Raw genomic sequence first — 63,124 nt, 5'->3', positions numbered from 1 at the left:
CAATATTATGCCTTAGTTTATCATTTATACATATGCATCACAACTTACAGATCACCGTGGATCTACAAATACACACATTTAGTAACAGGCAGAATATTGGTACAATTCCACATTATTCATATTTATGTTATGTTCAAGTACAGTTTGTATATGTAAATATTTTCATTACGGAATTTGACTTTTTTTCACTCAAAAACATAGAAAAAACTTTGGAGTTGACATTATTTATCAGTTCTTATCCTGTTATTTATATTATTTACTGGTCCGGCCCACTTTAGATCATATTAGGCTGAATGTGGCCCCTGAACTAAAATGAGTTTGACACCTCTGCCTTAAGGTCTCACAACTGTGCTGTTTTTTTGTTTTTGTTTTTTTTTTCATTTGAGCAATTAAATTATGAGCGTAAAGTGTGTTGTTTACGCAAGGTACAGCAAAAAGCAATCTGTTACTGTAAAGCATTACCTCTGTAACGTGTAACTCCCAACACTGATTTATACATCACAGATTCACTCACAGGATGTGTACATTTGACTGATCAGATTACTCCTCAGATTAACTGGTGGCAAATTGATCGCAACTGTAAAGAAATTTTTGCAATTTTCTTATTTATTACAACATATTTGTATCATCATATATTACCTGCGTTATACTCAACAAAGTTATTGCACACTGTAGATGTGCAGAAGAGTAACTACCCTAAACTTATGAATTTTACCATAATGTCGTCAGAGGCTACAGAATGTTTTTGTAATCAACATGTAAGTACGCTCCAAACAATACATTTTAATGTATCAACCCATCTCTTGGCCCAAAGCTAGTCTATAATATATTCCAGTTGCTATACTGATGCATGGTGTATGCGTAAAATACCTCCCTTTTCACTTGCTTATATTTACATATCTGTATAGTGTATTTGACTGATAAAGTAATGATATTAACAATAATTCAAAATGAAATGTGATTTGTGCCATTTTGAATGCATCCTTCCTCTGATTTCAGCTACATTGTACAAAAATGGACAAAACGTGACCGTGGACTGAGTGAGAAACACTTCACACTAACACACACACACATTAAGAGGCTTCAGTCATCATGGCAGCAGAGAGTGAGGGGCTGCCAGTGACAGTTGGTGCCATCACTGGTACTGGCTGTCTGCCACCAGGCTTTAACCCCCCCACAGCAGCAGGGAACCAGAAGAGCTGTTTATCTGACTTACTCTAAGACTGCCAGCATCGCCCTCCCCCTCTCAATACTTACCAATAATGGGCAATGCTCCACAAACCACTGCCATATCTGCCCCTCTAACTGCCCCCCGCCAGCCTAACATTCACCACAAAGCTCCCCTAAGCCCACCCACTGTTCTCCATATATAGTTGCTGTCCTACCTGTGTTTCTCCACCTATTCACCCCAACCATATGCCACCAAAATCCCCCTCTGGTTAAATCTCTAAATCCATAAGGTTTGGTATTTAACTCTCACTTACACTGTATGATCTCACCTTATGCCAAACCCAAAGCAGACCGGGTGTCAGGGGAGAAATATGTCAATCCTTTTAATGCCTAAAATATTGTTATAGAATACTTACATTCACAAAGGTAATCTACAACTATAGTCCTTTCTACACAATTTATTCAGAATTTTTTTAACATGTCTGTGTTTTCTTGGGGTATTATGTAAATGGAATACATCTGGTAAATGTAAGACACAGAATTGCATTTCAGAAAATACAGTAGGACATTTGCATGATTTTAGAACTCACTGACGAACAAATGAATTTATTATTATAAATACTAAATGAATTTGCTACAGCATACACAGGAAAATTAGCCACACACATAATCATAAGAATAAAAGAAAGAGAGGCATGTTATGGTGTTTTTACAGGTAGATGTATATGATGATCTGATATTTTTTTTATATGAAGTAAATCATAACAACACTAATTTATGATTCAGCCACAGATTTCACCTATCTGTTTTTGACAGTTGACGGATGACACCTGCTGTGAATATTAGCATTTAGCTTTTGAGCAAACTGCTGGTCAATTCTTAACCTATGACAACCAACATATCACTACTTACTGAAACTAAACTAAAATGAACATTATCTCTTGACCTCAACTGGTCATTTACAACACAGTGATATGGTGTGTAAGTGTCTTATTTTAGTTATTGAGAGGCAAATTACTGCCCTTGTTATCTATCATCCTGTGAGAAGAGAAAAAGCATACTTTTTATGCCTATCCTCACTATACTCATCATCATAATACACTGTCGTCATCACCTCTGCGTGGGGCAGGTTGGTGCAGGTACAGAGTTGTCTTCAGTTGTCCTTATAAACCTGCTGTGCCTGACCCTGGGTCTGTGTGACATCTGCCCTGGGTCTGTCTCCCACAGTGACGGTGCCACTCAGCCGTGAAAGCTTGGCCTCGGAACGGACCTGTTACCTTGGTGACAGTGGAGTATGATCACCCACCATCCTTAGCCCCATTTGGACCCACTGCCCTGGAGTAATTGTAAGCTGTTTTGTGTCCTTGCATCATCTGCTGTAGAGTTAGAGGACCATCACTATTTTTATACTGAAAGCAGACATGGACAGATGACATTTCGTTCTTTTATATTAAAAATTAGGTTATCTGTCAAATATTCACATTATGAGATAAAAAAAAATGTCTTCTGTGGAGAAAATGCTTTATTTTATTATTTGGGATTAGATTTTTTATTGTGAAATCCTGGAAAATATTTTGAAACATGAGGACTAAATGGAAAAGATCTTAAACTAACGATACTTTGCACCTGATCAGCTAAATTGCATCCCATTCAAACTGATAATTAAAATACAGATTCTGCAAGCATTCCTAATCACTTAAAAAATAAACACACATCAGTGCAAAGAAGTTACATCTCAGGTATAGTTGTTTTTTTTTTTTTTCTGTCTTTAGACCAATAGACTTTGTTTACTAGAAAAGGGTGGGCTTTGAGACCACTCCGCTACTCTGGCCTTCATCCAGTCAACATGATAATGATCGGGAATCATCATTCATCAGGAGCACCGATGTGTCCAATCAGACACAGCAATGCTTGTGACTGTCTGTCTCTGTTGACCTGGTGCTTCTCTCCCTTCCAACCCCCCACTCCACTGTGCAGACACAAGGTTGCTTAGCAACCAAAGACTAGCCTATAGAGAACACACACTCATCCGTGTAGACGCACACTTGGAAAACCCATGCAGGAACTCTGAAAGAAGAAGATAATGTACTCCCTTTCTTCCCCTCCATCACGCTCTGTGACTCCCAAAACATGGAGAAACTGAGGGGGAAAGACTAAGGAACAAAACCACAGACATGCCAACTGTCTAAAACAGATTCAACCCAATAACTGCAGCACAGCGACAACTCTTAAGTGCCTTGGTTGCCCTGACCCTTACTGTAGCAAAACATACTATCAGTAAAACATTGAAACAACCTATTAAAGCCCTTGTGATTTTCACATTTTTACAACCAAAACCACACTTTGTTACTGTGATTATCAGCAAAACATTTAAGTCCATCAGCCATGAAATCGGCATTTTCAACAGACAAAGGATTTTAGGAGATGAAAGTTAAAAGCTCTGCATTGCCTCCCTAGTCAAACACTATTAGTACATTAAGTGAGTGCTTAAATACAGTCAGCAGACGATGGATCATCTCAGTGCTTTAAGCAGTAGACAACACTATAATCCCCTAAAGGGGGGGTTTCACTACAGTAATGGCAACCCACATGAAACCACAGCCCCTAGGGAGTGGTGGGACTGGATAGATTATGAGCAGCCTTGAGGCAAAACTAAAACCCTTAGCCCCGCTGCTCACAAAAGGCAGACAGAACACACACACACACACACACACACACACACACACACACACACACACACACACACACACACACACACACTACAACAAGCTGATAAGTTTATATGCATACACATAACATGCATAAAAGCACATATAATACTTGAAAATGGAAACGCAAAAACAGAGGTGCACACACATTTAAGTCCACACACTATCATTGTCCAGGAGTATAGATTCCTTCATATACACACATCTCCTGCTGAGCAGGGGTAAATGTTTCATCTCCTTTACCTCTATGCAGCATGTTTTGGGAGAAGGGGGGCAGTAACTGGGTACCAGGGGGATAATTTCACTCCTAGAGGATTATGGGATGGTGATGGAATGGCTCTTTGGTCTGAGGGCAGGAGGTTGGGAGTGTTTTTTCTCGACCAAATTACAGCTGCAGCCTGAGGTGTAGAAGAAATGAACTGAAAACATGCTGACATTAAAGGTAAGAAGCACATGATAGCTTGATCCAGAAACTGTTAACACTATCGCCTGGTGATAAACGCTGCCTGGGACAGTTGTACCTAATATTTTATTAGCCATTATTACAGCCAAGCCATTAAACGTGGCTTGTTTGGGTTGAATGATTTTATCACATTTTAATCAATGCCAAGGGCAAAACATGGGCCGAATCCTTTGAAGCACTGCCTTGTGTGGATTTACTGAAAAAAAAAAAAAAAAAAAAATCTATACAAATCTTACCATAATGCAATACTATTATCTCTGAAACTTAAATAAAACATCCACAGTGCATGGTCCTTCTAGTCTGGTCAACTGTTCATTTTTCCCCCCTGGGGCAAAGCTGCTTAAGGCAGAAAGAAGATTACACATAAAATATACAAACAGAAAACACTGCAAAGCTGATGTGAGGCAAACCAATGAATGTGCATACACAACACCCAAATCTGCAAGTATTTTTTGACCCAATACTTTGTCACATATAAATACAATACTTAACATGGTATATGCACCTAAAAGGTCTGTACGAGCCTGCAGCATTAATCAGCAGAGATTCCAGCCCCTCCTATCGACAGTCACTCAGCTACACACACATCAGTCGCATTAACAGACACTCATATACTGCACTGACCTGGCTCATAAATCTATAAAACTCTACAAGATCTGAGTGAAGATGTGAGACATGTTACTTTTCCTATTAATATTTCCAATTAATTTTCTCTGCCCAACATTAGAGTCCATCCCGTGCTGACATTTGGTCATGCTCTCCCAACAATAAACAAAAACACCACTTTTACAACAGGATAGTAAAACCCAGACAGAGACACAGGTGACCTTTGGGGGAAGGGGAGGTCAGTGGAGGCAGGTCACTGAATGTAATCTCTGAATGAATAAACCCAGGACTCAGCAGCCTGGGGAATATCTACACACAGCTGTACTCAGCATTTGAGAATGAGCATAAGAACGAAAGTGAGACAGAGACAAATGTCCTATAAACCTACGTGACCAGGGCATTATACAGGCTTAATGAGTATAGCAGCAATAGAAAATGGCTATTATCAGTCAAGAAATATTGGCCATCCTAGAGGAATGATGGGATGATTTTAAAATATAATGCTATTTAATGTTTTCTACGACGTACAGAAACTTGTTTTTGTATATGTAAACCCACTAATCCAATGCCAGTCTCAAAAGCTAAACTCTGGTTTGGCTGTAAAACTGGTTATAAGACAAGCTCAGAGGTAGAGCATGATGACACAAATGCATACATCGAGGGAAAAGAATGGGAAATATAGGGCACATGGGAAAATATGCTGAGAGCAACAACTTCCATCTTAAATCTATTAGTAATACTGTCCAAAACGTCTCGTCCAATGTAATACATGTTTACACTGCCCTCTGGTGGCTGTGAATTAACAGTGCAACAACACAAGACTACTGCCTGATACATGGGTTCACGTACAACAGAACAAAGCTTGATTAGGAGTATACAATTTAATTTCACTTTGCCAAAACAGGATGGGAAAATAGAAGTACAGTTCTTTTTAACAACACTGTTATGTAGTTGTGGCAATAAAGCAATTCCATTGTACAACACATTTATACCGTTTGAGGAGATGGTACATAAGTAATAGAATGAGAAGTGCTATTCTACCTCTGCATGCCTTGTCTAAATCTAACATGAACTAAATCTCCTTTGTTGGCTCTAGAAAAAAATGATCTTGTACTTTTTAGTTTGGTAGATTCAAAACGATAAAATCATTGCCTCATCAAGTCATAAGGGGTGATCATGGAAAGAAAATATTTTCTTTACACACAACAGCCAGTATTTTTTTTCTTAACTTATTTATAAATATTCATACTTCACAATACAGAGAGATTCACAGGCTACACATTCCCTGTGAGTATGCCCCAAATTACTGTCACTGACACACTACTGACAACAAATTAAAACCATTATTTAATCAATTTTACTTTACCTTGAACGTCAATAACATACTGTATAGTAAATTTTGATAAGATTTGTAAGTTTTACAGGGACATAAATCAACTTAACGCAGTGTAATTTCTCCCAGAAAATTAAAGTGCAGAAACATAATTTAATAGAAAAAATTCTCAAATGGGATTAGGACCTATGTCTGGTTCCTGCTGATCCTCCATGTAGTATGGATCTCCTTGATGGACTCTGTGATTGTGGACCCTGAGGTTCCCCCTGTGGGCAAAACCTCTTACCACACTCTGTACAAGCAAAGGGCCTCTTTCCCATGTGAACATCCCGCTGGTGAGCTCTCAAGTTTCCACTCCGGGCAAAACGCTTACCACACTGCGTACAGCCAAAAGGCCGCTCACCTGTGTGTGTGCGAGTGTGCACAGTGAGCTCAGATGGTGTGAGGAAGCTCTTGTCACAGAACTGACATGGGTGCAGTCTGACTCCTGTGTGGCGTAAAAGGTGTCGTCGCTGGTGGGACGGGTAAGTGAAACACTTGGTACAGTATGGACAGGTGTAAGGTCGTCCATTTCCCCCACCAGAAGCCGGAGGATGGCTATGAGCGTTCATGTTCCGCAGTGTAAGTGACTGTGAATTTGACTGTGGTCGCAAAGGGTCCCTACTGCCAAATGTTGAGATCCGCCTTGTGTGATTGATGGGGCTTCTTACAGTCCTGTCTTCTCTGGGTCGCCATTGTGAATTGCCAGAGGGGGCTTGTGACTGGTCCTGTTGTGCCTCCCTCAGCTCCACTTGGTGGCCCTGTGCTGAATTATGAGTAGAGTTCTGGTTCTCAGGTTCCTGATCCAGGAAAGGGAAAGAACTGTCCTCATCTTCATTACTGGTCTCATCAGATCCAAATCCAGGTCGAAAGCTTGGGGTGTGTGTACCAACACTGCTGCTAGCTAGACCAGAGCAGTTGGTGCCATCTGCCTGTAAATTCTCAACAACAGACACCCCACTTCGAGTTGTGCTCAACCCTGGTAACCACTCCCCTGTCTGAGCTAGGCTTGGGTCAGTTCTTGGGGAGCAGCGTCCGCTCTGAGAGATAGACAGAAACGGGGTGGGGGCTTGATCTACACTGCGACTGCCCTGATCCCAATGGGACACTGCAAAAAAATCAGGTAAAGGACATGTGAAGCACTTAATCTGTGATTAAACACATTTAATGTTGATTTGCCCTTGGGCTGGTTTTCAGATGATGATGACTTCTTACATTTAGCCTTGGTTTGTGAGGGAGACAGGGGACCCATCTGGTCACCAGCAGCAAGGCATCCCTCTGGGCCTTGGACTGTAGCAGACCTGAGGTCAGACCGGGATCCAGTACGCTGAGGAGAAAAAGTAACACAGCATGGGCTGGTTGGTAAGAATAAAATCATTTCAGTGTATAGGCAATGGTTAAATCAGAGCAAGTCTTACTTCATGCTTTACTGAAGCTCCCTCCTGACCTGTGGACTCTTCTTTCATCACACTTAGGTTTTGGCAGAGGTCTTCCCCAGCATCTAAACGATAGAAATTGCCTTTTTTTAATAGCAAACAGAGTATAAAAAGGTCTTATCAGTAGTAAAGGTAGGTGTACATGATATATGTAGAGTATAAGAGTTAAAGAGTTTAAAAAAAGGTCAGTTTGAGTCAAAAAAAGATTTCAATTATCCAAAGTTATTGTAGACATTGGCCATATTTATTATTTGCTTGTGATATCTTTATCCTTCTGCTTAACCATTAAATATATGAATATACAGCATCCAGTTATGGAAACTACATGATTTTATTCAAGTGCTCATTAGGATAAGTTACATCAGTTAATGCTCCTGGATAGGACTGTTGCAAAGCTGTTTCCTGAACTATGAGATACGACACTACAAACATGAGAGGACTTTTTACAATACTAAACCCCCTCAGCAGTAAAATGCAACATGTAATGCAGCAGTAATGTTGATCCATTACAACATAGACATATACAATAACCTACACAATACAGATACAACATAAACACTGACACTATTTTACTGCACAGTAGCTAGTTCTGCTCTTTAGACTTTAAATACATTACCTGATAATACTTAGTTTTACTTGCATAAGACTTTGGCTGCAAAAGCTATACTTACAGTGGTGTAGTTTCAAAGTGGACCATCAGTATTTGTACCTAAAGGATCTGACTACATCCACCACTGACAGCATCACCCTTAGATATTACCTGAGCCTGCCAGTGTCTGCTGTCTTATGTTTCCTTCTCTGTCTCCTGCTGGCATCTCCCCTGCGTCGCTTCCTGCACCCTTCACCTTCTGCCTCCGCTCCACCTTCTCCAGTTTTCCTCGAAGGATGGAGATCTCCTCGGTTTTCTGCGCCAGCTCCGCCTGCTGCTCACACAGGCTGCTCTCAAAGATCTTGGCGATTTCACACACAGCGGCAGCCAGTAGAGAGTCCATGACGGTGGCCAGCTGAGCATGGAAAGCAGTCCTAACAGAATCCATCATTCGTCTCACTGATGATGGTTTAATGTCAACTACAGATTGGCACCGCTGATGTCTTCTATGGACAGATGAGGCAGCTGCGGGACAATGCATCTACCACTGAACACTCCTCTGTCCTGGCATCTATGAACTGCCATGAGATTTGGCCATGTTTAATAGCTATGCCATGGAGCATCCAACTATTGCTGCATCTCATTGATATAAATTAATCCCAGTGTTGTTATTAAGGTTAGCAATTCTCCATCCAGTCCAAGTTTATTTTGAGCGTCAAATGTCTAGATAGCAATTTCTCAAAGCTGATCTTCCACCTTTCTAACCTTTACAGACGACGCTAGTCATTTGCAGTAAGAAGTGACAGCGCAACGCTGCTTAACTGGAATATAAGAAACCAATCAAAATCCCTGCTAGCTATAAGAAATATGGCAAGTTGTAAACGTAAAACAGTGTTTGATGCTCAGTATTATGCTAACATTAGCTACATCTGACAAGCATGTAAACAAGACACAACGAAACGTACCGAGCACCTACAGACTGCTTTATAGCATTAAGCTAACTGTAAATGCCTGGACACAATCAGAGACTCCAAGCACAAATTGCTCCTGGTATTTGTTAGCTAAATAGCTTCACTAGATCCATGAACGTACTCTACATACTTGGCAGTCATATTCCAGGATGCGGCGACTCGCTATCCAACGAGTTGACCGATTTCCGTGATGCCTGTGATGATCGTAACATGAAAATCTCGCGATGATACACCCTCAGCCTGCAAACAATGCAGGTAGAAGTCTGAAGAGGAAGAACTGGAGAGGATCTTCTGGACATTTAAGTGTACGCCTTCCGTCATTTCTATTCATTTACGACATACTGCACATAAAACAACTATGTCCTCCCTATTATCACCACAATATACAAAAAACAAGGTGTGAACTTTGGATTTTATTAGAGAAAATGAACATCTGAAATAAGCAACAGAACTTCACTTAAAAAAAAGTCCCTATAAAATAAGATCAGTGGGGAAAATATATATAGCTTCCACAAAATAACACTTGTTTGCATGAAACAATTCAAGAATCATATCAACTTTGGATAGAAATGAACAATAAACACCAAAGTTTCCAACCAAAAATGTTTTTTCATGAATACAGCACATACAATACAATACAATTTCCACAATAGTTTCAAACTTCCAATTCCAGAAATTTCAACATACTGTGATTTGAAAGATTGGTACTCCTAAAATACCTTTATCAGAGTGAAAGCATAAACCGACCAAATACCTTCATAATGTAAACTAAATAACTTTTCAGTTAACAAATGATCAGGTCAGAATGAGTTACTACACAATTTCTGAGGTAGAAATTCTTTAGTATGTGCTTAACTATTGTGTTATATATTCATATAATAGCAAATCAGCTTTAAGGAAATGTTGGATTTCTTTGTATGCTTTTTTTTTTTTTTTTTTTTTTTTTTAAACACCACAATGTCTTAGAAAATAAAAACATAAATGTTATCCTATCTGTTTCCAATGTTATTGAAATGTGTTTTTGAAGGGGAAAAAATGGATATAAAGTTAAGAATTCTACTTTTTATCAAGGTGGTTGAGTAGATCCAAGGATCCCCTGTGGACCGCTAGTTTTTCATATATCTAATCTTTACTCTTTCAGACAAATCATTCAGAAAATTATCCAAGTCCTTGCAGATGACTACAGGACCTTTTTAATGTTTCACAGCTGGTCAGTAGTTCTGAGAGATATAAAAAAAATGTACATTTGAAATATAGATGGCAGTTAAATTCAGTGAAAATCCTATGATCAGTTATAACGCACATATAGGATTGACATCTAACATTTTAATATCCATGTAAATGACTGACTCAGCTATGCCCATGCTTCATATGATTCTCAAGCTGTTCTGGTGTAACAAAGCCTTTCCCACAAAACAGGGAGACATATAAAATTTTTATGAAGGTGAGCCTTCTTTGGTGAGTGTCTTATCACATGTCAAACATGTACATGCAGCTGAACTCTGGCATTTTTTTCTGTGGATGGTTAGATATGCATGATGGCTAAATGCTACAGGGCACACATCAGAGTTTAAAGGCTTCTCTCCTGTGTGAACGCAGAAGTGTTCAACCAAGTAGTAGAAACTCTTCACAACTTTGTGTAGGTTCTCATTTGCCCAGGTCATCATTCTTCTTGGTGGTTCTTCTTGGTTCAGCTGGACTGGTTTAGCTCTTTTGAAAAGCTAAACTTTATTACACATTTTGCATAAAAAAACATCTGGGCTTTTGTTGGCCATCTTTTGCCATTTCAATCTTAGCATTCTGGCGTGACTGACTTCTCTTCAAACACTGTTTTTAGCTGTGCGATTTGTGTTTTTTCTGGAAGAAATCACATTTTCACGACTGTCCTCAACTTTCATAATTGCTGTCAAGATCTATGTTTCAATGGAATTGTCTTTGTCATCATGTGATCTTATATGCAGTTTGAGTGCCTCAGTAATCCTGAATCTCTTTGTGTGTTTTACAATGAAAGGGCCTTTCACCATATGTGTACAAATGTGCTCTTTTGGCAGTATGTACAACAAGATATAGCAGATTTATTTTCCTGAATAGACAATGCTGCTTTCTATAGGACACTCTCCTTTTGTTATTAATGATCACATGTTTCCTGTGGGGTGATCCTGGTGATATTTCTGGTCTCAGCTGTTTTAAGTTTGGGATTTGTTGACATAGCTGCCAATAATGTCTTGAATTTGGGCAAGATGCTTTGTGTTGGCAAAGAGCACTTGAAGAAGGATTATTTATTTATTTGCAACTTTTGCACCTCACGTGGAACCGAACTTGAGCATGTAGGGCCAACTCTGTAACAAAGACCTTGGCACAACCCTTGCAAGAGTGCGTCTTTTCAATGGCATTTTTCTTTTTTTTCTCTGTAGACACAAAGTCCGTCTTAGGGATTGTCCTCTCTCTTTTGTTCGTCTTGGCAATGTTTTGCTCTTTGCCTGTTAAACTTTTCCTCTGTCTCTGACCTATATTAACCAACAGGTCAGAATATTCTTTCTTAATGTCCCTGAGCAGATGTTTCATGCCGTCTCTTGCTGGTGGACATCATGTTCTTCGTACATCTTCTGGCAAACTTCTGTTCTGGATCTTTGTGTGCAGCTCTTGTAATGAGGAAACGGTGGGAGAAAAAAAGATATAAAGTATGTATGAGCCAAGCAGAGAGAAAGCAGATTTGACATAAACAGTAAAACATTAAAGCTGTCTGAGTCACTAACATGGACAGAACAAGACATGGTGAATTTTACAAGACTAAACTCTAAATTTAAAGGTGTCCACACATCCTTCCTAGTATACACTGATACTGATATGTAATGCAAACTGTACATAGAATAGTAGCACTATAACACTTATATAAACTGTTGCTGGCTGCTTTGGTGAAGGAACTCTAAAAATGTATAAAATGAAGTGCACTTGGGAGTTGGACTGGGGCAGATAAGTTGACAAGGACACTATTCTTCTCTGCGTAAAAAGAGAAACCAGGAAATAATGAAATACTTTCTGTAAACAAGAAACAAGAGTATATATATTGGCATCCCTGTGTTGATAGCCAATGGGGCTATATAAACCAAGATGTGCAGGCCTTCTGCTACATACCTGCACACTAGTGTAATGCAATTCGGCAGAAAGGCTTTTTAACATGTGACTGATGGTTCTACTGTATTTCATCCCTAAAAATATCTTTTAGCCGTGAGCCTAAAAAAATCCATTTTGTTGCCTGAATTAGAAAAAGAACTGAATTAGAAAAAGAACTGTTGAGCTGAGTCAACTAAGAGTTATACTTTATATCAAATTAGCATAATTTTGTGCATGTATATGGGTGTAAATAACAGCCAGGTGCAAGTAAACCTGCCATAAATGTGTATTTGAGCATAAAGTAAAATAATATTATTAAGAATGTGGCAAACCTCATCTGCTTTTCCTACCAGTCTCAGTTTGCCTTTGGTCTATGTCACAGTTAACCACCTATAAAGTGACTAGTTGTATTTTTAAATATTAACTGTGTGAGTACAAAGAAAACAGATTCATGCTCAGCAGCACCTACATAAGAATGTGTTAAAATGCTATTTATTTCATGTACTTACATCTCTGCTAACATACATACAGTAAGCAGACAATGTCAATCCATTCTTTTTTTTAAGTTAGGTATGAATATATCAGGTTACATAGCACAGCAGGGGTCACCAACCCTGGTCCTCCAGAGCTACTATTCTGCATGTTTTTGATGTATCCCTCTTCCAACACCTGATTTAAATGATAATCCTATCGTCAAGCTCTGCAGAAGCCTGATAACAACGGTCAGGTGTGCTGAAAAAGGGAAACATCTAAAAGACGCAGGATAATATCTGTAGGACCAGGATTGGCGAGCCCTGATTTAAGGTGTTTTACCGCCACCCTGTGTTCTAAAGTGGGAACTACAGTTCTAAATATTGTCAAGCATTTGTCCAGAACAAGTGAAAAAAAATTCTTTCTTTAGTCTACCTTTAGTCTCATTTAATAACAATGAATTTAATAGTTATCTATTATATCTTTGTGTCCTCCTTCAGCTGTTTGAGTATGTTCCTAATTAATCTTCTTTTGGGACTTTTCATTCCACCCAAGACCCAAATGTCACATTTTATCACATCTTTGTTCCATTCAGTCATCATTCATTCATTCATTTTCTGAACTCACTTTATCCTCACTAGGGTCACGGGGGTCACTTAGAGCCTATCCCATCTTATTATGGGCAAAGGCAGGGTACACCCCAGACATGCCACCAGTTCATCGCAGGGCTGACATATACTGTATAGAGACAAACCGTCACTCTCACATTCACACCTATGGGCAATTTAGATCAACCGATTAACCTATACGTGCATGCCTTTAGATGGTAGGAGGAAGCCAGAGTACCTGGAAAGACCCCATGCAGACACTGGGAGAACATGCAAACTCCACACAGAAAAGTCCCACCCCCATTGACTGGTGTTGGAATCAAACCCAGGATTGCTTGCTTCCTTGCTGTGAGGCACTAATGCTATCCCCTACACCACTGTATCGCCCCTCCATTCAGTCTTCCATAACATTTGTCTTCATCATATATGTTACTAATATTTATATTAATGTGCTAAGTCTCACTCTTTGTTTTTTTTGTTTTTTTTTTTACTTTGACTGTCTTACTCCCATCAACCCCAACATGCTCAGGAACCAAAATAAAACTGATATGCAGTCACAATTGGTGATATATGAATAATGGGTGTAATATTTCAAAGAAGAGATCTAGACTTTTCCTGAGGGTTTTATCACTAGAGCCTCTAACATGTTAAATTTCAATTGTAAGTTGCTTCCAAGTTTGCTTGTTTTTTTGTTTTTTACTTTTCCTAAAATTATGTTGAGTTACACCTCTAGTGCTAAGTATAATCAAGATAAAAACAGATTAACTGTACAGATATTTACAGTTTACCTATAACAGCCACTGGGTCAAGTCTATCCCCGTCAAAATGCATTTATTTTTGCACCATTTATGTTTAAACATTCTATGTTTATAGAAAAAAGTACCTGTTTGTGTGTGATGTGAAACATATCAAGTCATTTATGACAGTATACATTGGAAAAGACAACTACAAACAAAACAAATATGCTGATATTTTCTTCGAATTCCCATTTTCAATGTCACTTTAGGCAGAGGATGATTAGACATACAGACTTGACACTTTCCTTAGTGAAGGGAAAGACTCAATAAATCACAGAGGACAATTTGTGGACTAGAAATGGTGCATAGGTAAATTTGGCTCACCTGGCTGTTTAAGATATACAGCAACTTCTGGTGGTTTTAGATTTTCACTCACTGAGTTTCAAACTAACTCTCCTAACGTCTTCTATCCATCACAGTGCAGTATCAAGTCCATAATCAAGTCCCTCAAAAAATGCAAAAAAGTCCTGATGATAATAGTCATAAAAATCATACATTGACTAAACTGTGAACTTAGAAATAAAACTACACTAATTAAAACACTTTATTCCTCCCACAACAAGACAGCAACCAAGAAATAAATCCGTGCATATCCTTCAGGGCATTTAAATAATTATCTCATTGGCTTCACATTTGTAGACAATGCCTCCCTTGTTTCTTCATCCTTTTCTCTTGTTCATCCTTTTACAATTAGGCACACTGCTGCCCTCTGCCGTTTCTTACTTTGTTTCGACATTTATATTTTGTTTAGTGCAAAACAATGTCTGTGTTCATCAGCATTTTCATTTTAGGCCAGTTATCCAGGTTGAGTATGGTCTCCAGCTGCTGCCAGTTCTTTGAACAGCTTCCTCTTTTGATGTGAATAATTCTTGCACTGGAATGGAACGTGTCTTACTGTCTGTAAGCCTCCACATGCACATTTGCCAGCCGGGAGTCTCCCACCCACAGCCACCCACTCTGTGGCTTTTTCCACCGTTTTCTGCAGTGCAACATTCTTTTTCTGTTCTTCTGTACTCTGCATTGTTTTTACTGGCTGGTTTATGATTTGAGCACATTCTGACAGTCTGCAATTCATTTAAATTTAACTGACCTGATTCCTTGTTTACTTCTGGTGTGACAAATAAAACCCATCTCACATCGTACTTTGTGAATGTTGTATACCTTGGATTAAATTTTTTATTCTAAAGATCTTGTTGAGTCACGTTATTGACCACAAAAGGGATACTCTTGTATAACTGATGCAAATAAAAACATCTTAAATTCTTTGTTTCTTTTTAATTCTTGATTGAGGAATGATTACTCTAAATGCAACTTTCCTACTTTATAGATCCTTTGAACTGTCAGTATAAATCTGTAAATATGATCTCTTCTCTTGTTGCAGACAAGGCATCTTCATTTACCTCCTTTCTTTCTTTTCTTTGTCTTATCACATTAACTGTGTAAAGTGACTTCTACTTTTAGGTTCTAGTAAAAGACATGATAATGACTACCAGATCAGAGGTACATATTCATATTAATCACACCCATTTCCTTTGGTCTTCCTCCTGTAGTCTCAACCAGTCTACAAGGGATTAACAAAGTGACCTGATGTGATCTGACTGGTCACAGTGCAAACACATAAACTGAGGTACAATGTGACAGAAAGTACAGAGTGTAGTTGAGATAATGGATTTCTCCCTGGTCTCATGGGTGTGACAAGCTAGTGTAACATAATAAAAACCAAATTAATACCAATATGAAATTGCAAGGATTTAATTTTTGGTTAAATTGTGTAATAAACACTCCAAAGCAATATGCAATGTCTAAATTTGAGCGTGTGGACAAATCAAAGTTTCCCAGATCTAACCAACCTTGGAAGTTGTACTAGCAATAATTATGATGGGTGGATGCATTTAACAGCTACAATTAATGCACATAACAACAATAAAAAAGTATATATGTAATTTATTTATCTATTTTTTTTTATATGTTGTAGTAATGTAATGTGTTAAGGTAAGGCTAGTCAATATGAGAAAACAAATTACCTCATGGTCTACAGGGTTTGCTTTATTGCTTTTAAATGGTAGATGCTGTTAGTGCAAAGCTTACAGGTCCTGCTAAATGCTTTTACAGTGATAACCAGTGGATTATTAAGTATCCCCATTCTTTTATTTTACTAGTTTTCAAAACTATGTATTCAGGAAAATACTGTAATGATCCTCTTTTTCAGCATGCTGGCCCCCAAGCTTAGCCAAAGGTTGTGTTGTTCCAGGCCACATTAGCTGCATCCATGTCGACAAAGTTAACATATATCCTGAAATAGACACAGGGAGAAGTAGGTTAATCAGACGAGCCATTAACAGTTTGCAGATGCAGGAACATTTCACTTTCCTCAACACGTTTTCTGTACTTTCAAACTATGTGCGAGGAACATACTGGTGTTAGTGCATTTGCTACCTGTCAGCAGAGATGCCCAGGTGTTTGTTGAGCAGTCCACACAGTAACTTGGAGTATTGCTTGTTGTGAGCTCCACTTATCTTGCCAATACTGTGGAGGGAGCAGAGGGCGCAGGGGTCTCCTTTTCCTCCAAACATCATCATTTGGTCAGGGTTAATATGCACAGCAATGTACTGGAAAAATAAAGACAGGTATATAGAATCAATGTTAGCCCACACTTTCGGCTATCAACAAGAGCTGGAGCATCACAACCACAGGCACCTTCATATTCAAGTCATACTACTATTATGCCATATATTTTACAGTTACAGTTCTGTGCAGGTCATGGGCTAAGTTGTGATGCATATTTCACCCAATCTTCACTTTAAAGTGATGTGCAAGTAATAGTTTTATTGATATTGTAACTTAGAAATTGCAGGATATAAACTACTGTTTTAAAACCCTTACATTTTTATAGGTTTTGAATCACTAATCCTATCAATACAGTTAAAAAAAATTGAGGTAAAATGCAGTTTTTCCACTGGCATCAGACATGACCCATTTGGACGTTCAGAGGCTTCAAAATGAACATGGAAACACGTAGTTTTACTAATGGGTTATCTGCATTGTCACAGTAAATGGTGATGAACCACCTGGGAAAAGGTAAGGGTAGATACACATTAATTTGGAAGGCATCACAAAAAAACCTCTTACAATACCAATATAATAACCCATTTTCTGTATCTCTTAAGGAATATTTAGCTTGATGTGAGAGCAACATTTGCAAATCACTACTCCTGGTTAGTATGACATGAGAGCAGATTTCTTTTTAACTTGTGGGTTCATCTCATTAATCATCTACCTGTGACTGTGTTTGCACTGCATTGCATAATGTGGTGAGGTATTCATTCAGTGGAGAGATCTCTTTGTTGTTAGCTGTGAGTACACATTTGTGCACTAAGCTATAAAAAAATAAGAAGTCTGGCGTTATATAGTGGTACAAGAAGAGCAGTGAGTAGACAATGGAGCAGGTGGGTTTAGGTAGATTATGTAGAGAAAATTCCCTGACCTACCTGTGCTGGTTTGCCCATAGCTTTGGCTAGCTCTTCGGTAGCCTCGGACAGTAAAGCGGCCGGAACCTCACTTTTGGCCACGTTGGTGTTCACCACAAACATAGGCATTGTTAGGCTTTTAAAAGAGGTTTCGTTTCCCTACGATGCTGCAGATGGTGCAAGTACCGGAATGGTAGACTAATGAGAATGACTTATCTTCTTCTCTTCTTCTTGTTGGAGTAGTGGAAAAAAGAACAACAGCGCCCTCCTTCCTCCAGGATGATACCGATATGACATGCTCTCAAAAACTCCAATCAGGAACAAAGTGAGTTAATTTGTATTAAAAATGTACTTATCGCTTAAAGAAATAAGTGCAAAAATGTTTGCATGCCATCAAGTATTAAAGTTTCATTAAATTCCGAGGTTATGATTTTTCAGGGTGCGGCAGTTCTTGAGTGTAGAGTAATTACGGTACTGGGCATGCGCAGTGATGTCAAGCATCATTAAGCAGTACTGAAGGAGGCGAGGAGGAAAACAGTGGCTGGGGGAGAGGACAGAAGTTGGATGGTGCTTTCCTTTGTCGTGCTGGCTCTGTGATCACAAACAACGGAGAAGCGTGTCCTTAAGAAGTGCGGAAGTTAGGACCTTTCGCCATTTCTCGTCTATTCCTCTTCATTTCATCTAACAAACGGTACGTATACAAGGCTAAATTAGCCCGGCTGCTAGCGCTACCACTTTCCACCGTTACGGAAAGGTTGCTACTCCTACTTTAACACTATTACGTCGGTCACTGTTACAAGTTAACTAGCAAGCTAACTTGACCCGAGTCGTGTCTTGTTGTCTCTAAAACTACATGATCGACTTTTAAAATAAACTGTGGACTCTAACAAATTGTGAACATAGAAAGAATACCGACAGTGTAAATGTAGATTCGCCGAGTCCTGTCACACTCCAATGATAAGATTATGTTGTAGCAGCTAGCTAGTGATAAATCTGTCTTCTGTAAATGTCATCAGCGATACAGTCAAACCTGTTCATATGTATATGCCACCAAGTGAAGCAAAGTGACCTCAAATGGATAAGTCGTTTTAATGTATTCGTGACCCTGACAGACTGACGTGATCACACCAGTTCTTGTTGAACTACTAGGTCCACCAGAACCTGTGGCTACGATGATGGAAGAATCAGTCACCGCGTTTGAGACCCATCTGACGGCTGTCATGGACAGTCTGATCCGAGCCTCTGTCTGTGAGATCACCAAACTCTTCCAGGAGACGGTGAACGACTATCTGGTTGAGCTGTCCCTCAACAGGAAGGAGAACGAGGCTCTCAAACTGCGGCTGAGGCTTACCGAGAACAAGCTGAGAACCGAACGCAAGTACGGGCTGGGCTGGGCTGCAAACCGCCGCAACGCCGGGCTGGCGGGGGAGGAAGGAGCCGGAGGGCGGCAGAAACGCAAAGTTGAACAAGCCCGTAAGTATCTATGTGTGTCTTGAGGGTGACTTTCCCTCCGTAATTAGGACGACTTATATCACCTTTAGTTTGTCTCTGGTATAAAGTTGTAATTACAATTTAGTGGTACCTCGTTAAAATCTTATACATTTTAGTGTAATGTTTTGTTCAAACATCAGAAACAGGGTTATTGCTATGCAGTCAAGGCTTATGTGAAGACGCACTTGTTTTGTTGGAAACCATCTGGCAAGAGCTGATCTCCCTCCCCCCCCCTCCTTCCTCCCTCCTCCCAACTCCCTCCTCCTTCCTCCCTCCTCCCTTCCTCCTCCGCCTCCTCTTCATGTTCGCTCCCTCTGTCCTTCACCTCCCCCTCTCCTCTTTCTCTCCGCTGCATTCTGTCCCTCCCACTCCTCTGTGCTTGTGCACACTCTGTCTCTCCCTCCCTTCCTCCTTCCCTCCCTCCCTTCCTGCCTTGCTCCTCTCCCTGCCCCCACCTCCTTCTCTTCTCTCTGTCTCACTCTAACTCTACCTCCTCCCCTTCCCGCTCCTTCTCTCCTTCACACCCTCTCCTCCTTCCGTTCTCCCTGCCCCCACCTCCTCCAACGCTGCTCTCCTGCTCTGCTCTCCTTCATCACGTTGCACACACATACACACACATACACACACACACTCCCCCTCCATCCTCCCCCCACCTCCTCCACTGCACTCCTCTCCACCACCACCACCACCGCCTCCCTCCATAATTACACACTCCCTCTTTACTTCCACTTTTGTGCTCGCTGTCTCTCCTCTTTTCACCACTTCATCCTCTACTTTCTCCTTTAATATGTCCTCCCTCTCATCTTCTTCTCCCTCCCCTGCGCCTCCCGCCAACTCCACTTCTCCCTCTCCTCTCTCTCCATCTCTTGCTTTTTTCCTCCTGTCACGTGTTTTCTCTCCTTCCCTCTCTCCCACTCTCTTGTGTGTCCTTCTACGCCCCCTCTCTCCTCACTCGTTCATCATGCTTACTATTCCTCCCACTTCTGTTCCTCTCTCCCTTCCCCCAACCTCCTCTCTCCTCCTGTCTCCCTCTCTCTCTCTCTCTCCAATCCCCTCCTACAACTCCTCCTCCTTGCTCCCCTTTCCTGGCACTCTACTCATCTCCTCCTTATTATCTGTCTCTCCCTCATATTTCATTCTCTCTCCTTCTTGTCTCCCTGTGTCATCCCACTCCACTCCCCCCCCCCTTTACTTGTTCTCCTTTTCTCACCTCCCTCCCACCCTTCTTTTCCTCTCTTCTCCACAGGAGGCAAGTCAAAGAGGGGCCCGGCAGCAGCCAAAGGTTGGCCTGGAGGTGTGTGGGAGGAAGGAGGAGGAGGCGGTGGCGGCGGCGTTGGTGGGGGAGGCGGAGGCGGAGGAACTGGAGGAGCTGTGGGGATGGTAGCAGGAGCAGGAGGAAGAGGGGGGAAGGAGGCCAGGGAGATGTACCTCATCCAGTTCCCCGGGGATGACGAGGATGAGGGAGGGATGGTGGAGGACGAGGAAGGGGAGGGCAGCCTCAGCGGTGAGGGGGAGGAGACGGCCAACATCAAAGAGGAGGTGAGGGAGACAGGCTTTCTCAGAGGAGGAGGAGGAGTAGGAGGAGAAAGTGGCACAGCATCTCTGCACTGCACAGCAGCTTCATATAGAGTGAAAAAGAACATAGACACAAAAAGGGAGATGATAAAGACTGTTTTGCTTGTGTTTTTCAGCCATCAAATCACTGCAGAGTGGATGAAGGGAAGGCTATTGATTTGATATTTAGCTTCCAGAGGAGCCTGTTGAATTGGACTCTCCACATCTCAAGTACAGCAAGCTTTTAGGTAGAAATACTCCTGGTATGGTGAAAAGCTGTTTGCTATTCCACCACATGACCAAGCGACAGGGCACAGATTCACTCTTCACTTTCCCTCTGCATTTGCATATTCAAACCATGTACATATTAGCTTTCCTGTCAAATAATTTGATAGTCTTTTTAATGGATAATAAAATGAAAATCTAACGAGTTTAAAGACATAGTTCTCTTCTCCCTTGGATTTGTGGAATGTTCATGACATGGGCCATGCCTATATGTGTTCTACATTAAGCAGATTTAAAAAAAAAACATCTGTTTAAATAGCACCAAATTAGAAACAATTCATTACATAGTAGAAACATATACTGTGGTTCATCTTAAGCCCAGAGAAGTCAACTGCACCTCTGCCCACACTGTTAATACAAGGCTCCCTCATTGCACATTAAAGTTTTTTGCTGGTATTTTTTGATGTGACTATGGATTATGCTTGGTTTGTTAGTGCACAGTTTATACAACCTGACCTAAAAGAGCCATATACACAGTATTTTGTTAAGACTATTTTTAGCTTTGACGACAAGACACTTTCACTGTCACATGGTTTACGCCATTCAATGCTTTTGCATTTTACAGTAAATGTCCTAACATTTATTTCCATCCAGGCTTGCATTTATTTTTTCACTAAAATATGGTATTGATGGTGGGAGAGTCAGACTGCTGCGTAAAGTCCTCTCCAGCCCATCCCAAACACTCTGAATGGGGTTCAGGTCTGGACTCTGGTGGGCAAACTGTGTAAAAAATAATGTCTCTTGGTCCAGGAACCAGGTTGTTCAAGGAAGAAGAACCTACTCACTGCATCAATTAGTGTTAAAGAACTTGTTGCACCTGAAACATATTAATCATTGCAGTAATTATCCAATGGAACAATCTTACCTCTTTACCTCTTTTCCTAGTTAAAAATCGGTGGGGATTTGTTTTTCCTTTTTTTTTTTTTTTTTTTTTTGGCTGGGCTGTGTATAATGCCAGTTTGTGATGCAATGACATCTGAGTGATTGGAAATCACAGGCATTCTGCCCAGGCTTGTATCCTTGCCATTTACAATGAGAAATTCTTGCAGATTCTTTTAACGTCTTAATTATGTTCTGTAAAGGACGAAGTATCCAAATCCCTTCCTTTAATCTTTCAATGATTTCCTCATAAATTTGTGGGTAAATCTTGATTTTTCAGCCCATCTGTGCTCATTGGGAAGTAGGCCTTTCTGGAATGTTGCTCTCACACCAAATCATCAGCTTGTTGAAATCACATCATGCTTATAGTTTTTCGTCATAAATAAGTTTAAGCGTCCCAACTTTATTTTGGATTTATGCAGGCCTGACTGGTAGATATGGACATGTTGTTACATAGAAATTCACCTCGACAAGATTAAATATCTTGTCTTCATGCTGTACACAATAAAATATAGCCCAAAGTACATTTAGGAGTCAATGCTGTCTGGGTTTATGTGCATTTTCCACATGCCCTTACTTACTTCTGATTTGGGGTTGAATAATATCCTGTTCAGTTTCGGTTGTTTGTCCTATAACCCTCTGTGCTTATCTTTGCAGTACCCTCAAATGGAGGGCTATCAACCTGCCTCTCTACAGCTAATCAAGGAGGCTTTGAAGATGGATCCGCCCAACCAGAACCTCCACTCTTGCTCCAGAGCCCAAAGTGAAGGTAATGACCCTGGAGCAGACAGCACTGATTGAGGGAGGGGAAGATTGCAAACTGTTCGGATAGTTGTAGTTTGAAAGTGGAAATGTTTCTTCATGTCAGATCTTTTCTTCACGTCTTCTCCTCGGTCTCAGGTGAACTGTCAGACCAGCCACCAACCCTTCATCCAGGGGAAAAAGAAGAGGAGGAGGACTGGGAGGTGGGTTCAGGAGAGCGATCGGAGGGAGGCATGACTGTGGAGGAGCTGAGAGGTTTGGAATCAGCTCTCAGGGCTGAAAGAGGTCGAGAGCAGGCTGCTATGAAGTCTTCACGTCCCGTCAGCCCTGACTCAGTGGCAGCACAAGGCAGTGAAATAGGCCTGGCCCCCAAATACATCGGTCTAGATGGAATGGAGCAGGATGGGGAGCACGAGCCTGAGCCGCCCACATTGCAGAGAGAAGACCAGATAGGACAAGCTAGGGTGAAGGATGATCCCATGACTGGAGTTGTCGGGGGAGTGGAGATAAGGGCAGGCTGGTTGAAGAGGATGAGGGAAGGTGACTCAGGCGGAGTCGTAGCTGCAGAAGACATGAGTGAGCAGGGAGAGTCAGAGCACCTTCCCCATCTGTCTACCCCAGGAAGTGTTGGGGAGAGTGGAGGAGAGGAAGAGGGTGGTGGTGATTTGCTTCACTTCTGTCCTCAGTGTGGAGGAGGTTTCACTTCAGAAGCTGAGCTGGATGAGCATCCCTGTCCGCTAGGTGGCGCCCATTTACAAAGCAGTGGAGCAGAGCACAGCCTTTTCCCCTGTGCATCCTGTGGCAACACATTCAGCCATGCCTGGGCACTTAAGAACCATGAGTGTGCCTGTGCTGCAGAGAGACCGCACTGCTGCGAAATCTGTGGGAAGCGCTTCACACACTCACGCTCGCTAGAACGCCATCACCTTGTGCATACAGGTGAGAGGCCACACCAGTGCCCGCAGTGTGGCCGCAGCTTCAGCCGTTTAGGAAACTTAGAACGGCACCAGCGGATCCACACAGGTGAACGCCCATACGGATGTGAAGCCTGTGGAAAACGGTTCAGTCGTGTGGAGTATTTAAAGAGACACCAGCTGATACACAACAGTGAAAAGGCGGCGCTCCAGTGCTCCAACTGTTCAAGGAGTTTTAGTGACGTGGAGCAACTGAAAAACCACCAGTGTTTTTAGAGCGTCTGCTTGACATATGAGATAAAAAAGGAAAATAGCAGGTCTCATTTGAATGTGGTAGATGTGGTAGAAGATGAATGTGATGGATCTGCATCTTTGACTCATGCATTTGGAATTGCCTTTACTACACACAGGATGAGAGGTCTACTGAAGATAAAGAAGCAGGCGGGTGTGGATAATTTTATCCTACTTTTTGGTTTCTCTGTAGGAAGAGAATCAGAATCAGTCTCAGACATTCAGCCATTTTAATTCTTTTCTCATTTCTATGTACAAAACTTATTTATGATGCTCAGTAAAATGTACATTTGTATGTTTTTATAATTCATTCAGTCACGCTTAAACTGATGGCCTTGTTTTTGATGATATTGACAACATGGTGTTTTGTATGTTTGTGTTTTGGTCATATTGTTAAGAAATAAATATTTCCAGAAACCAGAAGATTCCTTCAGTTTTATTTGAAGATCATGGAATTTATGTTACAACCATGACACTGACGTTGTAGACCTTCATAGGCATTAATTGTTTAAATCTTTAAAATCTTTGTTTTCAAAGATAAATTGATAGGAAAAGAAGTTCAAACTAGAGTCTCAAGCGTCTCTCCTTTTCTTACACTGATTTTTCTAGTTTTTTTTTTTTTTTTTCCAGCCTTTGTTTTCTGCAGATCTGACAGGAACATCTATTTGACTTTGTAACCTGTATTAATTTTTTCCACAATATCATTCCCACTTTTGGGGTAATTTCTTCCCACAGCAGCATATGATGGGAATTCTTCATTCCCTGGTCAGGACAGAAATAATCAAACCACATATATTCAGTAACTGCCACCTTACCTTCACACACAGTTGAACTCAGTTCACTCAGTTTAACTGGATTTTAAGGTATAGTTCTACACACGAGGCGATTGGCCTTTGGTTGTTGGCTCCTTTAGATTTGACAATGTTTGCACAGTATGCTGTAGAATGCCTGGGATGATAGTCTGGCACTGGTTTTTGTAGTGCTGACAACATTTTGCCTGACACCCCTCAAAACCTGTAGGTGGAGTTTTGTTCTAAAATATATCATTCAGTATTTGGAGAAGTCTTCACCAACCTCTCCATGGATCACAACGCCAAACCAGGGTAAGAGATGAATCCCAGTCACAGAACAGCACCACCGTAGACCAGCGGGCAGTTGAATGTACAGTATGTCTGCAGAAGAACGATACTAACAATCAAACCTCACTGACAAAACTTTACGTGCAAACAAAACCTGTATCTTGTGTGTTCATTCAGAACAGGATTTAAGGAGGCACGGCCCATCACAAAGGTTTCTTCCTCTATAGATACTGTCAGCAGAAACCCTGGATGGCAGCCATGACTTCCTCTGTTAACTAGCAGACAGGTTTGTTCAATGTGAGACACAATTATTGACAAGTATGTTGCAAAGCTGCACCCCAAAGCCTAAACGGAGTACCAGTGTTGGACTAAGCATGTATTGCATGTAAGCATTGTTCATGGTTTTCTCAAATTTTGTCCAAACAAGATCAACCATTATTGGAGAATTAACCATGTTGAATATGCATGTGTGTGTTAGTCATATGTTTTTCAAAAAACCTTCCTCTAAAAAAACAATAAAACTCTTTTCCACTCAGCCTAGACTACGGATTATTTCTCTATAGTGTCTCTGAATAAAACACATATATGTTAAGTAAAAACATACCAGATATGCTGTATACTAACTTTGTATAGCCAGACTTGAAGCAGTGTATTGTCATTGTGTATATTTATAACAATTTTGAAACACTTTATGTAATAAGGCTGCAGGTTGGCTGTGAATGTCATGTTTTGAGGAAAATGAGATACAAAGATGAGTTTGACTGGCAGACTTTATTTCAGACAAAAATACTTTGATGAGACATTGTTTTTAATTGACAGAAAATATGGGTGGTATTTCTATCATAGAGGCTAAATAAAAATATCCTTTAATTGAAAGATATTTGTACAAACCTCAAGATTATTTTTTATACTTAGCAATATATACATTTTTCTTCAAATCAATAGAAATGTTAAAGCCACATTATAGTTTTATTTGTTAAACCATGGTGTTGACAACATGTTTAGTATACAGAGAGAGTAAAGGCGGGGGGTGTTCAGGTTCGGTTCTAGACCTCAGTAAGGTAATTTGTGATTTAAGTGTGAACATGTAAACTTGCTACTGACAGTGGTCATGAAACAGACTGATGGGCATGGCCAGCCTTTTAGTCAGGATACCCTCCAGTGCCTCTACGGACATCTGTCTCACATCGTAGCCCCAAACTGAGCGCTTTGCCTTGACATTAATAGGTACAATGTCTTCCTCGCTGTTAGGGTCGTTTCTTCCCATTGCAGCGTATGTGGGGAAAAATACAGACGCAGACAGGCTGGCGTTGTATGATGGACAGCAGTAGGCAGACCACATGTACTCAGGGATTACCACCCTGTTATTGATCCAGTGTGTTCCAGATACATAAGGCAGGGCCCCGGTGACCACAAACATCTGTCCTCTGCAGACGTTCTTGAATCTTTTTAAAACCTCATTCTCAAATTTATTCCATGGACCTGAGTTGGAACCTGCTCGCTGAGGGACAATATTTGTCAGGGTGAAGGTGGCCTCACGGTTTTCTTTTGTCCCCTGATGCATGCTGGGATTGAGATGGCCTCTAGTGTAGTTGGACTTCTTGTAGTCCTCTAGCACAGCCTGACTCTCAATCACATTCTGGTCAACAGTACTTCTGAATGGTTTCATCTCTGGATCAGCACGAGAAAATGCCAACTTAATAATAGACAGAGAGAGAGAGAGAGAGATGACAAAGTCACATTTTAGAAGCTACAACAAACTGTTTTGATGCTTATAATGTCCGGGTTAGAGCTTCAGTGTGTCAGTTTAACCAATCAAAGACCTAAACTAAACAAAAGCATCCACTGATCTAAAATGTTTAATAACTTTTGAACTAAATCCTATCAATACATTGAAATAATTCAGGTAAAATGCAGTTTCTCAGCTTTTCCACAGCATTAGATGTGTTTTATGTGGATAGTCAGAGGCTCTGTAGTCCACGTGGAAACTTCATAATCTGCAGCATTGATTCACCCATAAAAACCCATGTAGTTTGACAAATGACAGTGATTGCACACACTTATTTTTATGTTCAATTAATTAAATATTTAGTTGAAAAAATTACTTCTCCTTCAGTTTTCTCTGACCTGATAAAATTACCTTTGAATTAACTTCTATGAACATCTACATGATCAGTGAATTAAATATAAGAAAATACCTGATTTTCACTGAAAAATGCAACATGCACAGGATTTAATAATACAGGGTGATAAATCACATAGGAAAGATGAATGTACAGATAAATTAGAAGTTGTCACAAAAATAATTTTAGGTCTTTCAGCGTCAAACTATGTGAGACGGTGTGACTAAACAGCTCATGTAGCTTGTGTCATAAAATTAAAATAGAATGAAATGCAACTTTTACTTTCTGTGATACTTGACAAAAGAAAAGAAAATATTGATATATATTTTAGGAGTGCATGGTACTTTCTGACAAAAACTCCTTGCACCATTAACACATTGGCCACAAAGGCATCACACAGAAACTTCAGTTACATCATATAAGAACACACAAATGTAGTATTAGCATCTACATCAGGAGACATTTTTCTCTGCACAGAAGCTTTTCATAACAATATACCAGAAACAAAGGAACTTTGCTGATGAATAATCATATATAAATACAGGATTTTTAAAAGAAACCCAAAAAACCCCAAAGTAAATTTATACTGAGTATAATTATTCTTTAAATTAAACACTGTTTTTGTGCTAACCTGTGGTTCATACATCCAAGTGGAACTGGGCCGCTTGCCATCTGCAGGTCTGAGTATGTACGCAGAATACACTGGTACACGATGCTGGCGATGATACAGACTGGCAAAGTGGTACTGGTTTTTGTAGCGCTGACATATTGGCTGATATCCTGCTGCATCAAAACCCTTTGGTGGAGTTCTCTCAAAAAAGAAATCGAGGCATTTGGAGAAGTCCTGGCCAACCTCTCCACGGACCAAGCCACCAAACCGGTGTAAAAAAACAATCAAAATGCCAGAGAATAGGACCGACATCCTGAACGACACTGTGTACAGCAGAGCAGCAGACTGGTTATATGTACGTGTGAAGATACAAGTGAACACAAACTTCCTCTGCATCTAAATAAAACCTAAGTCTCGTCTGTGTCTGTTCAGCATCTGAATTAAGGAGATGTCGGCTGTTACAAAAGTTTCCTCCTATATAGATACTGTCAGCAGAAACCCCAGTCTTAACACCCCCCCCCCCCAGCCCTTTCTATCAAACTTCCCCAGTTTACCAGCAGTCAGACTTCAGGGAAACATTTGGGTCACAAACCTGCACTCTAAACTCTAAACCATGTTCCAAGACTGATCTAAACATTTATTTTTTCTACATGGCCTTGTTATATGATCCTTTTTATATGACATTAATTCAGTCAAATCATCATCAGGTTACAGGTGAGACGTTTAGACTGTATTTAAGAAGCAAAGATCAACAAACTTATGGTAAATACTGCAAGATGGAGTCTTGTGTTCTAAGTTACTCCTTGAGGTTCAAGCTGATAAGGCAACCGAAGTGCCCTTAGGAGTGTTTTTTCCCAGTTTTTTCAACTTTTGTCCTAGATGAAGTCATGCACTGGAGACATTACTGGAGATTTAGACATTTTGGATATGCCTATCCTGTTTGATGCAGTGCCTATGTGTGGCTTAAAGTCAAACACTTCTTCACTCTTTTTGATGATCGTTAGTATTTTCATGTATACTGTCCTGGTTTCGGAGGTTCAATGTATCTTCAGTTGTTCATGGTACAAGTAAAATCATAAAACACACTCTTCTTGGCTTCTTCAGCTCATTTCTCTCCGTTTTGCCATGATCTATTTTCTTCTCATCAAAACTCTACATGTTCTGAAAACCAGAACACATTTTAGAACGAAAAACCCCCCACTTTTGAGACTTCCATTATTTCACAGTCTGGCTTTGTATTCAGTTTTGTTTTTGAAGTGTTTCTGGGAAATTAGTTATTATATTTCAAATTAGTCATAAACAGTTTCATTATTGATATAGGAAGGGCTAGACTGAAGTAATATCATAAATGTGTCTGGATTAAGATGCACTGTTTCTTTTTTTTTTTTTTTTAATCTTATTATTGCATTAAAGGTTAAAGGTTAACTTGCTGTATTAATCCCAGAGACATTCAGTTCAATGCATTTTACCAATCCTAATACACCACACAGTACTATTATAGTTACTACATATTTATTATTATATCTTATTACTTTTATATTATTTACTTAATTAATTATAATATTTTATCCTATTATATTGTCTGTTTATGAACCAACTTCCTATTAAGCACCCCCACAAAAAAGGGATTTTTGTTGCCAGCTAAATTGAAAAGATATTTGTTTAAAAATACATTTAGTACTATATGTGTGATATCCATTTTTTGGTGATTGTATTCTACGTGTTTTTGAGGGGCTTTATCTTAAAGCTCAGAATGTAAAATGTTCATTACTGCCATCTGCTGAGCACAAAGTGACACAACACAATGCATCAGGCTGACTATACTACAAAGACACAGAAACGGATTATGATGAGTAAGCCTTTTTGGACCGGTGAGTAATAAAATTTTATTTGTTGTAACTGGAGATAAGTTGTAACCTTAGTTTCCGTTTCCACATTGTAGACAACCGTCGAGCCTGACTCTGTGTCAGCTAGTTTCTGTTCTTCTTTGATTTGTGCTCTTGACTCAAAGGTTGTGGGCTGTGTTTTGTGATTTTAAGTAAGCTACGAGTTATAAAAAAAAAAAGATGTGCGCATCTAAAAGGTCTCCACCAAAAACATCTTCCCCAAAGATAAAGCATAGATACTGCAGCAAAACAAACAGTGCAGCCACAGCCTGAGGATGGTGGCACAAAGTGAGAACAATGCACATGACAGAACTGTCAAAAAGAGAGGCCATATTCATATTCTAAAGTGAAAGAATAATAATGTGTTTACATGGATGGAATACAGGGCCTACAGGTTTAATGTGACTAAATCCTGCACCATATTTCACAAATTTTATATATATATATTTTTAATTTAATTTTATTTATTTATTTATTTATTTTACAAAAAGGTGCAAAAATCTTCGGCATAGTTTCTTGTCGGTCTGGTCATTTGAAGTATGTGAAATTCCTGTACAACAATACAATTCTAGCACACACTAAAAACCCAGTTAGACATGTTTTGGACTTTGTGCGAATAGTTCAAGGACTATCTGTTCAGTAGTTTAATAATGTTGAACTAATGACTTCATTAATTTTAGAAATCCAAGTTATCACTATTAAGATTTGTGTCATTCTATTTTCTTAAGATGTGACTAATAATAATTGGGTAAAGTAATCTAAAGAAGATAGTGGTATTTCTGTGGTGTCATAATTTAATTTAAGCACAGAGCCTTAGCTTAATGGCTGTTTTAACTGTGGAAAATAGCCAATACTAAGAAAACAGCTTATTAACTTTACTTATAATTACTTTGTATACTTTAATTTCTATCATCCTAATGAAATGTTTTGGGCATTTGTAACATTTATAACTATATTAAGAACACAACGTGCTGCACACTTTTAATACCCCTTGGCCAAATATAGTGTAAGATTCTGTTGAAAGTTACTACCCTATATTTTAGATTAGACTGTCTTTGTGTAAAACTTATTATGTACATAACTATATTTGAAAGTACTGAGATATTATAACTGCAGAAAGCACAAGGCCATTTGACCTTGAAAAAGTAGGTCAAGGTCAAATATTTTCAATAAGTTTCTGCTCCATGCCAAGATGCATCCACGGTATAAATTTGGTGCCAATATCTCAGTGCATTCTTTAGATAATACAATTATATCGTTGAATGGACAGACAGACAGACAACAAAATGATTATAATACCATTTCGGCCAGATGTTGGCCAACGGGTCAAAACTCTTGAGATTTTTATTGTTTATTTTATAGGGGAAAAAATCCAAGATAGATGGAGGTTTAGAGGAGGTTTATGAGCAAATTCAAATTGAATTTAGATGTATTAGGTTAAGCAAAAAAAAAAAAAAAGATAAAACAAAGAAAAAAATCTGTGTAAGGGTTGCAAATTTATTTTTACAGATGGACATTGTAAGAATGGATTTAGGTTGATGGTAAAAACAGCAAAAGTTTGAAGTAATAGTTATTCATTTCCATATGCTCCTGTTTTCTGACAAAGCCAGAGGAAGCCACTAGAGAGAGACAAAATATGTCCCATCTGCCCCTGGGGGTTCTCGGAGAGCACCCTCCCTCCAGCTCTTCCCTTTGCAGTCTCTCCCTGTGTGATTATCTGAGCTGAGACAGGTGTGGACCCGCCCAGCTGCTTCCACTTCAGCAGTCAAGACCCTTCAGAAGCTCAGCTCTGCTATCTCTGTTCTGCCAGACTAGTTTCTGCTTCAATGTGTTCCAGCCAACAGCCTTGTGTTTTCTTTAGCCTAGTCTACTTTACCAGCCTGGTTTCACTGTCTGACCCGGCTATGGCCACCTGTTTCCAGATCTTGCCCCCCCCACCCCCAAAACCCCCCCACTTTGATCCTATATGTGAATATGTGCTTCCTGTCTCTGTCTGCTCTTGGGTTCAGCCTTAAGGCCCATTTATACTTGCTTTACGTACATAAATAGGTACGTTCATTTCAAACTGCCTTTATATTTCCATGTGTCCATTGTGTTGGAATGAGTGCTTGTCCAGCAGTCCACCAGAGGGCACTGCTCTGAATACACATACTGGCTGAATACCACAAAGAAGAGTAAAGATTTTTGAGAGAAGAGGAAACTCAGTAATGATATTAATAATAATAATAATAATAATCATAATAATAATTATTATTATTATGATTATTATTATTATTATAACAATAAGAAGGGTTTCCAGAAATGTCGGGAACTACCAACATACTGATGACAACTACTCTCCTCAATATCGACATTAGTAAAATCTCCTTTATCATCGCCATGTTTTTTCTTCTTCTTCTTCTCTCAAAAAACTGCAATGGTATACAAGCATTATGTGAATTTAGAGTGCGCCCTCTGGTGGATTGATTAACATGCGCTAATTCCAATGAACACATGGAAATATAAAGACAGTTAGGCTGAATCCCATTTCACCCCTTGGCCCTCCCCCTTACCCCCTACTCCTCTGTTTTGCATGTACACGTGAAGGTGTAGTGTTGTCCCAATTCTCAATTAGACAGAGAGGAAGGACTAAGGTGAAGGGCTGTATAGCCCTCAAAATGGAGATTTTCCAGGACCACTTCAGGTTCACTACAGGTACCCTTTAAAGCAGGGGTCAGCAACCCGGGTTCTAGAGAGCCACTATCCTGCATGTTTTAGATGTTTCCCCCTTCCAGCACACCTGATGGTCATTATCAGGCTACTGCAGAGCTTGATGATAGGCTTATCATTTGAATCAGGTGTGTTGGAAGAGGGATACATCTAAAACATGCAGGACAGCGGCTCTCTAGGACCAGGGTTGCTGACCCCTGCTTTAAAGAATCACAGAAAACTAGCAATTCATAATGGTAAAGAGGAAAGGACTGAGTTGGCGAACCAACTGTTTAACCAACAGTGCATTAAGACGTGTACAAAGAGCCGGTGGTGTGCGCAGACATTTAGAGGGGCAGGTCCTCAGCCAACGAAAAAGGGCACCCCTCTCCTGAGTCCGACAATCCTGATCTGCAGCATTTTCATAAATATTGGTCCGCAATAACTTGCCATCACTGTTTATTCAGTATTACACAGATGTTAGCATTCTACAAAACAATGTACTGCTACTGCAATGGCCTTACAATTTTCACACCAAATAACTAAAAAAAAACAAACAAAAAACATTCTACTTGTAAAGTACAATGAGCATAGGCCTTAAGAGTCCAGGTGCAAAAAAATGACTAAAGGAGGATTATGAACCACCCAATCGTGTAAAAATCTACAAAGCCAAAACTGAGTGACATAACCATGACAATCACTAATTTACTGAACAACCTCTATCAACCTGAACAAACCAATATCATAGAACCAATCTAGGACTGCATACTTGACACAACTGTGCATAAGGACTGACATTTGGCTTGATCCAGGACAGAAGAGAGCTGGTTCTCTGGGCTGCCTGCTGCAAGTCTCTCTCCCTCTGTTTCTTTACTCTTTCCTTCCTTGGCATTTTGCTGCAATCGATGAATAAGAAACATAAAATTGCGCTCTACAATGAACAGTGTAGACCAGGGGTGTCAAACTCATTTTAGTTCAGAGGCCACATATACTCATTATGATCTAAAGTGGGCAGGACCAGTAAAATAATATAAATAATAGGACAAGAACTTCTGAGTGAAAAATGTATATTCTGTAATGAAAATGTTTACATTTATGAATTGTACTTGAAAGTAACATGAACAAACATGAACAACCTGAAAATTTGTTAGTAAAATAAGTGCAATGTTAACAATATTATGCCATAGTTTATCATTTATACAAGTGAATCACAACTTAGAGATCACAGTGGATCTGCAAATACACAAAACATTAATTAACAGGGAGAATATTATTAAAATTCCACATACTTCTCTTAAGACATTTCAGATATTCACATTTTTTGTAAAAAGCTTGTCTGTAAATGTAAACATGTTTGTGTAATTTTACTTTTTTTTACGCTAAAACAAAGAGACAAATTGACAGTTTTCATTATTTATAGGTTATTATGATAGTATTTTACTGGTCTGATCCACTTTAGACTGAAATGACCTAAAATGATTTTAACATCCTTGAATATTAGTATCTTCAGTGTAATTTTTGCATTTCGCAAATTCATCCCAGGGGCTGGATTGAACCCTTTGGCGGGCCGGATTTGGTCCACATGTTGAACACCTGTGTTGTACACACAGATTTTTTTTCATGCTTGTGTAACTTATTATTATGACAAACAACAACTTGGACAATAATTTAATAATCTGAAACTTCATATCCCAAGAATTTCCAAAAAAGGGGATTTGATTTAACTTTAATATTATGTGTAATACTACAATCAATGTGAATGTAACATGAAGCCTAATGTCTGGGTGCTCACCTCTGATCCGCTCCTCTGGTCCACTCCCCACAAACTCCAAACTCCACTGCCTCTGTTCAGCCTGACACCACAACAACACGCACTTTTAGACACAGTTTGGATTCATAGGCTATTATAGATTTGTGACTCTGGAAATATACCGGGTACTCGCAACTTTTCACGCACATAAGTAGCACAGGATTTTTGTCGATTTGCTGGTTCGCCCCTCCATCTCTCCTCACATTATCAAATGCACTGAATTAGCATCACCGGGCCGTGACCTCTGTGACCTCTCCGCTTGCGACAGCGAATCACCCGACACACGCTAGTATTGGACTACTGGCTACACTAACTAGACAAACTTGTGGGGAACGTGACAAAGATTTGCTTAAACAGTTGTAAGTCAAAGGCACTGCTATTCTTGCCAGTTTGTCTCTTGCAAAAAGTCGAGGCCATGTGATGTGTGATCAGCAACAGCGGAGATCTGACCACACTGAGCAGGAGAGAGAGGCAGAGGGAGGAGGAGGACTGGGGGAAGGACAGGAGGCACTGGGAATTATTTGGATTTAACTTAATATTAAAATATGATTATAATGTCATGTCGATGCGGACTCTATTGTCTTCTTTGAATGAGGAAAAAAAAATTACATTAAAAAAAAAAAACAAAAAAACCCGAAACAAAAACGATTGCCAGAAGGGCACCGAGGCCAGAGGGACAGGTCTTGAGGGACACCTCAGGTCTACCTGTGCACGCCCCTGCATTAAACATACACTGAAGGTCTGGAACACTGTTCAAAAACAACTAAGGGGAAACAGCTTTGTCACGGGCTATGCCCATAGTAGGAAATATAGTTTCTTCCATCTATAATTGATAGATTCTATAAAAGGGTAGGGCAGAAAGTGGGCTAAGAATAATTAATCAGCTATTTGATCCAAAATGTGTTTAAGCCATTCTCAAAACTCCAAGATAAATTTGGTTTACCCCCAGGTGACTTTTACAGATATCCACAAATTAGACACTACATTATAAAACACACTGACTGGGGCAGTACTGGGAGGGACCCAACTAATATTGAAACCCATTTTATACATGTATTCCAACAGCTTGTTACAAAGAAACACCAAGTGGCACATATTTACTAAAAGCTAATGACACCACACAATCAGGTCCAACACAAACGACCATACAACTCCTATTCAACACATTAGCACTAGGATGCTAACTTTGCTAGCGAAGCTAATGCAGTGTAATAAACATAGCAGTAGGATGCTAACTAGCTAAGAAGCTGTTTCTTTATTAAAGTGTATAGACCAAACAACACTATACAATTCGTAAGAACTAGTTTACAATTGCCTAAACTTCTAAATGAGTTGTTACTTGAGGTTGTTTTCTATCATTTCTATAAAGTTACCATACCCGAACCAGGAGGATAATAATGAATAGATGCAAGGACACGTCTGTTTTCTTCCCACATTTCTTTATGACTGAGAAGAGACATGACTCTTGGCCTAAACATTAGCATAGAGTTCTCCGTACTGGTCTCGTCTTGTAACTACAACACATTAACACATTTGGTCATAAGGGTAGAAAAGCCCGACTGGTGTCTGTCGGCTCGATAACATTAACATGAAGTTAGGTTGCGATTCTGACAGTGGAGTGTCCATGATTCATATTCATGTGTTTATGCTGGTGTATACTGGTGACAGAATAGGTTCCCAGTAAGCAAAAAAAAAAAAAAAAATAGTTCCATTATAAATTCTCTTTTAAAAAAACATAAAATAAATAAAAATACAAATTTAATGATGTAGAGTCATCGTAAAAGTCCTGGGTAGCTCTCATCCACGTGTACTCTATTACTTCACTGTGTAAGTACAAAATTGAGCAGAAATTAATCTAATGTCAATTACTTTCTAATGGACAAACAGATCTTAAGGTTCCCAGTCCATCCATGGTTCATCTATGATTAGATCTAATCATGGTCATATGAAAGCTTGACAACTGCCCTTTGGTTGGCTCTGGTCTTTTCCTCTCCATCAAAAGGCTGTGACCTCTTTCATCATAGCTCAGAGGATGTGGGTTATGTTTAACAGCTGGTTCACCTACCTGAAGCTGAAAGCGCTCAGTGTCATGTTCTTCTGAAAGCTGAGGTAAGAAAAAGAATGCAGTGGAAATGAAAAGATAATGTTGGAGGTGATTTAGCTATTGTTTTTTTTATTTTGTTTTTTTGTTTTGGCTTTTATACATCAAAAACACATCAGGGGCAAATAGTGATACACATGCAGATAAAGACTTGTACACATACTAGTGCATTGACCCGTGGGGATCCATGGGTTCTAGATGTAGCAGTTTCTATGCTGTTGTGTATCCATACATGCTGTAACGCATTTGTCCAGCAGTCACCGCCAAAGTGTTCTGACCACAGCAAGGTGATTGAAAGGCTAATGTATTTCATAATGACTAATGTCTACCAAAAATTGGTCCTATCAACTTTCCATTTTCACTAGTCTCTTCCTTGACCTAAAATACATAAGCATGTCAAAAATGCAGCAGTTAGCTCTTTCTGGATTTTGTGTAAATTCCTGGAGACACACACACAAGCACACAGAGACCACTTGGCTTTTATAATATAGATTGATTACTCACACATAGTTTAGAAGAAACTGATTTCAGTAGTTTAAAATGAAAAATCTAGATAAAGAAGGAACAGTAACATTTTACAGTTTTCATAGCCCAACAGAGATTCACAGTAATACAAATGACTTTTGAACATTCTTAAACTTTGCACCTGAAACAACACATAACAAAGTTTGTGGTAAATTTCACTGAAATTATGATAAATGAAGTAACACTGCACCTGTACCACACCAGAAAAATAAATAGCTCTTATCACAGGTGATTTTAAGAACTTTTCAGTTCACAAACTGGAATTAGGCAGCGATGGGCTTCTTGTGAAGCCAAACTACGACAATGCAGGTAGACGGAGAAGGGATGGATGAACGCAAACAGGATGAGCAGCGTCAGGGCAATGTTCACCTGCAGACCAAAGGAAGGAAGATTTGTATTGCAATATTTGTAGAGACGTTAATAACTTTTGTAATCGATTATGCAAGATATTCTCACATATAGAGGATCTCCATCAAGGACGTCATCCACAAGGATGAAGCAGGGATATTGCAGTAAAGAAAACAGTCCAGCCAGAGCAATGACCAGGCCGAACAACTTCCCAAAGTGACACACTGGGAAACTACACGTCAAAAAAAATTTTTTTTTTTTTTTCCAAACATTTCTGTTGTACAGTACCAGGTGTTCATATATATATATCTTTGCATGTGTGTTTGATACTCACGCTACACTAATAAAGGCTGCATGGCCACCGTAGATAAAGGAGCTGTTGAGAACCTGCAGGATGAAGGTCATGTACTGAAGAGGCAGGATGGGGATGGTGGCACAAACTGAGAACAACAAACACTGCAGAGCCGTCAGGAAGAGAGAAAGCACCATAGCTCGGAGGTCTGCCTCATATTCAGTCTCTCCTACAAACACACACAGTTATAAAGCAAAACATTTTCTTCCTGGTTGATAGAACAATAATGTGTTTACAGGGAATGAACAGAGGATGTACATGCTTTAATATGACTAAATGCTGCATTTATTGAAAAATGGGTGACCCAGTTAAATATTTGTGTTCACCTTTGTAGCATGCTATTGGACGGGTTTTTAGTTAATGGCTTTCATAATGATGAACTTGGGACTTTATTAGAAATCCATGTTAGTAAGAATGATTTTGATTCAGACTATGTCATTAATCTCAGAGGAATATTGTTGATTATTATTATTATTCATGCAATTCTTGTCATATTATGTGTTACTTTTTAAGTTTGAGAGTTTATTCTCTTTACCTAATGAGCTGGTCATTACGCTAAACAGAAACACAAGGCAAAGACATCACAGATACAGAACATGGAAGATGCAATGATCTGGAAAGAACAATCTGAGGACTAAGGGTAAAGGTAAAGTCAGGTAAAATTAAATGAAGGAGAAACCAGTTCTTCATACGGGCCAGATAAAAGGAAACAATCAGTTTCATGAGTAGAGAAGAACTGTACTTGGAACTAATCTTATTTCAAGGACAGTCATCATTGTCAGTACATCTATAATCTCATACATCTATAATCTCAGAAGAATATTGATTGATCATTATTTTTCATTCAATTCATGTCATACTATGTGTTACTTATTAACCCTCATTCCTTCCTCAAAAAAAAAAAAAAAAAAATTCCCCTGGTCACCCCCGTGGACAAAAATGTACACGCACACGAAAACAACTATAAAATTATCATATGTCAACATTTTTTCTTGCTTTTTTTTTTTTTTTAATTATAAATCTCTTAAACAATTTTCCCCCTACTCAAAACTACCAAACATTCAATAGTTTTCCGGATTTTAACCTTTTAAATGTGAGTTTAAATGTGGGGTGTGAGATATTTTCCTGGAGCATTTTTTACTATATTGCTTAAAATCCCCTTCACACCCCGATTACAACCAATAATTAAATGATCTAACACAAAAAATAAAAAAATTAGCCACCTGTGGAACGGACAGGACTGAAAAAACACCATCAAATCATTTTGAGCACCCAGTTGAAATGATTGAACAGTGCTGTCTATCAGACTCAACTGCCATTTGTCCCTCCCCCCTCCCCCCTCCCCCTCTGCGCATACTCCTCTTTGTGCATGAATCATGCGTTCTCAGAGGTTTAGAACCCCTTGACAGGAAACAAAGCCGGAGCCAGAGCTTGGCTAGTTATATTACCTACATTAGGATGTAAAGTTCACTGGCAAACTGTTTTGCCACGAACATAAATCACAAGGAAATGTAATGTTAGTCAGATAGGTATGAACCGGGGCTGTTCTGTAAGAGCAGAGGTGTTGGAGGAGACTGAATGAGGTATGCACAGATCCGCGAGCCAGGGCCGGAGCCTCAGCCGGGGTCGGAGCTGGAGCCAGGGCCTTGGGCCGTAGCTGGGGTCACAGCCCGAGCCGGAGCTGTACGTGGCCAGAGCTGGAGCTGGGGGATGGAGCCAGTGAATTGTTGCTGCGCAGCACTCGTGAACCCTCAGGAACAAGTATTGCGCCAGTACACTGGAGGCGTGGCTTCCTTAGTTAAAAGGAAAAGCAATAATAAGTTTTCGTGTGTGTCCATTTTCTTTACTCAGGAGTATGCTTACTAATGCTCATACAGTTACCTGAAGCACAGCTCTGTATGATTGCTATCATTAGCTAGCTAGCACCAACCTGAGGAAGGTTCAGCAATTCATAAGTTTATAAATTTTTCTGAGGGTGTTTGATACAGTCAAATAAGAGACACAGAGGCATGCTGGGAAGCTGACTGCATGTTCAGGTGTGGAATGTGTTTGAAATCATTTTATCATCACTATCACGTTACCTGCGGAGCGAGGTTTGCCTTTGTGTCTGTCCATGATGAGTCCATTCCACGGCGCAAATAGTAACCCACAAAGCTGCGTTATACCAAACACAGTGGTGTAGTGACTCACTGCAGGGAAACACAAGCACAGATGTGATGTTTGGATCAAACTACTTTTGTAACAACAGTTTATTATATCATCATATTACGTTCAATTATAAATACTGCCTTGTGAATCAACTGGTATCAGAGACTGACAGAATGAACATGGACATCACAGGTAAAATAAAACATCAGTCTGTTAATGATTCCTTCAGGACCGTCCATCATATCCTTGGCAAACAAAAGCCTAGAGCTCTGCATTTTTATTATAATGACAGTAGATTTCTGCAAAATTATTGTGAATAAAAATGTTTGTGTTAAGTAACACTGTCAATTAACTGAATTATGTTTATATTTCTTTTGTTTGTCTGTGGTTTTATATGGTGCACGTTAATAATAGGGTGATGTGTGTTTACCCAGCGAATGCTCCTCTCCAGTCAGTCTCTGCAGCATGGGGTTGAGGGTACCGATGAACAAGTTATGTCTGAGCATCATCACCGACAACCAAAGTACATGGAAAATAAAACATCTGGACAGCAAACACTCACGGAAACTCTTCTCTGAGAGAGCTTAGCAGAGATGATGGAGTTGGAAAGAACAAAAAATAAAGCATACCTGTGTTTTAGTTTGGGACATGCAATTAAAATGAATCACCAATTTATCCAATGATACATCAGTTTATTTAAAAAATAATCCATGTATTACATTATTATGTATATTAATATGTATTGCACAAGTACATAAACCATTAGCATTTCACACACCTTGGCTCTCAGTGTCGGTCCTGTCAGGTGGGGTTTCATTCACTGTATTCTGTGCTTCATTGTTCCTGTCCGTCTGCTCTGAGTTTGGAGTATTTGAGTTACCACAGATTAACCTGAAAGGTCAAAGGTTTCAGGAGTGTCAAGAAAGACTTGTAGAAGTTTAGTGAATTAAATCTAATTACATTTATATTTATATAGTACCAACTCACTTCAAAAGTCACCTCAAGGATTTTTAAGGTGAACAATAGGGTCAGACTCTATGTAAGCACCTCCTCTGAGGATTGTAAGGACCTGGGTGAACACTTGCTTTCCACTGGTGGTTTATTACATTAACTGTTTGAGGTTTTGCACCTCAGTGGCTGCACATCTCTTTAACTGTTTATAACTTCATATAGAGCCTTAGAAAAACCCAACATAAAAACGGTTAAACTAGTTGAGGAAAAATTGTATCTGTTTAAATACTAATTTTCAGTTTATCAACAGATAAAGTGTTATTTTCATTAAGTGTGGCTGTTTGGACTTGTACCCATATGTATAATGTTCAGGGAGAGGGTAAGGAATGAAGTTCCAAGGCATCAGGAACAGAGTTCTGAGCAGGTGAATGACGCTGCAGGCAGATAAAAAGTGGAAGGAGATGTGGAAGGAGACATGGACCTCATGCAACAACTATAGAAGACAAGACAGTGTGGAGATTAGTACATGAGATGTAAATCTGTCAGTTATGATGGTGACGTTTAAGTGTTTCTCACCTTGATTACAAGGAAGAGAGCGGCAGAAGAATCAAAGGCCCCGTTGTAGAGAGTGATGACTGTGGAGCGACGTGCACCAAACAGATTTCCCACCTTCAGTAGGAAAGGTTTCATTTGTTTTTTCTTTCCTCAAAAGATCATGGGTACTAACTGAGAAAAACCCTTGTACTAAAAATGGTTACTGAGGGCAAACTGTCTGTGTATGTTTAAGGGTTAGTCAGAAGCTGAAGGTTTTTAAACACTAAACAACAGTTACAAAAAAAAAAGGTAAGCACCAGCACCAAAATAAAAACACCAAATGGCATGACATTATGAACTAAGACTGTTGTTACCATGGAAACAGCTGGCTGAAAAGTGCAAAACAAGGGGTTGGTTGTGGAGAAGGTGATTTTTGACTTTCCTATTTCATACTTGAAAATAAACCCCTGCCATCTCCTGATGCACGTTTTGGTCGTCTCCTTACCTGCATGTTGGTGATGAGAAACAACCCACCACCCACTCCTATCAGACAAAGAGCTGGGAAGAGCAGAACGGACAAAGCTGGTGGGACAAGATCAGTCATGGAAATTATTACCGAGGAAAGTCATGGTGGAAAATCCAAACCAATATTTCTTTGAATGAAGCAGACCAAAACAGATTGTTACCTGGTGTTGAGAAGCCCACCATCAGTATACCTGTGGTATGTAGAAATCTAATGGGAGAACGTGAAGTGGTATTACATTATTAAGTGAATCTTTACTATGATTTGCATTACTGTCTTCATGTAAGTCAGGAGTTGTTAAACTCACATTCCACAGAGCCGAGCTACTGTCGTGCCAAACCAGTCAAAGACTAATCCAGTGGGAAATGTCGAAAGATTTAATAAAACAGAAGTAACAGTAAAAATGAGTGAGAACTGTCCATCCTGTTCCCCGCAGTCTGTCAGAGAAACAAAATATGAGACAAACTGCCGAAAGTGAAAATCATGAAAGAAAATCCTGATGCAAGATATTGCCACTTTCATTTGGAAGTGAATCAAATATTAATACCTTTTGCAGTAATGCACAATTTAAAGAAGAATCTGACTCAACTGACCTAACACATCTGTTCCATTGACTCCTGTGACGTTAATATCTGTTATGTTGACTTCTGTTATGTTTTGGCAAAAAGAGCTGAAGTATCCCTCCATCTTGAGCACAAACACAAGTGAAGCCCATCCAAATACAATTCCTGCAAAGCACAGACACTCCACCAGACCAGTAACAAAGGTGAGCCAGCGACGCACTGACAAACACTTCTCAAAACACACCATGATGCCTCACACAGACTGACCATCTCCAAATGACTAACACCAAAAAGTTTCCTTTATATAGAGCATCTCTTCTATTGAGGAGGAACAGTTCCTCATTTGGTCTCGCCCTCCCTCCCTAAAACCACTATGTATAATAATGGAAGATTATTTATATAATGACATGTTTTTGTAGAATCATGAAACAACTGAGCTGAGTAGCAGTGTTTACAGTCATGAAATACACTTGTTGGAATGTTTGGAAGGAACTCTCGAAACCTGAATCTGCAGGTGAAGATACACGGTCCATTATTTTTAAATCATGTTCCGTCCTCTTGTAATCATTGTGTTGGAACATTGATGACCCCCCAGGGCCACTTTGTCCCTGTGCATGTTTAATCATCTAAAAGTGATGAGACAGATGGTAAAAATATATAGTAAATTATATGAACATTCAGGACATATAATCTATACTGACAATGACATCTCTATTTGTTACATATTTATCTATGTCCATCCATCAAGGTCATCACTATCTTTTATTTGTAGTTTATCATCAGTGTAATAAATAAAATAGCTGTATTTAATTTCTCCCCTTTCATTCTGTTGCCTCATTATGAAGCTACCACAGTAATTATGAATTTGCTGGTGTCTTGTTTATAGTACAATGTTTTTTTCTTTGTTTTAAAGGGCAATATATCACCTTGCCTTATGTATCGTAATATATTACAGTATATCATCTCACAACCCTGGTGTCACACTACGTATTGTAGCTGATAGACAGCCCTATCAGAGACATGTATAAGTCAGTGTGTTACCTGTAATAAATTGCAGTCAGCATGGACACATTTGGGAAATGGACACATGTAGCGGTGCTGTGGCAAAACCAAAGTAAACATTTAAACAACCCACACTAACACTTAAGGTAACTTAAGTTCATAAATTAACTTGTCATTGCTGCTTAAATTCAGAATAAAATCCCTGACAATCCTTAGTACTTTATGAGGACTGTCGAAAGTTTCAGGTTCCCCAGAAACAATGATTTGTTTGAGCATTTGATGCAGGTCATTTTAAAATTTTGACCACATTTGTCAACGGGACAAAACACGTAGGGGACATTTCTTAAAGTAAAATATATGAAAATTCCAAGTCCTCCCCAGAGTCATGAACTTGTGACTTGATGTCATTCCTTATAATTCTAAAATAACAAGTGCAATAACTTTTATTCTTATTTCACCGCATTATTTCATCCAGTCTATGCTAAAACTGAACTCATTCTTCACCATGTTTATTATTCAGTCAGGACATTGTGAAGTAGAATTTGATTGATGGTTCTGTTCCTGTTTACGGAGCAGATTATTTACACTTGAATGAGTTTTCTATGGAATCTGTATACACCCTAAACTTGTAAATATCCTCCTCACTGTTAAAGTATAGATAGATTTGATTAAACAACAACCAGCGTGTGAATGTTTGACGCACATCACAGACATAAGTGTCATTAAACCTATTTACATAGACGGAGTAAAACCTGCTGACCTGATTGGTAGACTAACCCCATATTTCGGTATTTCATGCAGAACATGAACAACAGAACATTGCAGGACAAGCTCTGTTGACTTTGTCCTTGTGCTGATGGCAATGGCAGGTGCATCACACACAGTCGTCTATTTAAAGGCAGAAAATGTCCCCTACTCTAGTGTGACATTTTTCTCATCATGTTATGAAATCTTGTTTTTCTGAAGCTTTGAAGTTTTCTCCTTCAGTTAAGATTCATGCTATATTGTGGCATGAACTTCCCAAATTTCTACTCAAAACACTTAAATGTTGTTACCATCAGGACATCCTCCTTTTGACACAAAACAAAATATTACAAATCACAGTTGCTGATTTTCACAAGACTTTGGTCCATATGGGGTGCCACCCAACTTAAAATTAAATAAAGAAGAAGAGCTATTTAAACATATAAATTTTATGAAAAATATACCTCAACTGTGTTCCAGGGGTTCTATGGAGTATTGATATTCCAAACTCTTAATAGCAAAGGATAGTTGCATGCCGAGCATACGACTATAACCACCAACAAAATAACAATACATATCCACGGACTGTATCATTCACTGAATAAAAAATATAAAAGTAAAACTCACTGTTTACACACATTTATATTATGATTCCATCAAGTGTTCTTCAACCAAATTGCCAACCAACACATTACTTTGACAGTTGGTCAAAATGACACAGTGTCTTACAACGCTGCATCACCTGATAGTTTACATTATTGCTCTGTTAGCTTAGCTGTAATTTTAGACAGAAAACACCCACAGTAAAACTAAAAATTACTTCCGTTTTCTGTATACTGTGTTGTAAGATGTATTTAGAATCTTCCAAACAAGGTCAGAACTGTCACAGTTTAGTCTGAACCATATACAAATAAATAGTAAATTTAGCAAAGATAATAAACATCATATAATAACATTGAACCTTCATAAGCCTCACAAACAATTATATGAGTTTAGAGGAATCACTGTAATTTTAGCATCAAATTCCCTTCTTTTAATTTAGAGTTGTGTCCACTGGTGAAAATGGAGCAGAATGAAAGGAAAGTTGAGTGAAGTCAGCAGACTGACTGACAGAGCTTTGTATTTAATTTTCACTTAAACAATAAATGCCTACTGGATCAGAGGAGAATCTCTGCTGTTCGTTCTGTTGTGACAACTTTAGAGATCCTGTTGTTCTGTCCTGCAGGCATAGCTTCTATAGACTGTGTCTACAGAGGTGGTGGACAGAGAATCCACTAATGGAATGGCCAGTTTGTAGAGAAAGACCTTTACAGGTTGATCTGCCTTGGAATCTGGCCTTAAAGAATATATATGAGGGGTTCTTACAGCAAAAAGATCAGAGAGACTCAGGGCCTGTCTGCAGTCTGCACTCGGAGAACTTTAAACTCTTCTGTCTTGACCTCCAGCAGCCAGTTTGTATCATCTGTCAAACCTCTAAAAATCACAACCAGATCACAGAGAGGACCTCCAGAAATCCCTCAAGTCCTTACAGGAGAAACTGAAGTTCTTTCAGTGAGTTAAAGGAAACTTTGATCAAGCAGCTGAACACATTCAGGCCCAGACCAGACAAACAGAGAGGCAGATTAAGGAGCAGTTTGAGAAACTTCACCGGTTTCTTCAAGAAGAAGAGGAGGCCAGGATCAGAGTTCTGATGGAGGAAGAGGAGCAGAAGAATCAGAGGATGAAGGAGATGATGGAGGCTGTGAGCAGAGAGATAGTAGCTCAAACAGAAACCATTAGAGCCGTAGAGGAGGAGCTGTGAGTTGATGTAACATTCCTGCACAAATACAAGGCTGCAATGGAAAGAGTGTAACAGCACCACCTGCTGGACAGTCAGCAGCTCTGCTCAGGAGTTCTAAAGGACCAGACCAAACACCTCAGCAATCTGAGGGTCAACATCTGGAACATCATGAAAGACACAGTCTCTCACACTCCAGTGTTTTTGGATCCAAACTCTGCTGATTCAGGACTCATCCTGTATGAAGATCTAAATTAAGTCACACAAGGAGGAGTACAGAAGCTTCCAGAAAATCCAGAAAGGATTGACTTCTGCTCTGTCCTGGGCTCTGAGGGCTTTAACTCAGGGACTCACAGCTGGGAGGTCAACGTCAGAGACAGTAAAGAGTGGGGACTGGGTGTAGCAACAAAGTCTGTCCAGGAGAGCAGACCATCTGAAATGTGGGGGATAGGTTTCTGTGGAGGTCAGTACAGAGCAGGGACTCTCACAAATACACACACTGTTCTGTCAGTTCTGGGAGAGTTCCAGAGGATCAGGGTGAATCTGGAGTTTGACAAAGGAAAGCTGTTGTTCTTTGATCCCAATATGAACACACATACACACCCTCAGACACACTTTAACTGGACATCCACTGATTCCATTTTTGTCCACTGAAGATACTACCACTGAAGGTCTTTGATAATGTGGAACAGCTCAGGTAAAGATGATGAGGAGGAAGTATCTTCCCTTTGTCTGCATGGGTCTTATGTCATGAAGGTCTTTGTTAATATATTAAGATAAAGAAATACAAGTAAGACATTTGACAATTTTCACATCCAGCAGAAATTCACAATAATACACATTACTTTTGAACATTGTTAAACTTGGTCTTCGAATGGGTGCATCAAAAGTAACTGGACTTCTATCTTGGCTCGAAGACGTTTCACCTCTCATCTGAGGGGCTTCGTCAGTTCTAAAGACTGTTGGTGCTGGAAACAGGTATTTATCATTGATGATTCCATTTTTCTCCACTGCAGGTTCACTGAAGATACTACCACTGAAGGTCTTCGTTAACATGGAACAGCTCAGTTAAAGATGATGAGTACTTTGTCATTTCTCAGTCAACAGTCACAGAAGAAAATTAAATAAAATAACAGATACATTAAACATACACTAAAGGTCTGGAACACTGTTCAAAAACAACTAAGGGGAAACAAAGCTTTGTCACGGGCTGTCAATCATCTGTCATCTATGATTGATAGATTCTATAAAAGGGTAGGGCAGAAAGTGGGCTGAGAATAATTAATCAGCTATTTGATCCAAAATGTGTTTAAGCCATTCTCATTATCCTCGTTATATTATGGTTTTATTGTCGGAATATGATGACTTTAATCTCATAAACGAATTCTTGTTACATTATGAGTTTTTTTTATAACTACGACTTTATTCTCACAACATTGTGACTCTTTTTGTATTCCACTTTGTTATCATAAAATTACGGGTTTTATACTGATATTTTATTACTGTAAACTCGTAGTGACAAGTGTTTTTATTTTCTGATGTGGCCCTAATACGCCGTCTTAGCTTTATACTCCAGTACCCCCATATTTGAAAAACTAGGTTAGCCTCAATTTAAGTTAGTTTACTAATCACATAGAGCACTGTCAGGATCTGTGCCTGTGTGACTCTCAGCCCCTCCCTCTTGGTCATGGATCTGTGCCTATGTGACTCTCAGCTCCTCCCTTTTGGTCATGCCTGTGTGACCCTCAGCTCCTCCTTATCATTATCATCAGACTCACCTGCTGGTGCTGCGTGGCTGCAGCCAATTATCTTTAGCCTATTTAAGGCTTTGGTTTGCAGCCATGCAGCGCTGGTCCATTTCTCCTCACTCCTTTCCATAGCCTGGACATCCTTATCCATTTTCATCCATGGACTCTGATTCAGGTTTTGTATGTTGTCTGGTTTTCATTTATGGACTCTGCCTTAGTTTTTGTGTTAGGTTTTTTTTCGTTGTCGGGTTTTCATTTTTTTTTGGTTAAATAAACTTTTATTTTTTCCCTTCAGTTCCGTGCATTTGAGTCCTCCCCCCCCCCCCCCCCCCCCCCCCGTTGTGACAAGCACAAGGTTCATAATCACATAATGAAGACAAAAACCATGAAAGATCTGATCAAGAAACCAAGAGCTTTACTAAGAAGTAACGTTAGCCAAAACAATACATAATTTAAGGTATGATTTTACCCAAAAATACAGCATAAATTAATGTTACCTGACATGAAATGGGATCCACAAATCTAGGTCTCTTTTCTTTATCTGCCTGTAAAATGAAAGTTCCGACTGCTTTTCAAACCTGTTCATACAATCAATCGCATAACAGCTCTTCCCCATTTTTAAAACTAAATATTGTTCTTAAGTTTAGACGGTACTGAAGCCAACGCTGCTACTCATCTCCTTCTTTCTGCCACTCAGTGGGCGTAACCGCAGTGATTTCCGCTAGTGGTGATGTCACGTGCATACCCTGTATAAACATAGCGGTAGGATGCTAACTAACTAACAAGCTGTTTCTGTATTAAAGTGTATAGACCAAAACAACACTTTACAATTTGTAAGAACTAGTTTGCAATTGCCTAAACTTCGAATTGTTTTACTTGAGGTTGTTTTCTGTAACTATTTTTCTATAATGTTACCATACCTGAAACAGGAGAACAATAATGAATAGATGCAAGGACACGTCTGTTTTCTTCCCACATTTCTTTATGACTGAGAAGAGACATGACTCTTGGCCTAAACATTAGCATAGAGTTCTCCGTACTGGTCTCGTCTTGTAACTACAACACATTAACACATTTGGTCATAAGGGTAGAAAAGCCCGACTGGTGTCTGTCGGCTCGATAACATTAACATGAAGTTAGGTTGCGATTCTGAGAGTAAAGTGTCCATGATCATTACTGGAGCAATAGCAAGTAGCTAACACTACGTTAGCTGAAGCATAGATGTTAGTTGGTAACTTGGTCAAACTCTCATCTGTTCAGACTAACACATTACCCCTTGAACCTTAAACACGCAGTAACCAAACTAACGGAACTTGTATTTACTGTAACTTACTGGTAACTTGTCGGTGAATGTGTGTTCTGCTCTGTACAGCACATGTCAGCAACAGCTGTTGAAGGCAGCCATGTGGAGGAAGTGGTACTTGTTAGCATCTTCTACTATGAAATAACGAAATAAATTAAATCATTATCACGAGATAATAAACTTTGTTATCTCGAGATAACAAATTAATTAAGTCGTTATCACGAGATAACGACCATAAAATGATGTGTTAAACCATGGCCGTTCTCAGCTTCCGTAGAAAACTACTACTGTGGTTAATTTAAAAACATTTTTCAGTCTATTTCACTTTGTTATCACCAGTGGGGTTCAGCGTTCTTGAAATAGGCTTGGTGATGATATCTCGTGGTTAGTTTATCTCTGCAGTGATTTGGTTCATTAGTTGGAGTTACTGAAGAAAACACATGATTATTGGGATACCTGCAGGTTAAAGCTCATATTACATGTCATAACATGTTCATAATATTTCAATGAAAACAAAATAAAATATTACTCTTAATATGACAAATATGAGCAGATCAGGTTACAAATTCTCTTTAAAAAAAAATAAAAAATAAAAAATATAAATTTAATGATTTAGAGTCATCATAAAAGTCCTGGGTAGCTCTCATCCATGTGTACTCTATTACTTCACTGTGTAAGTACAAAATTGAGCAGAAATTAATCTACTTTCAATTAGTTTCTAATGGACAAACAGATGTAAAGGTTCCCAATCCATCCATTGTTCATCTATGATTAGATCTAATCATGGTCATATGAAAGCTTGACAACTGCCCTTTGGTTGGCTCTGGTCTTTTCCTCTCCATCAAAAGGCTGTGACCTCTTTCATCATAGCTCAGAGGATGTGGGTTATGTTTAACAGCTGGTTCACCTACCTGAAGCTGAAAGCGCTCAGTGTCATATGTTCTTCTGAAAGCAGAGGTAAGAAAAAGAATGCAGTGGAAATGAAAAGATAATGTTGGAGGTGATTTAGCTATTGTTTTTTTTATTTTGTTTTTTTGTTTTGGCTTTTATACATCAAAAACACATCAGGGGCAAATAGTGATACACATGCAGATAAAGACTTGTACACATACTAGTGCATTGACCCGTGGGGATCCATGGGTTCTAGATGTAGCAGTTTCTATGCTGTTGTGTATCCACACATGCTGTAACGCATTTGTCCAGCAGTCACCGCCAAAGTGTTCTGGCCACAGCAAGGTGATTGAAAGGCTAATGTATTTCATAATGACTAATGTCTACCAAAAATTGGTCCTATCAACTTTCCATTTTCACTAGTCTCTTCCTTGACCTAAAATACATAAGCATGTCAAAAATGCAGCAGTTAGCTCTTTCCGGATTTTGTGTAAATTCCCGGGGACACACACACACACAAACACAGAGGCCACTTGGCTTTTATAATATAGATGGATTTCTCACACATAGTTTAGAAGAAACTGATTTCAGTAGTTTAAAATGAAAAATCTAGATAAAGAAGGAACAGTAACATTTTACAGTTTTCATAGCCCAACAGAGATTCACAGTAATACAAATGACTTTTGAACATTCTTAAACTTTGCACCTGAAACAACACATAACAAAGTTTGTGGTAAATTTCACTGAAATTATGATAAATGAAGTAACACTGCACCTGTACCACACCAGAAAAATAAATAGCTCTTATCACAGGTGATTTTAAGAACATTTCAGTTCACAAACTGGAATTAGGCAGCGATGGCGTGACCACTGGCTTCTTGTGAAGCCAAACTACGACAATGCAGGTAGACGGAGAAGGGATGGATGAACGCAAACAGGATGAGCAGCGTCAGGGCGATGTTCACCTGCAGACCAAAGGAAGGAAGATTTGTATTGTAATATTTGTAGAGACGTTAATGACTGTTGTAATCGATTATGCAAGATATTCTCACATATAGAGGGTCTCCATCAAGGACGTCTTCCACAAGGATGAAGCAGGGATATTGCAGTAAAGAAAACAGTCCAGCAAGAGCAATGACCAGGCCGAACAACTTCCCAAAGTGACACACTGGGAAACTACACACGTCAAAAAAATTGTTTTTTTTTTTTCCAAACATTTCTGTTGTACAGTACCAGGTGTTCACATATATATATCTTTGCATGTGTGTTTGATACTCACGCTATACTAATAAAGGCTGCATGGCCACCGTAGAGAAAGGAGCGATTGAGAACCTGCAGGATGAAGGTCATGTACTGAAGAGGCAGGATGGGGATGGTGGCACAAACTGAGAACAACAAACACTGCAGAGCCGTCAGGAAGAGAGAAAGCACCATAGCTCGGAGGTCTGCCTCATATTCAGTCTCTCCTACAAACACACACAGTTATAAAGCAAAACATTTTCTTCCTGGTTGATAGAACAATAATGTGTTTACAGGGAATGAACAGAGGATGTACATGCTGGATGTACATATGACTAAATGCTGCATTTATTGAAAAATGGGTGACCCAGTTAAATGTTTGTGTTCACCTTTGTAAGCATGCTATTGGACAGGTTAATTAATTGGTTAATCGGGTTAATGGCTTTCATAATGATGAACTTGGGACTTTTTTAGAAATGCATGTTAGTAAGTATGATTTAGATTCAGAATACTTTATTAATCTCAGAGGAATATTATTATTATTATTATTATTATTATTATTATTATTATTATTATTATTATTATTATTATTATTCATGAAATTCTTGTCATATTATGTGTTACTTTTTAAGTTTGAGAGTTTATTCTCTTTATCTAATGAGTTGGTCATTAAGGTAAACAGAAACACAAGGCAAAGACGTCACAGATACAGAACATGGAAGATGCAATGATCTGGAAAGAACAATCTGAGGACTAAGGGTAAAGGTAAAGTCAGGTAAAATTAAATGAAGGAGAAACCAGTTCTTCATACGGGCCAGATAAAAGGAAACAATCAGTTTCATGAGTAGAGAAGAACTGTACTTGGAACTAATCTTATTTCAAGGACAGTCATCATTGTCAGTACATCTATAATCTCAGGGGAATATTGTTGTTATCTCCGCCAAGGAGGTTATGTTTTTGTCGGCGTTGGATTGTCTGTCTGTCTGTCCATCTGTCTGTCTGTCTGTCCATGTGCAAGATAACTCAAAAAGTTTTGGATGGATTTGGATGAAAATTTCAGGAAATGTTGGTACTGGTACAAGGAACAAATGATTAAATTTTGGTGATGATCGGGGGCACAACTGATCTGCCTTGCCAGTGCTTTTCTAGTTTATCATTATTTTCCATTCAATTCATGTCACACTATGTGTTACTTTTTAACCTTCATTCCTTTTTCAACCTTTTTTTTTTTTTTTTTTTTTTTAAATTATAAATCTCTTAAACAATTTTCCCCCTGCTCAAAACTACCAAACATTCAATAGTTTTCAGGATTTTAACCTTTTAAATGTCAGTTTAAATGTGGGGTGCGAGATGTTTTCCTGGAGCATTTTTTTACTATATTGCTTAAAATCCACTTCACACCCCGATTACAGCCAATTAATTAAATGCTCTAACACAAAAATAAAAAAATGTAGCCACCTGTGGAACGGACAGGACTGAAAAAACACCATCAAATCATTTTTAGCACCCAGTTGAAATGATTGAACAGTGCTGTCTATCAAACTCAACTGCCATTTGTCCCTCCCCCCTCCCCCTCTGCGCATACTCCTCTTTGTGCATGAATCATGCGTTCTCAGAGGTTTAGAGCACCTGTACAGGAAACAAAGCCGGAGCCAGAGCTTGGCTAGTTATATTACCTACATTAGGATGTAAAGTTCACTGGCAAACTGTTTTGCCACGAACATAAATCACAAGGAAATGTAATGTTAGTCAGATAGGTATGAACCGGGGCTGTTCTGTAAGAGCAGAGGTGTTGGAGGAGACTGAATGAGGTATGCACAGATCCGCGAGCCAGGGCCGGAGTCTCAGCCGGGGTCGGAGCTGGAGCCGGGGCCTTGGGCCATAGCTGGGGTCGCAGCCGGAGCCGGAGCTGTACGTGGCCAGAGCTGGAGCCGGGGGATGGAGCCAGTGAATTGTTGCTGTGCAGCACTCGTGAACCCTCAGGAACAAGTATTGTGCCAGTACACTGGAGGCGTGGCTTCAGAGGGATGTCTGAAGAAAGGGATTTGGACTTTTGAATTGGGTATTTTCAAAATGTAGCTTGCTCGAACTGTTTTCTAAGATCTCGTACCCTACCCATTTGAATTCTGAGTGACTTATTACAAAAAGAACATTAAAAAAATTATATTTTCCATAAAATTAACATTCATCGTTATTAGAGCCATGGATAGGTCAAAGATTAGAAACAAAATTGATTTAAATACATTAGTATTTTTTCTGTAATGTCAGATACTCCCTCTGGTCACACTTGTGGACAGAAATTTACATGCACATTAAAACCACTATAAAATCAATATACGTCAACATTTATTCTTGTTTTTTTTTTTTTTTTCAAACTCTACACAACTTCCCCCCTGCTCAAAACTACCAAACCTGGGAGCCTGTAGAATATGGAAATCCAAGGCTGCCAAAATTAAATAAATGAATGCATCATTTAAAAAGGCCTTAAATGTGTCATTAATTGATTAAAACTGGAAATACATACATTAAATAAATAAATACATCTCTCAATAATTACTTAAATGTGTCATGAATTAATTGAAATAGCAATCTAAGCATATATAATTATTTCACTGTTTAATTAATTATTTCATGGTGTCTGCCCAAGAACGCCACAATGAATTTATTTTATCTGTCACTGTGGCTCGTCAATAGAAATTAACATCTGATTGGTTATCCTGCACAGCAAGTCAAGACAAATCAATCCCAGATCATGGAGCAATGTAGAGCCAGTAAACACACTCCGACACATTAAATGGCAGTACTCATCTGATTTACGAATGTGTGCCCACTGATAAAAATCAAGAAGAAGAAAGATGCATTTATTTGTAGATGGGAGTTTATCTTACCGACTGATGTTCTGAGAGCAGAAACTGTTTTGATTGGTTCAATCAAGCAACCAATCAAAATAGAGGAGAGGTGGGAGAAGGACGAGCCAAGTGGCTAATGGTTCTTTCTGGGATCATCATCAGAGTGGATAGAAGGCCCTGTGTTCTTCATAGCAGGAAGGTAAGTTTATTTTCCAGTGAAATAATAGTGTGGAATAAAATACTGTGTAAGTACTTAGTTAATAAAAGGAAAAGCAATAATAAGTTTTCGTGTGTGTCCATTTTCTTTACTCAGGAGTATGCTTACTAATGCTCATACAGTTACCTGAAGCACAGCTCTGTATGATTGCTATCATTAGCTAGCTAGCACCAACCTGAGGAGGGTTCATCAATTCATAAGTTTATAAATTTTTCTGAGGGTGTTTGATACAGTCAAATAAGAGACACAGAGGCATGCTGGGAAGCTGCCTGCATGTTCAGGTGTGGAATGTGTTTGAAATCATTTTATCATCACTATCACGTTACCTGCGGAGCGAGGTTTGCCTTTGTGTCTGTCCATGATGAGTCCGTTCCATGGCGCAAACAGTAACCCACAAAGCTGCGTTATAGCAAACACAGTGGTGTAGTGACTCACTGCAGGGAAACACAAGCACAGATGTGATGTTTGGATCAAACTACTTTTGTAACAACAGTTTAGTATATCATCATATTACGTTCAATTATAAATACTGCCTTGTGAATCAACTGGTATCAGAGAATGACAGAATGAACATGGACATCACAGGTAAAATAAAACATCAGTCTGTTAATGATTCCTTCAGGACCATCCATCATATCCTTGGCAAACAAAAGCCTAGAGCTCTGCATTTTTATTATTATAGTGACCGTAGATTTCTGCAAAATTATTGTGAATAAAAATGTTTGTGTTAAGTAACACTGTCAATTAACTGAATTATGTTTATATTTCTTTTGTTTGTCTGTGGTTTTATATGGTGCATGTTAATAATAGGGTGATGTGTGTTTACCCAGCGAATGCTCCTCTCCAGTCAGTCTCTGCAGCATGGGGTTGAGGGTACCGATGAACAAGTTATGTCTGAGCATCATCACCGACAACCAAAGTACATGGAAAATAAAACATCTGGACAGCAAACACTCACGGAAACTCTTCTCTGAGAGAGCTTAGCAGAGACGATGGAGTTGGAAAGAACAAAAAATAAAGCATACCTGTGTTTTAGTTTGGGACATGCAATTAAAATGAATCACCAACTTATCCAATGATACATCAGTGTATTTAAAAATAATCCATGTATTACATTATTATGTATATTAATATGTATTGCACAAGTACATAAACCATTAGCATTTCACACACCTTGGCTCTCAGTGTCGGTCCTGTCAGGTGGGGTTTCATTCACTGTATTCTGTGCTTCATTGTTCCTGTCCGTCTGCTCTGAGTTTGGAGTATTTGAGTTACCACAGATTAACCTGAAAGGTCAAAGGTTTCAGGAGTGTTAAGAAAGACTTGTAGAAGTTTAGTGAATTAAATCTAATTACATTTATATTTATATAGTACCAACTCACTTCAAAAGTCACCTCAAGGATTTTTAAGGTGAACAATAGGGTCAGACTCTATGTAAGCACCTCCTCTGAGGATTGTAAGGACCTGGGTGAACACTTGCTTTCCACTGGTGGTTTATTACATTAACTGTTTGAGGTTTTGCACCTCAGTGGCTGCACATCTCTTTAACTGTTTATAACTTCATATAGAGCCTTAGAAAAACCCAACATAAAAACGGTTAAACTAGTTGAGGAAAAATTGTATCTGTTTAAATACTAATTTTCAGTTTATCAACAGATAAAGTGTTATTTTCATTAAGTGTGGCTGTTTGGACTTGTACCCATATGTATAATGTTCAGGGAGAGGGTAAGGAATGAAGTTCCGAGGCATCAGGAACAGAGTTCTGAGCAGGTGAATGACGCTGCAGGCAGATAAAAAGTGGAAGGAGATGTGGAAGGAGACATGGACCTCATGCAACAACTATAGAAGACAAGACAGTGTGGAGATTAGTACATGAGATGTAAATCTGTCAGTTATGATGATGATGTTTAAATGTTTCTCACTTTGATTACAAGGAAGAGAGCAGCAGAAGAATCAAAGGCCCCGTTGTAGAGAGTGATGACTGTGGAGCGACGTGCACCAAACAGATTTCCCACCTTCAGTAGGACAGGTTTCATTTGTTTTTTCTTTCCTCAAAAGATCATGGGTACTAACTGAGAAAAACCCTTGTACTAAAAATGGTTACTGAGGGCAAACTGTCTGTGTATGTTTAAGGGTTAGTCAGAAGCTGAAGGTTTTTAAACACTAAACAACAGTTACAAAAAAAAAAGGTAAGCACCAGCACCAAAATAAAAACACCAAATGGCATGACATTATGAACTAAGACTGTTGTTACCATGGAAACAGCTGGCTAAAAAGTGGAAAACAATGGGTTGGTTGTGGAGAAGATGATTTTTGACTTTCCTATTTCATACTTGAAAATAAACCCCTGCCATCTCCTGATGCACGTTTTGGTCGTCTCCTTACCTGCATGTTGGTGATGAGAAACAACCCACCACCCACTCCTATCAGACAAAGAGCTGGGAAGAGCAGGACGGACAAAGCTGGTGGGAAAAGATCAGTCATGGAAATTATTACCAAGGAAAGTCATGGTGGAAAATCCAAACCAATATTTCTTTGAATGAAGCAGGCCAAAACAGATTGTTACCTGGTGTTGAGAAGCCCACCATCAGTATACCTGTGGTATGTAGAAATCTAATGGGAGAACGTGAAGTGGTATTACATTATTAAGTGAATCTTTACTATGATTTGCATTACTGTCTTCATGTAAGTCAGGAGTTGTTAAACTCACATTCCACAGAGCCGAGCTACTGTCGTGCCAAACCAGTCAAAGACTAATCCACTGGAAAATGTCAGAAGATTTAATAAAACAGAAGCAATAGTAAAAATGAGTGAGAACTGTCCATCCTGTTCCCCGCAATCTGTCAGAGAAACAAAATATGAGACAAACTGCCGAAAGTGAAAATCATGAAAGAAAATCCCAATGGAAGACATTGCCATTTTCATTTGGAAGTGAATCAAATGTTAATACCTTTTGCAGTAATGCACGATTTAAAGAAGAATCTGACTCAACTGACCTAACACATCTGTTCCATTGACTCCTGTGACGTTAACATCTGTTATGTTGACTTCTGTTACATTGACTTCTGTTATGTTGACTTCTGTTATGTTTTGGCAAAAGGAGCTGAAGTATCCCTCCATCTTGAGCACAAACACAAGTGAAGCCCATCCAAATACAATTCCCGCAAAGCACAGACACTCCACCAGACCAGTAACAAAGGTGAGCCAGCAACGCACTGGCAAACATTTGTCCAAACATGCCATGATCCTGCACAGGTACTATTCACAGTTAAGATTCACAAAGGTGGAGTCTGTCACTTCACCTGCAAAAGAAGGAATAAAATAGTCAGATTAAAAATGGTTGTTTTATGAGGAAGAAAAAAATAATTCTGACACTAACTTATCCAGACCCTCATTTCTGTAAAATCAGAACCATCCTTCCTATCAGCACTATCATTTATTTCACTAAGTCAAGAATTCTTGCACAGGGAGAAACTCAAGAAACTGATTAATGTAACACCTTAAAAATGTAACTGAGACCTAAGCACTCACTTGTTATTCTCAGTGGATCTCTCCAAATGCTTTCATAAACCACTGCGTCTCTGTCCTCCTTTATATAGACCAACACTTTTTTATATTTCCCTCCCACCCTAGAGACACCTGGTATTATACTGAGCAATATAAACATTTTCTATGATGGTATGTGTCCTTTTAGGATAACTTAACAATCAAGGTTAGTGAGGATAATGTGTAGCCATAAACAAAGTCATTGCTGAGCAATGTTATGTATACAGGAGTAACTCTATAGAGTACAAACAGTTTTGGATGATGATCTCAGATATAGGTCATGGTATCTAATTTAATTATCCATCCAGTTTGGGGGTTATTGCCCCCACTGCCCTGATCAGTTCTGAGACCTCTATTGCCTTCACACATCACATTTTCTCTAGCTCCTCCTTTAGCTCTTGGTATTTCTTGAGCTTCAGTTCACAGACTGGAGGTGAAAGTGGGCAGCAATGGCGTTACCATTGACTCGTTGTGAAGCAAGATTAGGACAATGCACGTAGACGGAGATGGGATGGATGAACGGAAACAGGATGAGCAGTGTAAGGGCAATGTTCACCTACAGACAATGGAAGATCTGTATCATGATATTTGTATAGATATGTTAATAAGTGTTGTTATCTGTTATGCAAGATGTTCTCACATATAAAGGGTCTCCATTAAGGATGTCTTCCACAAGGATGAAGGGATATTGCAGTAAAGCAAACAGTCCAGCCAGAGCCATGGCCAGGCTGAACAACTTCCCGAATTGGTGCAAAGGGAAACTACACATGTCAAAAAAATTGGGTTTTTTTTCAAAACATTTCTGTTGTACAGTACCAGGTGTTCACATATATATATCTTTGCATGTGTGTTTGATACTCACGCTATACTAATAAACCCTATTTCTGAGTAATGACACCAGAAAGGTCGTTTTGAGCGCTGGCCCTTTAAATCCAAATGAGCCACATCACACCCAACCCCCTCCAGGTTGTTGGCTGTGCTGCTCTTTCCTGTTCAACCAACAACTGAGCATTTTAGGTCCCCATTAGGGTCCCCAAATACACAAATAAATGTACCAAAGACTAATAATAGTGGGTTTAGCAAAATATGACCCCTTTAATATGACTAAGTGTTGCACCAGCATTCACTGATGAATAAATATACATCAAAAGGTTTTACATTTCCCATTTTTATCCATTTGAATAAGAATGAGACTTTATTGAAAATCCTGTCATTACATATTTCTTTTCATCTTTGTAAGCATGCTTTTGGAAAGGCTTTTAGTAATGGCTTTCATAACGATGTATAATAATGATATATGATATGATATATGATGTATAATAATGATATATATATATATATATATATATATATATATATATATATATATATATATATATATATATATATATATATATATATATATATATATATACATTACTAAGGGCTGAGAGAGGAGATAGAGAAGATGTGGGGTGTGAAGGCAACAGTGGTCCCAGTAGTGATTGGGGCACTAGGGGCAGTGACCCTCAAGCTGAGAGGATGGCTCCAGCAGATACCAGAAACAACATCTGAGATGTCTGTCCAAAAGAGCACAGTCCTAGGAACAGCTAAGATCCTGCGCAGAACCCTCAGGCTCCCAGGCCTCTGGTAGAGGACCCAAGTCTGAAGGAGACACCGCCCAGGTGGGTGAGAAAAAGATATCTATCTGTCTATCTATCTATCTATCTATCTATCTATCTATCTATCTATCTATCTATCTATCTATCTATCTATCTATCTATCTATCTATCTATCTATCTATCTATGTATCTATCTATCTATCTATCTATCTATCTATCTATCTATCTATCTATCTATCTATCTATGTGTGTGTGTGTGTGTATATATATGTACACACACACACACACACACACACACACACACACACACACACATATATATATATATATATATATATATATATATATATATAAAATGGATAAAAATTGGAAATGTAAAATCTTTTGATGTATATACATATGTATAATATATACATCAGTGAATACTGGTGCAGCATTTAGCCATATTAAAAGGATCATATTTTGCTAAACCCACTTTGATTAGCCTTTGGTACATTTATTTGTGTATTTGGACCCTAATAGTTCATAAACGTTGAATTTGAATCCTCCAGGTGCTGCAAAGCTATCTTTATATTCATTTTGGCAAAATTCAAGTGGATTTCTACAACCCGTTTTAATTCCTGTTTGATTTGTTACGTCTATAACTAGTTACATCACGACATTTGCACATATAAGGTCAGGACTTCCGACAAACATTTCTCTGAATACGCCATAAATGTTTGTCAGCAGCAGTGGTTGTAGTCCATACTGAAAATATGTCCAAATTTAGAGCTGATTACCTAAAATGTTCAGTTGTTGGTTGAACTGGACAGAGCAGCACAGCCACCAGCCTGGAGGGGGTGGGGTGTGAAGTGGTTCATGTGCATTTAAAGAGCCAGTGCCGTATCAATGATGGAAACTGGTACCGACAATGACACTGGGAAAGAAGTAGCAGACAGTTACCCTTCTCAACCCCATTAGTAAATGATTACTAGAGACATTACTAACAGCTTACTAATATATAAACAATGTGTTAATTAATGCTGGGTAGTGCATACATGATGATAGCTAATTGCATTACTGAACTTTTATTTTATTTCATTCTATTTATTTATTTATTTTTTATTATTTAGTGCTTGACAAAATATTGTAGCAGGAGTAACAAAGACAAATAAACAAACAAATAAACAAACAAAAGAGAATTCATAAGACATAGACATTTAGCAAAACAAAGACGGGTGCAAACAAAGGGTTATTTACAGATGCGTTTGTGTGTGTGCCAGTGTGTGTGTGTGTGCATGTGTGTGGTGGTTTATTACATTAATTGTTTGAGGTTTTGCACCTCAGTGCCTGCACATCTGTTTAACTGTCTATAAAGTCATACAGAGTCTTAGAAAAACCCAACATAAAAATGGTTATACTAGTTGAGGAAAAATTGTATCTGTTTAAATACTAATTTTCAGTTTATCAACAGATAAAGTGTTATTTTCAATAAGTGTGGCTGTTTGGACTTGTACCCATATGTACAATGTTCAGAGAGAGGGTAAGGAATGAAGTTCTGAGGCATCAGGAACAGAGTTCTGAGCAGGTGAATGACGCTGCAGGCAGATAAAAAGTGGAAGGAGATGTGGAAGGAGACATGGACCTCATGCAACAACTATAGAAGACAAGACAGTGTGGAGATTAGTACATGAGATGTAAATCTGTCAGTTATGATGGTTTTCGGAAAATGTCTCTGTGGTGTTTTCAACACAGAAATGTGAGATTTTATGTTTTTTATGAAAATACATTCCATTTCGCTAATGACCTAGAGGAGGTCTGTGATTGGGTTGATGTTACAGTATATGATTGGTACTGTGCCACTTTGAGTCCTCCCCCTTGTCTTCTCTCAGTGATAATGGAGCCTGATGCAGTGCATATTAGTAAGTGTGGCTATGCTTAAAAATAAAAGGGAAATAGTTCGATTTTCCTGAAGTCTGCCGTTGTGTTTTTCCAGTGGTCTACTCAAACAGTTAAAACCTAGTTTTTTGTGTTAAATACACGACAGTCTCTCACTTTGATTACAAGGAAGAGAGCAGCAGAAGAATCAAAGGCCCCGTTGTAGAGAGTGATGACTGTGGAGCGACGTGCACCAAACAGATTTCCCACCTTCAGTAGGAAAGGTTTCATTTGTTTTTTCTTTCCTCAAAAGATCATGGGTACTAACTGAGAAAAACCCTTGTACTAAAAATGTTTACTGAGGGCAAACTGTCTGTGTTTCTTTTTCATGTTTAAGGGTTAGTCAGAAGCTGAAGGTTTTTAAACACTGAACAACACTAAAAGAAGCAAACACCAAATGGTACCAAATGATGAACTAAGATTGTTGTAACCAGCTGACTGGAATGTGCAAAACAATGGGTTGGCTGTTTTTGGAGAACGTGAGTTTTGATTTTCCTATTTTGTATTTTGTACTTGAAAATGAACCCCTGCCATCTACTGATGCACGTTTTGGTCGTCTCCTTACACACACACGCACGCACGCACGCACGCACACACACACACACACACACACATATATGTGTGTGTTTGTGTGTGTGTGTGTTTGATTATTCACTGAAAAATACTACAAACAATTACAACAAAGGAAAAAAACTCAAATTGCTGCCTTGCCACTGTATTCAAAACAGTTACATTGTTGTTGTTTATGTCCCTGGTTACTTGATGGGTGTCTAATAATAACATCACGTGCATTAAGATTACATGAGTCAGATGTTCACATAAAAGCAGTCAAAGCCTGATCAGTGAAAAGTCCACTGTGTCCAGTCTGATATTATGGAATTAGGTGTGAGTATTTTTTTACTCTTTGTACCCCTGTCTTGATGCACTGTTGGTTAAACAGTAGATTCAGCAACTCCATTCTTTCTTCTTTACTGTTATGAATTACTAACCTTCTATGACTCTTTAAAATAAGTGAATCTTTACTATGATTTGCATTACTGTCTTCATGTAAGTCAGGAGTTATTAAACTCACATTCTACAGAGCTTAGCTACTGTCGTGCCGAACCAGTCAAAGACTAATCCACTGGAAAATGTCAGAAGATTTAATAAAACAGAAGCCATAGTGAAAATGAGTGAGAACTGTTCATCCTGTTCCCCACAATCTGTCAGAGAAACAAAAAATGAGACAAATTACCAAAAGTGAAAATCATGAAAGAAAATCCCAATGGAAGACATTGCCACTTTCATTTGGAAGTGAATCAAATATTTGTACCTTTTGCAGTAATGCACAATTTAAAGAAGAATCTGACTCAACTGACCTAACACATCTGTTCCATTGACTCCTGTGACGTTAACATCTGTTATGTTGACTTCTGTTAGTTTTGGCAAAGAGAGCTGAAGTATCCCTCCATCTTGAGCACAAACACAAGTGAAGCCCATCCAAATACAATTCCCGCAAAGCACAGACACTCCACCAGACCAGTAACAAAGGTGAGCCAGCGACGCACTGGCAAACATTTGTCCAAACATGCCATGATCCTGCACAGGTACTATTCACAGTTAAGATTCACAAAGATGGAGTCTGTCACTTCACCTGCAAAAGAAGGAATAAAATAGTCAGATTAAAAAAAGTTGTTTTATGAGGAAGAAAAAAATAAATGCTGACACTAACTTATCCAGACCCTCATTTCTACAAAATCAGAACCATCCTTCCTATCAGCACTATCATTTATTTCACTAAGTTAGGAATTCTAGCACAGGGAGAAACTCAAAAAAACTAAGTAATGTAACATTTCTCACCTTAAAATGTTACTTGTTATTCTCAGTGGATCTCTCCAAATGCTTTCACAAACCACTGCGTCTCTGTCCTCCTTTATATAGACCAACACTTCTATATATTTCCCTCCCACCCAAGAGACACTTGGTATTATACTGAGTAACATAAACATTTTCTATGATGGTATGTGTCCTTTTAGGATAACTTAACAGTCAAGGTTACCGAGGGTAATGTGTAGCCATAAACAAAGTCATTTCTGAGCATTGCGTATACAGGAGTAACTCT

At 39.0% G+C, this 63,124-nt stretch overlaps 7 protein-coding genes and 1 pseudogene across 7 annotated transcripts in view; 2 read left to right on the top strand and 6 right to left on the bottom strand.

Annotated features, from left to right (window-relative positions):
* Positions 1-5,813: 5,813 nt before the first annotated feature.
* LOC115427440 (zinc finger protein 449-like) lies at positions 5,814-9,503 on the bottom strand. Its single transcript, XM_030145994.1, has 5 exons — positions 9,446-9,503; positions 8,516-8,922; positions 7,738-7,820; positions 7,535-7,646; positions 5,814-7,427 (listed from the first exon to the last, which is right to left on the bottom strand). The coding sequence occupies exons 2-5, from the start codon at positions 8,883-8,885 to the stop codon at positions 6,460-6,462; spliced, it is 1,533 nt and encodes a 510-aa protein (XP_030001854.1). The 5' UTR covers positions 8,886-8,922; positions 9,446-9,503; the 3' UTR covers positions 5,814-6,459.
* A 6,827-nt stretch (positions 9,504-16,330) lies between these two features.
* Positions 16,331-18,011, bottom strand: mif (macrophage migration inhibitory factor). The gene is made up of 3 exons (XM_030145351.1): positions 17,794-18,011; positions 16,742-16,914; positions 16,331-16,598 (listed from the first exon to the last, which is right to left on the bottom strand). The coding sequence occupies exons 1-3, from the start codon at positions 17,899-17,901 to the stop codon at positions 16,532-16,534; spliced, it is 348 nt and encodes a 115-aa protein (XP_030001211.1). The 5' UTR covers positions 17,902-18,011; the 3' UTR covers positions 16,331-16,531.
* Positions 18,012-18,267: 256 nt separating this feature from the next.
* Positions 18,268-24,368, top strand: LOC115427014 (zinc finger protein 696). The gene is made up of 5 exons (XM_030145352.1): positions 18,268-18,463; positions 18,922-19,245; positions 20,510-20,802; positions 22,639-22,750; positions 22,882-24,368. The coding sequence occupies exons 2-5, from the start codon at positions 18,945-18,947 to the stop codon at positions 23,931-23,933; spliced, it is 1,758 nt and encodes a 585-aa protein (XP_030001212.1). The 5' UTR covers positions 18,268-18,463; positions 18,922-18,944; the 3' UTR covers positions 23,934-24,368.
* A 1,417-nt stretch (positions 24,369-25,785) lies between these two features.
* LOC115426581 (endonuclease domain-containing 1 protein-like) lies at positions 25,786-28,212 on the bottom strand. The gene is made up of 2 exons (XM_030144677.1): positions 27,782-28,212; positions 25,786-26,723 (listed from the first exon to the last, which is right to left on the bottom strand). Exons 1-2 carry the CDS (start codon positions 28,154-28,156, stop codon positions 26,124-26,126), a joined length of 975 nt encoding a protein of 324 aa, XP_030000537.1. The 5' UTR covers positions 28,157-28,212; the 3' UTR covers positions 25,786-26,123.
* A 3,837-nt stretch (positions 28,213-32,049) lies between these two features.
* LOC115426823 (solute carrier family 43 member 3-like) lies at positions 32,050-42,436 on the bottom strand. Its single transcript, XM_030145053.1, has 13 exons — positions 42,220-42,436; positions 41,934-42,063; positions 41,790-41,836; positions 41,609-41,685; positions 41,137-41,238; positions 40,923-41,062; positions 40,397-40,509; positions 37,453-37,639; positions 37,227-37,350; positions 37,029-37,139; positions 36,210-36,248; positions 34,127-34,187; positions 32,050-32,057 (listed from the first exon to the last, which is right to left on the bottom strand). The coding sequence occupies exons 1-13, from the start codon at positions 42,434-42,436 to the stop codon at positions 32,050-32,052; spliced, it is 1,356 nt and encodes a 451-aa protein (XP_030000913.1).
* Positions 42,437-45,080: 2,644 nt separating this feature from the next.
* Positions 45,081-46,366, top strand: LOC115426822 (tripartite motif-containing protein 35-like; annotated as a pseudogene).
* A 4,104-nt stretch (positions 46,367-50,470) lies between these two features.
* Positions 50,471-57,202, bottom strand: LOC115426820 (solute carrier family 43 member 3-like). Its single transcript, XM_030145052.1, has 12 exons — positions 56,956-57,202; positions 56,670-56,799; positions 56,526-56,572; positions 56,345-56,421; positions 55,882-55,974; positions 55,659-55,798; positions 55,133-55,245; positions 54,786-54,938; positions 54,286-54,393; positions 50,934-51,120; positions 50,707-50,830; positions 50,471-50,619 (listed from the first exon to the last, which is right to left on the bottom strand). Exons 1-12 carry the CDS (start codon positions 57,200-57,202, stop codon positions 50,503-50,505), a joined length of 1,536 nt encoding a protein of 511 aa, XP_030000912.1. The 3' UTR covers positions 50,471-50,502.
* A 718-nt stretch (positions 57,203-57,920) lies between these two features.
* The window catches only part of LOC115426819 (solute carrier family 43 member 3-like), a 10,106-nt gene continuing 4,902 nt past the window's right edge, over positions 57,921-63,124 (bottom strand). Inside the window, exons 2-8 of the mRNA XM_030145051.1 lie at positions 62,450-62,656; positions 62,096-62,225; positions 61,783-61,793; positions 61,141-61,268; positions 60,603-60,742; positions 58,146-58,266; positions 57,921-58,061 (exon numbers count right to left, since the gene is read on the bottom strand). Of these exons, the coding sequence (XP_030000911.1) occupies positions 57,921-58,061; positions 58,146-58,266; positions 60,603-60,742; positions 61,141-61,268; positions 61,783-61,793; positions 62,096-62,225; positions 62,450-62,597 (819 nt within the window). The 5' untranslated portion in view covers positions 62,598-62,656. The remainder of the gene's footprint in view (positions 58,062-58,145; positions 58,267-60,602; positions 60,743-61,140; positions 61,269-61,782; positions 61,794-62,095; positions 62,226-62,449; positions 62,657-63,124) is intronic.

Source organism: Sphaeramia orbicularis, chromosome 10 (assembly GCF_902148855.1).
Source record: "Sphaeramia orbicularis chromosome 10, fSphaOr1.1, whole genome shotgun sequence".
Taxonomy (NCBI): domain Eukaryota; kingdom Metazoa; phylum Chordata; class Actinopteri; order Kurtiformes; family Apogonidae; genus Sphaeramia; species Sphaeramia orbicularis.
The sequence above is the reverse complement of the archived record's forward strand: the minus strand, read 5'-3'. Positions and strand labels throughout refer to the sequence as shown.

Excerpts from the sequence above, each read along its gene's own strand:
- LOC115427014 (XM_030145352.1), top strand. The coding sequence starts at position 18,945 with ATGATGGAAGAATCAGTCACCGCGTTTGAGACCCATCTGACGGCTGTC. Across the intron at positions 19,246-20,509 it reads ACGCAAAGTTGAACAAGCCC|GAGGCAAGTCAAAGAGGGGC; the intron begins GTAAGTATCTAT and ends TCTTCTCCACAG. Across the intron at positions 22,751-22,881 it reads CTCCAGAGCCCAAAGTGAAG|GTGAACTGTCAGACCAGCCA; the intron begins GTAATGACCCTG and ends CCTCGGTCTCAG.
- LOC115426820 (XM_030145052.1), bottom strand. The coding sequence starts at position 57,202 with ATGGCATGTTTGGACAAATGTTTGCCAGTGCGTTGCTGGCTCACCTTT. Across the intron at positions 51,121-54,285 it reads AGGCAAACCTCGCTCCGCAG|GAGAGACTGAATATGAGGCA; the intron begins GTAACGTGATAG and ends GTGTGTTTGTAG. Across the intron at positions 50,620-50,706 it reads TTGATGGAGACCCTCTATAT|GTGAACATCGCCCTGACGCT; the intron begins GTGAGAATATCT and ends TTTGGTCTGCAG.
- mif (XM_030145351.1), bottom strand. The coding sequence starts at position 17,901 with ATGCCTATGTTTGTGGTGAACACCAACGTGGCCAAAAGTGAGGTTCCG. Across the intron at positions 16,915-17,793 it reads CTATGGGCAAACCAGCACAG|TACATTGCTGTGCATATTAA; the intron begins GTAGGTCAGGGA and ends TTATTTTTCCAG. Across the intron at positions 16,599-16,741 it reads CTGGGCATCTCTGCTGACAG|GATATATGTTAACTTTGTCG; the intron begins GTAGCAAATGCA and ends TGTCTATTTCAG.
- LOC115426581 (XM_030144677.1), bottom strand. The coding sequence starts at position 28,156 with ATGCAGAGGAAGTTTGTGTTCACTTGTATCTTCACACGTACATATAAC. Across the intron at positions 26,724-27,781 it reads CTTGGATGTATGAACCACAG|TTGGCATTTTCTCGTGCTGA; the intron begins GTTAGCACAAAA and ends TCTATTATTAAG.
- LOC115427440 (XM_030145994.1), bottom strand. The coding sequence starts at position 8,885 with ATGCATTGTCCCGCAGCTGCCTCATCTGTCCATAGAAGACATCAGCGG. Across the intron at positions 7,821-8,515 it reads GCAGACACTGGCAGGCTCAG|ATGCTGGGGAAGACCTCTGC; the intron begins GTAATATCTAAG and ends TCTATCGTTTAG. Across the intron at positions 7,647-7,737 it reads GAGCTTCAGTAAAGCATGAA|CGTACTGGATCCCGGTCTGA; the intron begins GTAAGACTTGCT and ends TTTTCTCCTCAG.
- LOC115426823 (XM_030145053.1), bottom strand. The coding sequence starts at position 42,436 with ATGGTGTGTTTTGAGAAGTGTTTGTCAGTGCGTCGCTGGCTCACCTTT. Across the intron at positions 41,063-41,136 it reads TTGTAATCAAGGTGAGAAAC|TTGTTGCATGAGGTCCATGT; the intron begins ACTTAAACGTCA and ends TGTCTTCTATAG. Across the intron at positions 37,351-37,452 it reads GCAGCCTTTATTAGTGTAGC|TTTCCCAGTGTGTCACTTTG; the intron begins GTGAGTATCAAA and ends TTTGACGTGTAG.